This window comes from Ceratotherium simum, chromosome 24, assembly GCF_057802395.1.
Source record: "Ceratotherium simum simum isolate JZ-2026a chromosome 24, ASM5780239v1, whole genome shotgun sequence".
NCBI lineage: Eukaryota > Metazoa > Chordata > Mammalia > Perissodactyla > Rhinocerotidae > Ceratotherium > Ceratotherium simum.
In genome coordinates this window covers 49043301-49115389 of record NC_141923.1, presented here as the reverse complement: position 1 = coordinate 49115389, position 72089 = coordinate 49043301, and the positions used below count along the sequence as shown (strand labels likewise).

The following is a 72089-nucleotide window of genomic DNA, read 5'->3' as shown; positions in this document are numbered from 1 at the left end:
TAGGGTCAGGGGTAGCATGAGAGTTAGCATTAGGGCTAAAGTTACGGTTAGGGCTAGGGTTATGCCGAGGACTAGGGTTAGGCCTGGCATTAGGGGTAGGGTTAAGAGTAGGGTTACAGTTAGGGTTAGGGTTAGCATTATGGGTAGGGGCAGTTTTAGGGCTACAGCTAGGGTTAGTTATGGTTAATGTTAGGGGTAATGTTATAGTTAGCTTTGGGAATTGCGTTAGGGTTAGCATTAGGGCCAGGGCTAGAGTTAGGGTTAGGGTTAACGTTAGGGCTAGGGCTTGGTATAGGGCTTGTTTAGGGCTTGGGCTAGGGTTAGGTTCAGTTCTACTGCTAGGATTAATATTAGATCTAGGACTAGGCATAGGGCTACATTAGGGTTAGGGTTCAGGGTTGGGCTAAGTGTTAGGCCCATTTTTAGGGTTAGGGTTACAGTTAGGGTTAGGTCTAGGACTGGGGCTCATGTTAGGATTATGGCCAGGATTAAGGTTAGTATTAAGGTTAGGGGTCGGGTGAGGACAAGGATTAGGGTTAGGGTTTTGGCTGGGGTTAGGGCTAGGGTTAGTGCAAAGCTTGGGTTAAGGTTAGGGTTAGAGTTATGGTTAGAATTAGATTTAGGGTTAGGGTTAGGGCTATGGTTAGGGTTAGGGCTAGGGTTAGTTCTAGGGTTAGCTTTATGGCTATGGCTAGGGTTAGGGCTATGTTTAGGTCTAGGGTAAGGGTTAGCTTTAGGTTTATGGCTATGGTTATGGTTAGGCTTAGCAGTAGTGTTAGGGCTAGGTTTAGGGCTATGTATAGGGGTATGGTTAGAATTAGCGTAAGTGTTAAGGTTAGAGGTAAGTGTACTGATAGGGGTGGGGTTGGATTAGGGTTAGGGTTAGGGTTATGGTTAGGTTTTGGCTTAGGGTAAGGGTTAGTGTTATGGTTAAGGTTACGGCTAGGGATAGGGCTAGATTTAGAGTTATGGCTAGGATTATGGTTAGTGTTAGAACTAGGGCTAGGGTTAGGATTAGAGCTAGGGCTAGGATTAGTGTTAGGATTAGGATTAGGGTTGGATTATGCTTGGTGTTACGGGTAGGGTAGTCATTTGGTTAGGTTTAGGGAGGGGTAGGTGTAGGGATAAGGTTAGGGTTAGGGTTAAAGATAAGGTTAAGGCTATGGCTAGGGTTAGGGTCAGGGTTAGGGTGAGAATTAGGGTTCGTGTTATGATTAGTGTTAGCATTAGGGTTAGTGTTAGTAGGTTTGGTTTAGGGTTAGGGTTAGGTTAGGTGTAGGGTTAGGGTTAGAGTTGGGTTAGGTTTAGGGGTAGGTGTAGGTGGTGTAGGGGTACAGTTAGGGCTGTGGTTGGGGTTTGGGTTAGGGTTAGGGTTATGCCTAGGGTTAGGGTTAGGTTTAGGTCTTGTGTTGGGTTATGGTTAGGGTTATGGTGATAGTTAGGGGTAATTTTAGTGTTAGAGTTAGGGTTAGGGCTAGAGTTCAGGTTATGGTAAGGGTTAGGGTTATGGCTAATTTTAGGCCTAGATTTAGAGATAGGATTAGAACTACGGTTAGGGTGGGTTAGGGTTAGAGTCTGGGTTAGGGGTAGTTTTAGGGCTACAGTTAAGGTTAGTGCTATGTTAGGGTTGCAGTTAATGTTAGTGTTTGCTTTAGGGCTAGGGTTAGGGTTAGGGCTAGGCTTATGTCTAGGCTTATGGTTAGGGTTAGGACTAGGGCTAAGGTTGGGTTTAGGGCTATGGTTAGGGTTAGCATTAGTGTTAGTGCTACAGTTAGTGATAGTGTTAGTGTTAGAGTTAGCGTTAGGCCAGTGCTATCAAAAGGGTTAGGGATATCGTGAAGGCTGTGGCTAGGTCTATATTTAGGGTTAGGGTTAGGGTTAGGGCTAGAGCTAGGGTTAGGGTTAGGGATATGATTATGAGTAGGGCTAAGTTTAGGGTCAGGTCTAAGGCTAGGATTTGTATTAGGGTTAGGTCTTAGGTGGAGTGTTATGGTTAGGTTTAGAGTTAGGGCTAGGGCTAGGGTTAGGGTTAGTGTTAGTGCTAGAATAGGGGTTAGTGTTATGTGTAGGGCTAGCGTTTTGGTTAAGGCTAGTGTTAGGCTTAGCAATAGGGTTAGGGCTAGGGCTGGTGTTAGGCTTAGGTTTAGGTTTCGGGTTAGGGTTACCATTATGGTTAGGGTTTGGGTTTGGCTTAGGGTTAGGGTTAGTGTTGGAGCTAGGGCAAGGGTTTGTGTTAGGACTAGGTCTAGGATTAGGGTTAGGCTTAGGGTTAGTGTTATGGTTGGGTTAGAGTAAGTGTTAGTGTTAAGGTTAGGTTTAGGGTTATGATTAGGTTCTGGGGTACTGGTAGGGGTTGGCTTAGGGCTAGGTTTAGGGTTTGGATTAAAGTAGGGCTAGGGTTAGGGTTAGGTTTAGGTTTAAGGTTAGGGTTAGAGCTAGAGCTAGTGTTAGGCTTAGGGCTAGCCTTAGGTCTAAGGCTAGCATTAGGTTAAGGCTAGAGCTAGAATTAGGGTAGGGGTAGGGTTAGGCTAAGTGTTTGGGTTAAGGGTAAGTGTAGGGGTAAGGGCACAGTTCGGGTTTGGTTTAGGGTTAAATTTAAAGGTAATGTTAGGGGTGTGGGAGGTCTAGTTTTAGTGTTATGGTTGGTGTTAGGGATAACGTTAGATCTAGGGCTATGGTGAGGGTTAGGGTTAGGGCTAGGGCTAGGGTGAGAATTAGGCCTCGCTTTGTTAGGATTACTATTAGCACTAGTTTTAGGGCTAGGGTTAGGGTTAGTAACACTAACCCTAACCCAACTTTAGCCCTAACCCTAAGCCTATCCCATACCCTAAAACTAGACCTAGCCCTAACCCTAATAGTATGCCTACCCCAACCCTCACTGTAACTGTAAACCTAAACCAACTATAACCCTAACATTAACCTAGTCCTAGCCCTAGCCCTAACAGTAACCCTAACACTAGAATAACCCTAACTCAAAATCCATTCTTAACCCAAACACTAAACCTGCCCCTACTCCTACCCCTAAGACTGCCCATAACCCTAATGCACACCCAACCCTTATGCCAGACCTAACCCTAATACTAACCCTAGCCCTAACCCGAAACTTAGCCCCAGCCCTAATACTAGCAGTAAACCTAGCCCGAAACCTAACACTAAATCAAATCCTAAACCTAACCCTAAGCGCAGCACTAACGATATCTCTTGCCATAACGCTAACCCTAACACTACCCCCACCCTTCACCCTCACCCTAACCTTACACATAATTCAACCCTAACCCTAAAGATAGCCCTAACTCTAACCTTAACCCAGTCCTACCACAAACCCTAACCCTATACCTAATCCTACCCCTACCGCAAAACCTAACCCTAACACAAACTCAAACCGCCACTCCTAACCCTTAGCCTAACCATAACACTAATCCTAGCCATAGCCCTATTCATAACACAGCCCTAGCCCTAACCCTCACCCTAACCCTAACCCTAAACCCCAACCCTAACCCTACTTCTACCTCTAACCCAAAGCTTAACCTAAACCTAAATCTAAGCATAACCCTACCCATAACCCTACCTAACCCTAACCCAAACCCTAACCCTAACCCAAGCTCTAACCCTTACCCTATACCTAACATGAACGCTAAACTTAATCCTAACTTTAACCCAAACCCTTACCCTAACCCTAACATGAGCCCTAACCTAGCCTGAACCCAAACTCTAACCCTAACCCTAAACCTAATCCTAAACTTAATCCTAACCCAAACCCTAGCCCTAACCACAAAACGAAACCAACCTTAACCTAAACCTTACCCTAACCCTAACTGGAACCCTAACCTAACTCTGAACCCTAACACCAAGAATAATCTGACACTAACCCTAACCCTAACCTGATCGCAAACCCTAACCCTAACCCTAACCCGAAACAGAACCTGAACCCGAACCCAAAACCTAAACCTAACCCTAACCTTAACACTAAGCCGAAGCCTAAGCCTAAGCTGAACCCATACCTGAAACCTAACCCTAACCCTAACCAGAACCCTAACCCTTCCTATAAAACTAACTCTAAACCCAAAACTAACACTTACCCTAGCCCTAAATCTAACCTATTCTCTAACCCTAAACCTAACCCTAACACTAACACTAACCCAAAGAATAATCTGACACTAACCCTAACCTTAAACCAATCCCGAACTCTAAGCCTAACCCGAACCTGAACCCGAACCCAAACCAGAACCGAAACTCAACCTAAACCTAACCCTAACCCTAACACTAACACTAACCTAAGCCTAAGCCTAACCTGAACCCATGCAGAACCCTAACCCTAACCCTAACAGGATCCCTAACTATTCCTCTAACACTAACCCTAAACCCAACCCTAACACTAACCCTAACCCTAAACCTAACCTGTTCCTTTACCCTAACCCAAAACCTAACCCTAACCCTAACCCGAAACCTAACACTAACCATAACCCTAACCATAACCTGAAACCTAACCCGAACTCGAAGCCTAACCCTCATTCTAACCTAAACCCTAACCCTCTAACTCTAACTCTAACCCGTCACCAAAACCCTAACCCTAAAGCTAACCTGAACCCTAATCCTAACCGAAACCTGAACTGTAACCCTAACCCTGAACTTAACCCTAATGCTAACCCTGACCCACACACTAACCCTAACACTAACCAAACCCTAACCCTCACCTTAGCCCGAATCTGAAGCCTAACCCTAACCAGAGACGGAACCCTAACCTGAACTCTAACCAGAACCTAACCCTAACCAGAACCCAAACCCTAACTCTAACTCGAACCAGTAACCTAACCCAAATCCAAACCAGAACCCTAACCCTTACCCTAACCCTAATCCTAACCCAAATCCTAACCATAACCCGAACCTTAACGTTAAGTCAAACACTCACCCTAACCCTAACCTTATCCTGACCCTAACCCTAACCTAACCTTAACCTGAACCCTAAACCTAACCCGAACTTGAACCCTAACCAAAACCCTAACCAGAACCCACACCCTAACACAAACCCTAATCCGAAGCTGAACCATAACCATAGCACTAAACTTTACCCTATCCCTAACCCTAACCTAACCATAACACTAACCCTAACCAAAACCTAACACATACTCGAACCCTAACCTGAATCGGAACCGTAATCCTATCCTAACCATAACCCAAACTCTAACAAGAGTAACCCTAACTCTAACCCTAACCCTGTCCTGAACTCTAACTCCAACCCTGAAACGAACCCTAACCCTACCCTTACCCTAATGCTAACTTGAACACTAACCTAACCTGAAACCTAAACAATAACCCTGATCGGAACCTACCCTACCACTAATACTAACCGAAACCTAACTCTAACCCTAATCCTAAAGCTAACATGAATGCTAACCCTAAACTAACCCAACCCCGAACCCTAACCCTAACACAAACACTAACCCTAACTGCAACCCAAACCCTAAACCTAACCCTACCCCAAACCTTAAACCTAACCTGAACCCTAAACCAAACCATAACAATAAACCAAAGCCGAATGATAACTCTAACCCCAACCCAAAAACTAACCCGAACACTAACCCAAACCCGAACCCGAACCCTAACCCTAAACCTAACCCTCACCGAAACCATAACCCAAACTCTAGCACTAACCCTAAACTAAAGCCTAAACCGACACTAACCCTAACCCTAATCTGATCCCAAGCCCGAACGGAGCCCTAACTTGAAAGCAAACACTAACCCTAACACTAAACCTCACCCTAAAACTTACCATAAACTGAATTCTAACCTTAACCCTAACTCTAACCCTAACGCGAACCATAACCCTAACCGAAACCCAACCATAACCCTATCACTAAAACCTAACCCTAAAGCAACCCCTAAGCCAAAATTGTACCTGTAACCTAACCCTAACCCTACCCATTACTCCAACCCTAAGCCGAACCCTAACACTCACCCTAACACGAACACTCACCTGAACACTAACCCTAAACCTATCCTGACCCCAACCCTTACCGAACCCGAACCAGAACCCTAACCCAAACCCTAACCAGAACCCAAACATAACCCTAAACTTAACCGTAACGGTAAACCTAACTCTAACCCTAAACTTAACCTGAAACCTAACACTAACCCTAACCCTAATGCAAACCGTAACCCTAACCCTAACACGAACTAAAACCTAACCCTAACCCTAAACCTCACCTGAACCCTAACACTAAGCCTAAAGTGAACGTCAACCCTAACTCTAACCCTGACCCTAAAGCTAACACTAACCAGACTCTAACACTAACCCTAAACCTATCCTGAACCAGAAAGCTAATCCTAACCCTAATCTGAACACTAACCCTAACCCTAACCCTAAACCTAACCCTTATGCTAACACGAACCCTAAACCTAACCCTAAACCGAATCTGGACCAAAATCTTAACCTGAACCCGAACACTGAAACTAACCCTAAACCTAATCGGAACCAGAACCATAACCCGAAACCAAAATCCTACCCAAACCAATCCTAACCCTAACCTGAACCAGAACCCTAATGCTATCCCAAACCCGAATCAGAACCAGAACCCTAACCCTAACCCTAACCCGACACTAACAATAACCCTACCCTTAACCTGACCCAAACTCGGACCCTAACCTGAACCATAACCCTAACCCGACCCCTAACACTAAACCTAAACCTAACCCTATCCCTAACACGAACCCAAAGCCTAAACTTAACATGACCCCTAACTATAACCCTAACCTGAATCCTAACCCTAACTCTAACCCTAACGCTAATCCTAACACTAAACCTAACCCCAACTGTAAAACTAACCTGAACCCTAACCCTAACCCCATCCCAAACCCTAACTCTAACACTAACCCAAACTCCTAACCCTAACCCTATCCCTAACCCGAAACCAAACACTAACCCTAACTTGAACCATAAACCTAACCAGAAACCTAAGGTTACCCCTAACCCTAACCTGAACCCTAACCCCATATCTAACCCTAAGCTTATTCCTAATAGTAACCCTAACCCGAAACCTAACCATAATCCTAACACTAAACCTAAACCTAACCCTAGTTGAAACCCGAACCTGAACACAAACTCTATCCCTAACCTAACTCTAACTCTAACATTAATGCTAACACGAACCATAACCCTAATCCTAACCCTAACTCTAACCCGCACCCAAACTCCAACCCAAACACTAACCCTAACCGAAACACTAACCCGAACCTGAACTGTAACCCAAACCAAACCCTAACCATAACCCTAAGCCTAACCTTAACCCAAACCCTAACACTAAACCTAATCCTAACCCAAACCCAAACCCAAACCAGAAGCCTAACCTAGCCATAACTTGAACCTAGCCCTGACCCTAAACCTAACCTAACTGTAACCCAAACCCTAAAACGAACACTAACCCTAAACCTAATGCGAAGCATAACCCTACCCTGACCCTAACCTAACTTGATCCCAAACCCGAACCATAATTGTAACCCTAACCTGAACACAAACTCCAAAACTAAACCTAACCCTAACCCTAACCCCAACCCTAACCCCAACACTAACTACCCTGAACCCTAACCCTAAATTGAACGCTAACCCAGAGCACAACCTAACCTAAACCTAACAATAACCCTAACCCTATCCTTAATCCTAAGCTGAACCCTAACACTATCCCTAACTCTAACACTAAACCGAACCATAACCATAACCCTAACCCTAACAATAACTCAACACCTACCCTGACGCCTAACCGTAACTCTAACCTGAACTCTAACCCTAATCCTAACCCTAACCCTAACTCTAACCTGAACACTAACCCTAATCCTAACCCTAACCCTAAATCTAACCTGAACACTAACCCTAATCCTAACCCTAACCCTAAACCTATTCCTAATCCTAACCGGAACCCTAACCCTAAACTTAACCAGAACCCAACCTTAATCCTAACCTTAAGCCTAACAATAACACTAACCCTAAACATAACAGCTAAGCCAACCATAACCTGACCCAAAACATAACCCTAACACTAATCATACTCCAAACCCAAATGGTAACCCTAACTTGAACCCTAACCCTAACAGCTAAACCGAACTCTAAACTGAACTTGAACTCTTACCTAACACGAACCCTAACCCTAACCCTAAAGCTAAACTTAACCCTAACCTCAACCAGAACCCAAACCCTAAGACTAACCCTATCCGTAATCCTGACAGGACTCTAACCTAACCCTAACCCAACACTAACCATAACACTGCCCTAACCTGAACTCAAACCTGAACCTAGCCAGAACCCTAATCCGAACCCTAACAATAAACCTAACCCTAACACTATACCTAATCAGAACCCAAAGCCTAACCTTAACATGAAACCTGACCTTAACCCGAACTCTAACCTAACTCTAACACTAACGTTAACACTAAACTTAGCCCTAACCATAAACCTAACCTGAACTCTAACAAAAACCCTATCCCGAACCCAAACCCAGACCCTAACATGAACCCTTAACCTAACCTAAACCTAACCTAACCCAAACCATAAACCTAACCCTAACCTGAGCCATAACCCTAACCAGAACCCTAAAGTTACCCCTAACCCTAACTCTAACCCTAATCCCAAACCTAACCTAAGCCTATCCCTAACCTAACACTAAACCTAAACCTAACTCTAACCTAACACAACACTAAACCTAACCCAAAACCTAAGCCTAACCCTAACCTAACCCTAACCCAAACACTAATGCAATGCAATCCTAACCTGAACCCTAACCCAAATCGAACCCTAACTCTAACTGGAAACCTATACCAATCCCTAATCCGAACCCTAACCCTAACACTAACCCATACCCTAACCTAATCTGAAACCTAACCATAACCCTAAATCAAACCCTAACCCTAACCGAAACCCGAACCTGAAACCGAACCCTATCCTGACACAATGACCCTAACACAAACAATAGCCCTAACGCTAACCCTAACTCTAACCAGCACCCTAACGCTAACCCAAACACTAACCCTAACCTGAAACATAACCGAACTCTAACACATAAACCGAACCTGTACCAGACCCCAAACCCTAACCTAACCCTAATCAGAACCCTAACCTAACCCCAACCCTAACCCTAACACTAACACTAACTCAACCCCTACACTGAACCTTGAACCTAATCAAAACCTGAACCTAACCCTAACCTTAATGCTATCAATAATCCTATCCGGAACCCTGACCCTAACCTTAACTGGAACACAACCCTAACCCTAAACCTGACCCTAACAGTAACGCTAACCCTAACCCTAGTCCTTGCCCGAAAAACCCTAACCCTAACCCGAAGCCTAACCCGACCCTAACCATAAGCCGAATCCAATCCCGAACACAAATCGTCACCCTAACAATTATCCCAACACGAAACCTAACCCTAAAGTTAAGCCAAACCCTAACCCTAACCGTAACCCGAAACCTAACACTACTACTAACCCCAACCCAAATTATAACCTCAACCCTAACCCTAAGCCTAACAGTAAGCATAACAATAACCTTAACCCTATCCCTAAACCTAAGCGTAACACTAACACTAACCCTTACTCTAACCCTAATCCGAACGCTAACCGTAACCATAACCCAACCGGGAATGCAAACACTAATCCTAACCCTGACCATAACACTAAACCGAAGCCTAACTTGAACCAAATCCTATCCCTAACCCTAACTTGAACCCGAAGCCAAAACCGAACCCTAACCCTAACCCTAACCCGAACCCTAACCCGAACCCTAACACTAACAGTAACCAGAACCCTAAGCCGAAACCTATCCCTACGGCCACCCTAACGTGGACCCTAAACCTAACCCTAACCCTAACCCTAACCCTAACCCTAAACCAAATCCTAACCCTAACTTGAACCCTAACCCTAACCCTAAATCTGACACTAACCTTAACCCTAAACCAAACTCTAGACTGAACTCGAACCCTAAACCTAACACGAACTCTAACCCTAATGCTAACCCTAAGCCTAACCCAAACTCTAACCCTAACCCAAACCCTAACCCTAAACCAAACCGTAACCTGAACCCTAACTCTAATGCGCTACCCAAACACGAACCCTAACCCTAACCCTAACCGTACCTAACACTAACCCTAACCCTAACCCTCACCGAACCCTAACCCGACCCTAAACCTAACCCTAACTCGAGCCCTAACCCAAACCCAACCATAATTGTATCCCTACATCGAACCCGAACAGAAACCCGAACCCTAACCTGAACCCTAATCCTAACCTGAACCCTAACACTAACCCAACACTAACTCTATCCCTAACCTTCACCCGAATCCTAACACTAAACCTATCCCTAACCCTAAACATAACCCTAACCCTAACACTAAAGGCTAACCTGAAACTGAACCCTAACCCTATCGGTAATCCTAACAATAACCCTAACCTGAACCCTAACACTAACCCTAAACTCTAAACCTAACCCTAACCAGAACCCTAACCCTAACCTTAACTTGAACACTAACTCTAACCTGAACCTAAACCTAACCCCAACCATAACTTGAACCTGAACCCAATCCCAAACCCTAACCCTAACCCTAAAAGTAACCTTAACGCAAACCCTAACCCTAACCCTAACGCTAACCTGAACTCGAACCCGAACACCAACTCTAGCAGTAACCATAACCATAACCATAACCTAAACCCTAAACCTCTAAACGTAACCATATCTGACAATGTATGTGAAGTCACATACCAACCTGGTGATGTCACTGACATTGAGAGTTGTGTCTCTAAGGAAAATGAGTGTAAATTCACACATAACAATGAGAGTTACACAAAACACACAAGTGGGATTTAAGTCAGAGTAAGATGTGATAGACCACAGAAACCTGGGAGTGACACCCAAACCCTAAACCTAACGCTATCCCTAACGCTAACTCTAACCCGAATGTGAACCCTAACCCTAACATGAACCCGAACCCTAACCCGAAACTGAACTCGAACACTAACCAGAACACTAACCCAAAACCTAAGCATAACCCTAACACTAACCCGAACCAGAACCATAACTCTAACCCTACATAACCCTAACTCTAAACATAGCTTGAACTCTAACCCTAACCCTAAGCCTAAACCTAAACTTAACCCTAATCCTAAACATAAACCGAACTCGAACCTGAGCCAGAACTCTAACCATTAAGTAACCCTAACTTGAACCTGAACCTGAACCCTAACCATAACCCGATCCCGAACACAAAACCTAACCCTAACCATAATCAGAACACTAAACCTGACCCTAACGTGAGCCCTAACCCTACCCTAACCTGAACTCGAACCCTAACCCAAACCATAACCCTAACCATAAACTGAACCCGAACCCGACACTTACCAGAATAATAATGCTAAACCTAACCGTAAACCTAAACCTAAACTTAACCCTAACCCTATACCTTACCAATCCTGAAACCTAAACCTAAGCCTAAACCAAATCAGAACACTAACGCGAGACCTAAACCTAACACTAACACTTACCCTAACCCTAACACCAACCCTAACCCTAACCGTAACATGAACCCTATGCTTAACCCTAACCCAGCCCGAACCCTAATTCTAAGCCTAACCATATCCCTAACCATAGCCGAACCCTAACCCAAAACCGAACCCATTACCCTACCCCTAACCCTAACACTGAACACTAACCCTAACAATAAAACTAACCTAGGCATAACCATAACATAAACCTAACCGAACCCTAACCAGAACCCGAACTCGAACCATAACCCTACCCCTGACCCTAACCCTAACAGTAACCCTAAAACAAACCCATAGCCTAACCCTAACCACAAACCTAACCAGAAACCTAACCTGAACTCTAACCAGAGCCAAACATAAAATTAACCCTAACCCTAACATTAACCCTAAGCCTAACTTTAACTAACCGGAACCCTAACCCTAACCCGAACCCAACCCTACCCTAACCCTAGCTCTAACGCTAACCCTGACCCTAACCTGAACAGTAACACTATCCCTAACTCTAACCCGAATCAGAACCCCAACCCAAAACCTAACTCTAAACCTAACCCTGACCCAAAACCTAACCGAACCATAACCCCATGCTAACCCTAAACCTAACTGGATCTTGAACCCAAACCCTAACCCTAACCATAATCTGAACACTAACCCAAAACCTAAACCTAAACCTAACCGTAACCCTAATGCTAAAACGAACCCTAACTCTTAATGTAACCTAAACTAACCTAAATCTAACCTAACACAAACTATAACACTAACACTAAACCCAACCTGAACCCTAACACTAAACCCAACCTGAACCCTAACCTGAAAACCAACACTAACCTTAACCACTAACCCTAAGCCTGACTCTAACACCGACCCTAACACCAACCCTAACACTAAACCTAACCTGAACCATAACCCTAAACCTAACATTAACCCGAACCTTATCCTGAAACCTAACTCTAACCCAAACCCTAACAGTGCCCTAAGAGGAACCCTAACCCTAAACCTAAACTGAACCCTAACCCTAACCCAATCCATAACCCAAACCCAAACCCTAACTCAAGCCCTAAACCTAACCCTAACCCTAACCCAAAATATAACCAGAACTCTAACCCTAACACTGACCCAAAGTCTAACACAACCCTCACCCTAACCCTAAACCGATCCCGAACCAAAAGCTTAAACCTAGCCCTAACCTGAACACAAATAATAACATTAAACCTAACCCTAACCCTAAGCCTAACCCTAAACCTAACCAGAAACCAAAATCAAACAGTAACCCTAACCCAAAACCTAACCCTAAACCGAACCCGTACCTGAACCCTAACCATAACCCTAACCAGAAACCTAACATTAAACCTAACTCTAAGCCTAAACCAAACCCTAACCCTAACCCGAACCCTAACCTGAGCCCTAATCCTAACCTTAACTGGAACACAATCATAACCCCAACCTTAACCCTAATGGTAACCCTAACCCTAACCCTAACCATAAACTGAAACATAACCCTAACCATAACAATAACCCTAACGTGAACCATAACCCTAACCCAAACCCGAACCGAAACCTACCCCTAACCACAGCCCTACCCCAAACCCTAAACCTAAACCGAACGATAATGTTAAGCCCAACCCTAAACCAAAACCTAACCCTAACCTTAACCCTACCCTAATCCTAACCCTAACCCCATACTGAACCCGAAAACTAAACCTAACCCTAATCTGTACACTAGCCCTAACCCTAAACCTAAACCTAACACTTACCCTAACACAAACCCAAACCCTAAAACTAACCCTAACCCTAACCCTAGACCTAACCAGAACCCTAACTCTAACTTGAACCAGAAACCTAACTCTAAGCTGAGCCGAACCCTAACGCTAACCCTAACCATAAGTTGAACCCTAAGCGTAACCCTAACAATAAGCCAAACCAACCCTAACACTAACCTGAACCCAAACCCTGAAACTAATCCTAACACTAACCCGAACCTGAAACTGAACCCTAACCCTAAACAGAACCATAACCTGAATCTGAGCCCGAATACTAACCCTAACCCTAACCTGAACCTTAACCCCAACCCTAACCCCAACCAGAACCAGAACCTTAACACTAACCCTAACCGTAATCCTGACCAGAACCATAACCTGAACCCCAAACCTAACCCTAAACTAAAGGCAAACCCGAACACGAACTCTAACACTAAACCGAACCATAAACCTATCCCCGACCTGAACCTGAAGCCTAACCATAACCCTATCCCTAACTCTAAACCTAAACCTAACCCTATCCCCAACCCAAACAAGAACCCGAATCCAAACTCTAACTCGAACCATAAACCTAACTTGAACCCTAGCCCTAACCCTAACCCTAACACTAAACCTAATTCTAACCCAAAGAAAACACAAAATCTAACTCTAACCCCAACCCGAACCACAAAACTAACACTATCCCTATCCCAAAAATCTAACCAGAACCCTAACCCTAACACTAAGCTGAAGTCTAACTCGACCCTAACCCTAACCCTAACATGATGCCAAACCTGATCCCTAACACTAATCCTAACCTAAACACTAATCCTAACACTAACCTCACCCTCATCCTAACCATAACCATTACCCTAACAAGAACTCTAACCTGAACCCAAATTCGAAACCTAACCCTACCTCTAACCCTAACCCTAAACCGAACCCATACCCGAACCCTACCATAACCCTAAACAGAAACCTAACCTGAACCATAACACTAACCCTAACTGGAACCCAACCATAATCCTAATCTTAACTTCAACAGTAACTCTAAATCTAACCCTAAACAAACCCGAAACCTAACCCTAACCCTAACCTTAACATAACTTGAACACTAACCCTAAACCTAAACCTAACTTGAACCCAAGCCTAAACCTAACCCTCACCCAACACCAAGCCTAACCTAAGCAGAACCCTAACGCTATCCCTAACTCTAACCCAATACCTAACCCTAAACCTAACGCTAACCCTAACTTGAACACTAACCCAACCACTAATCCAAACCCTAACCCTAACCATAATCCAGACGCTACCCTAAAAGTAAACCTAACCCTAAACATACTCAGAAGCATAATCCTTACCCTAACACAAACCCTAACCCTAACCCTAACCCTAACCCAAACCCTAACACTAACTCTAACCATAAGCCCTAAACCTAACCCGAGCCCTAAACTGAGCCTGTACATGAAACCTAACCCTAACCCTACCTAGAACACTAACCCTTACCCAGCCCTAACCCTAAACCTAACCTGACCATAACCAGAACCCTAACTCTAACCCTAACCTGAACCCTAACTCTAACCCTAACTCTAGCCCTAACCCTAACCTGAAACCTCACCCGAACCCTAACCCAAACCCTAACAGGAATCCAACCATAACCCTAACTTTATCCATTAGGTAACGCTAACACTAACCCTAAACTTAAACTGCAACCTAACCCTAATCCTAATCCTAACTTGAACCCTAACCCTGACCCTAAACCGAACCCAACACTAAGACTAACCCCAGCCCTAACCCTAACCCGAAAAATAATGCTAGGCCCAACCCTAAACCAAAACCTAATCCTAACTTTAACCCTAACTTAAACCCTAATCCTTTAACACTAACCATAACCCTCACTGTAACCTTAACCTGATCCTGAACACGAAACATAACCCTAACCCTATTCGAATACTAATCCTAACCCTAAGCCTAACCCTAACCCTTACCCTATCCTTAAGTCTAACCCAATCCATAACCCTAACCATAAACGGAATCCCAATTCAAACTGAAAGCCTAACACTAACCCTAACCCTAAATCTAACTTTAACCCTCACTCTTAACCTAATCCTAACCCGAACACTAACCCGAACCCAAATCAGAACCCTAACCCTAAACCGACCCCTAACCCTAAACCTAGCCATAAGCCAAATCCTAACCCGAACCATAACCATAAACGATCCCTAAACCTAACCCTGCCCTAACCCTAACAGTAAACATAACTTGAACCTGAAACCTAAACCAAACATGAACCCAAACCACAACCCTAACAATAAACTGGACCGGAACCCGAACACTAACCAGAACCCTAAAGCTAGACCTAACTGTAACCCTAACCCTAACTTTAAACCTAACACTAACCCTAAACCTAACCTTAAACCTTACCCAAACCCTAACCCTAACCCTAACCCTAACTGTAACCCTGACCTTAACACTAACAATAACCCTAACCCTAACCCTAACCTGAGCCCTAACCTAACCCTAAGCAGAATACACCCATAACCCTAACATTGACACTCAAGTAATGCTAAACTTAACCTTAAGCTTATCCTGCAAACTAACGCAAACCCTAACCCTAACCCAACTCGAACCCAACCCTAACACTAACCCCAGCACTAACCGTAACCCTAACCTGAAGGATAAGGCTAAGCCCAACCCTAAGGCGAAACCTAATCCTAACCTTGCCCTAACCCTAACTTAAACCCTAGTCCTCTAACCCTTACCCTAACCCTAACTGTAACCCAAACCCTAACCGGAACCTTAACCCTAACCCTAAACCCTAACCCAAACCCTAACCCTAACCCTAACCCTAACCTTAACATGAAACCTAACCCTAACCCTAACACGAACCCTCGCCTTTACCCTAATAAGAACCCAAACCCTAACCCTAATCCGAACCAGAACCCTCACCCTCAACCTAACACTAACCCTAACCTAAAAGTCTAACCCTAACCCTAAAGTGAACCTGAAACCTCAAACTTTATACCTAACCATAACCGTATCTATAATCTGAACCCTAATCCTAACCCTAACACTAACTATAACGCAAATCCACACCCTAACCCTAACTCTATCCGAAAACTAACCCTAACTCGAAGGCTAACACGAACCCTAACCCTAACGCAAACACGAACCCTAACTCTAACGTGAACCTGAACCCTAAGGGTAACCTATCACGTATCCTAACCCAAACCCTAACCCTAACCCAAACCCAACCATATCCCAGACACTAAACCTCACCATAACCCTAAATCTAACCTTAAACCAAACACAAACACTAACCAGAACCAGAACCCTAACCTAACTCTAAAACGAAACATAAACCAAACCAGAACCCTAACCCTAACCCTAACCCTATCACTAACCCTAACCTTAACCCGAACACCAATACAAACCCTAACCCTAACCCTAAACCTAACCCGAATCCTAACCCTAACCCGAACCCGAACCCTAACTTTAACATGAACTGTAACCCTAACCTGAACCCGAACCCGAAAACTAACAATAAACCTAAAGCTAACCCTAAGACTAACACTAACCCTAACCCAACCCAAACCCTTACGCTAAACCTAAAACTAACCCTAACACTAACACTAACCCTAACCCTAACACTAACTCTAACCCTAATGCTAACTCGATTCAGAACCTTAACCCTAATCCGAACCCTAACACTAACCCTAACCCTAAGACGAACCCTAAACCTAACCTGTAGTCTAACCCTAACTGTAACCCAAAACATCACCCAACCAAACGCCAAAACTATCCATAACTCTAAGGGAAACCATAACACCAATCCTAAACCTAAGGCTAACGCTAACCCTAACCCTAAACCTAAGCCTAACCATAACCCTAATGTTAACCCTAATCCTAATGTAAAGCCTAACCCTCTAATCCTAAGCCTATCCATAACCCTACCCATAACCTTAAACATAATTTTAACCCTAACCCGAACTCTAACCCTAACCCTAAACCATAACCTTCTCCCAAAACCTAACCTGAACCCAAAACTAAGCCGAACCCTATCCCTAACCTTAACCTGAAGCCTAACTCTAACCCGAACCCTAACCCTAACTCTAACCATGAACCTAAACCTAACCCTAACCTGAAACCAGACCTAATCCTAACCCTAACCCAAAACTAACCCTAACCCGAACCCTAACCCTAACCTTAACACGAAGCCTAACCCTAACCTGAACCCTAACCCTAACTATAACCCTGAACCTAAAACTAACTCTAACACTAACCCAAACCCAAACCCAAACACTAGCCCTAACCCTAACACTAACCCTAACCCAATCCCTAAACCTAACCCTAACCCTAGCCCAAAAGCGAACCTTAACCCAAACCCTAACGCTAAATCTAACACTAACCCTAACCCTAACCTAAACCTCAACCTTCTAACCGTAACCATATCCGACAATGCATGTGAAGTCACACACCAACCTGGTGAAGTCACTGACCTTGGGAGTTGTGTCTCTAAGGAAAATGAGTGTCAATTCACACAAACAATGAGAGTTACACAAAACACACAAGTGGGATTTAAGTCAGAGTAAAATGTGAGAGACTTAACAGTAACCTGAGAGTGACACCCGAACCTTAACCATGACTCTATCCCTAGTCCTAACCCTAACCCTAACTCCAAGGTGAACCCTGACCCTAACAGGAACCCAAACCCTAAAACTAACCATAACCCAAAACTGAACTCGAACACTAACCAGAACATTAACACTAACCTAACCAGAACCCTAACCCTAACCCAAACCGTAACCTTAACCCTAAACCGAATCCGAACCCGAACACTAACCTGAACCCGAACTCTAACCCTAACCCTAACCCAAACCCTAACCCTAACCCTACTTAACTCAAACTCTAACCATAACTCGAACCCTAACCCTGAAACCAACCCTAACCCTAAACCTAAGCCTAAACTGAACTCGAGCCTGAACCCGAACGCTAAACATAACCCTAAACCTAACCCTAACCCTAAGCCTAACCCTCACCCTAACCCTTACCAGATCCTGAACACGAAACCTAACACTAACCCTAATATGAACAATAACTCTAACTCTAATCTAACCCTAACACTTACCCTATCCCTAAACCTAACCCCAAGCATAACCCTAACCATAACTGAAGCCAAACCCGTACCCAAACCCTAACCATAACCCTAACCCTAAACCTAACTGTAACCCTCACCCTTAACCTCACCCTAACCCGGCCACTAACCTGCCTGAATAGGACCCTAACCCAAACACTAACCCTAAACCGACCCCCAACCCTATCCCTAGCCCTAACCCTAACTCTAACCAGAACCATAACCCTAACCTTAAACATAACTCGAACCTGAAACCAGAACCTAACATGAACCAGAAACCTAACCTTAACCCTAAAGCGAACCTGAACCCAAACAATAACCAGAACCCTAACGGTAAACCTAACTGTAACCCTAACCGTAACCGTAACCCTAACCCTAAACCTAAACCAAATCCTAACCCTAACCCTAACATGATCCCAAAACCAAAACCTAACCCTAACTCTAATCAGAACACTAACCCCAACCCTAAACCTAAACCTAACACTTACCCTAACACGAACCCTAACCCTACCCCTAAAACTTACCCTAACCCTAACCCTAATTCCAACTCTAACCCTAACACTAAACTGAACCCTACACCTAACCCTAACTTGAACCCGAACCCTAACTCTAAACCTAACCCGAACCCGAACCCAAACCCGAACTCTAAACCTAACACTAACCTGTACCATAAGCCAAAAGGTAACCCAAACACTAACTCTAACCCGGACCCTAACATATACCCGAACCCTAACTGTAACCCTAACATGATCTCGAAACCGAACACTACCCAGAACCCACACCCTAACTCTAACTGTAACCCTAAATCTAAGCATAACCAGAACCCTAACCCGAACCCTAACCCTAAACCTAACCCTAACCCAAACACTAGCACTAACCCTACCCATAGCCCTAACCCGAACACAATGCTAAACCTAACTGTGGCCCTAAATATAACTCGAACCCTAAGGATAACCCTAAACCTAATGCTAATGCTAAACGTAACCCTAACGCTAATCCTAACCCGAAACCCAACCCTAACACTAACTCTAACCAAAACTTAACGGAACCCTAACCCTAATGCTAGCCTGAAGTCTAACACGACCCTAACCGTAACCCTAACCTGATGCCAAACCCTAACCCTAACACTAACCCTAACCTGAACACTAATCCTAACACTAAACCTAACCCTAACCATAACCATAAGCATAACCCTAACCCGAACCCTAACCCGAACCTGAACTTGAAACCTAACCCTAACCTTAAACCTAAACCTAACCCTAAACTGAACATATACTAGAACCCTAAAGATAACCTAAACAGAAACCTAACCTGAACAAAAACCCTAACCCTAACCGGAACCCAACTTTAACCCTAGCCTTAACAGTAATGCTAACCCTAACCCTAAACCTAACCCAAAACCTAACACTAACAATAACCTTACCCTAATCCAAACCATAACCCTAAGCCTAACCTGAACCCAAAAATAAACCTAAACCTAGCCCTTATGCTAACCCTAACCCTAACCTGAACCCTAACGCTATTCCTACCTCTAACCCGAACCCTAACCCAAACCCTAATCCTAAACCTAAACCTAACCTGAACACAAACCCTAGCCCTAATCATAAACCAAAGCCTAATCCAACGATAACCCTAACCCTAACCATAACCGTAACCCATCCCGAAACTGAAACCTAACCCTAACCATAATCCAAACACTAACCCTAAACATAAACCTAACCCTAACCCTAACCGAAACCTAAACCATACCCTAACACAAATCCTAGTCTTAATCTAACCCAAACCCGAACACTAACCCTAACCTTAGCTCTAACACTAATCTCAACCCGAACCCTAACCCGAACCTGAACCCTAACCCTAACCCTAAACAGAACCTAAACAGAACCCTAACACTAACCCTAAACCTAAACCTAATCCGATTCCGAAGCAGAACCCTAAACCTAACCCTAACCCGAACGCTAACCCTAACACTAAAACTAACCCTCACCCTAATCTGAAACCTAAACGTAACCCTAACCCTAACCTGAACACAAACCCTAAAAATAACCCTTACTCTAACCATAAACCCTAACGCTAATGCTAACCCTAAAACAAGCCCATACCTGAAACCTAACCCCAACCCTAACCAGAACCCTAACCCTAACCTAACCAGAATCCAACCATAACCCTAACCTTAACCATTACAGTAATGCTAACCCTAACCTAAACTTAACCTGCAACCTAACACTAACCCTAACCCTAAACCTAACTTGAACCCGAACCAGAACCCAACCCTAGTACTAACACCAGCCCTAACCCTAACCCTAAACCTAACCCGAAATATAACGCTAAGCCCAACACTAAACCAAAATCTAATCCTAACATTAACCCTAACCCTAACCCGATGCTAAGACTAATGCTAACGTGATCCCAAACACGAAACCTAACCCTAACCCTAATCCGAAAACTAACCCTAACCCTACCTAAACCTAACACTTACCCTAACCTGAAACCTAACAAGGACCCCAACTCGAACACGAACCCTAACACTAAAACTAAACTGAACCCCAAGCCTACCTGGAACCCTAACTCGAAACCGAACACTAACCCAAACCAGTAACCGAACTCTAAGCCGAGCCCAAACCATAAACCTAACCCTAACCCTAAATCAATCCCGAAGCCTAATCCTAACCCCATCCCTAACCCTAACCCTAACCTGAAACCTATCCCCAACACTAACACGAACCAGAATCGAAACCTAACACCAACACTAAGCCCAACCCTAAACCTAACCCCAACCCTAACTCTAACCTGAACAGTAACCCTAACCCAAACACTAACCCTAACCCCAACCCTAACCCTTACCTAACTCTAACCTAAACCTAACCAGAACACTAACCCTATCCCTAACCTGAATGCTAACCCTAACCTTAACCATAACCCTAACCCTGACCTGAACCCTAACCCTAACCCTAATCCTAACCAAAACCTTAAGCAGAATGCTAACCCTAACCCTAACCTTAACATCAACCCTAAACCCAACCCTCACCCTAATCCTAACCTGAACCCTAACCCTAGGCCTAACCTGAACCCTAAACAGAACGCTAACCTTAACTGTAATGCTAACTTGAACCATAACCAGAACCCTAACCCTAACCTTAACAAAACCATAACCCTAACCCTATACCTAGCAGTAATTGTAACCCTAACCCTAACCTTAACCCAAAACCTAACACTAACTCTAACCCAAACATGAACCCGAATGCTAATCTGAACCACAACCCGAAACCGAACCCAAACCAGATCCTGAACCCTAACCCTAACCCTGACCCAAATCTGCACCCTAACCCTAACCGAACCCTAACCCTAACCAGAACCCGAACCCTAACTCTAATCCTAACCCGAACCCTAACCCTAAACCTAAACCTAGGGGTCCTCCCAGTGGCTTAGCGGTTAAGAGCACACACTCCGCTACCGGCAGCCTGGGGTTCAGATCCCAGGCGAACACTGACGCACTGCTTTTCTGGCCATGCTGAGGCGGCATCCCACATACAGCAACTAGAAGGATGTGCAACTATGACATACAACTATCTACTGGGGCTTTGGGGAGAAAAAGGGAAAAAAAAAAAAAAGGAGGAGGATTGGCAACAGATATTAGCTTAGGGCCGGTCTTCCTCAGCAAAAAGAGGATTAGCATGGATGTTAGCTCAGGGCTGATCTTCCTCACCAAAAAAAAAAAAAAAAAAAGAAAAGAAACCTAACCCTAACTCGAACCATAACCTTAACACGAACACTAACCCTAACCCTAAAGGGTAACCCTAACCCTAACCCAAACCCAAACCCGAACCATAACCCTCTAACCCTAACCCTAACCCTAAGAGTAATGCTAACCCTAACAAGAAACCTAACCCTAACCGTAACCCTAAACCGAACCCTAACCTTAACCCAAACTCTAACCTAAACCTTAACCTGAACTCCAGTAATGATTCACACTCAGATACAAAGACGTTTCTTTCTGTCAACTTACAAACCGAGTGAAGAAATTGTGTTCTCTAAGGAATTTGAGAGTGTTCCTGTCTCTTGGAACTCCATGGCCCTGTTTCCAAACATGCTTTGGGATGGTGATCCTTAACAGGTGGAAGGAAGAGAGACTGGGCATGAAGTTACTTCCAGGAATGGGTGTTATCCATCGTTTAACTAAGCTGCAGTAGTGATTTTCACTCAGATACAAAAATGTTTCCTACCAACTACTTACAAGCCAGGAAAAGAAAGGACCTTCTCTAAGGCATGTGAGTGAGATTCTCTATCAAGGCCCTTCACGTCCGTGTGCGATACCTGGTTTGGGAAGGTGATCTTTTGGAGTATGAAGGAAGGGAGATTGGACACGAAGTTGATATCAGGACTAGGTCATATACATAGTTTAATTCAGCTTTACTAATGATTGCTACTCAGGAAAAAAAAACATGTTTCTAATCGTCTACTTAAATTCCGGGATAAGAGAGTGTGTTCTCTAACTCATTCGAGAGTGGTCTTGTCTCAATGCCCTACATGGCCCTGTTTTGAAACCTGCCTTAGGAAGACTATCCTTAGGAGATAAAAGGAAGGCAGACTGGGAAAAAAGGTATTTCTAGGAACTGGTCTTATGCTTAGTTTAGCTCAGCTGTAGTAATGCTTGCCAATCAGATACAAACATGTTCCTAACCATCTACTTAGAATCTGGTATCCAAAAATGCATTCTCTAGGCTTTTGAGTAAGATTCTGTCTCAAAACACTACATGGTCCTATTTCCAAACATGCTTTGGGAAGTTGATCGTTAGGAGCTGGAAAGATAGGAGATTGGGCATGAAGATACTTCCAGGAATGGGTGTTATCCATAGTTTGCTCAGCTGTAGTAGTGATTGCCACTCAAATACAAAGATGTTTCTTACCGTCTACACACAAGCCAGGATAAGAGTGTGCCTTCTCTAAGCATGTGAGAGAGATTCTCTCTCAAGGCCCTACATGGAATGGTGCAAAACCTTCTTTGGGAAGGCAACCCATAGGAGCTGGAGGGAAGGCTTATTGGGCATGAAGTTACTTCCAGAAATGGGTGTTATCCATTGTTGAACTCAGCTGTAGTAGTGATTGCCACACAGATAGAGAGATGTTTCTTACCATCTACTTACAAGCCGTGATAAGAACCTGCCCTCTCTAAGGCAGGTGAGTGAGATTCTCTCAAGGCCCTAGATGGCCCTTAGTAAAACATGCTTTGAGAATGTGGTCCTTAAGAGCTGGAAGGAAGGGAGTTTGGGCACAAAGATATTGCCAGAAATGGGTGTAATACTTAGTTTAACTCAGCTGTGGTAATGATTGCCTCTGAGAAACAAAAATGTTTCTAACCATCTACTTACAACTCTGGATATGAAAGTGTGTTCTCTGAGGTATTTGAGAGTGGGCCTCTCTCAAGGCCCTACACAAACCTGTTTCCAAACCTGCTTTAGGAAGGTGATACTTAGGAGCTGGAAGGAAGAGAGATTGGACTCAAAGTTATTTCCAGGAATGGGTGTTATATTTAGGTTAGCTCAGCTGTAGTAATGCTTGCACACCACATACAAACACATTCCTAACAATCTACTTAGAATCCGGTATCAGAAAGTGCATTCTTTATGGCTTGTGAGTGAGATTCTATCTCAAGGCACTACTCAGTCCTGTTTCCAAACCTGCTTTGGGAAGGCGGTCCTTAGGAGTTGAAAGGAAGGGAGACTGGGCATGAAGTTACTTCCAGGAATGGGTCTTATACATATTTCACTCAGCTGTAGTAGTGATTGCCACTCAAAAAAAAAGGTGTTTCTAACCATCTACTTACCAGCCAGCAGAAGAAAGTGCATTCTCTAAGGCGTGTTAGTGAGATTCTTTCCCAAGGATCTACACGGTCCTGTTTCCAAACCTGCCTCAAGAAGATGATCCTTAGGAGCTGTACATAAGGGATATGGGGCATAAAGTTACTTCTAGGAATGGGTGTTATCTATATTTCAACTCAGCTCTAGTAGTGATTGCCTATCAGATAGGAAGATATTTCTTACCTTCGACTTACAAGACAGGATAAAAAAAATCCCTTCTCTAAGTCATGAAGCTGAGATTGTCTCTCAAGGCTCTTCATCACGCTTTGTAAAACCTGCTTTGGGAAGGCGATCCTTAGGAGCTGGATCGAAGGACGTTTGGGAGTGAAGTTGTTTCCAGGAATGGGTCTTATATGTAGTTTAACTCAGATGTAGTATTGATTGCCACTCAGATACATAGATGTTTCTTACCGTCTACTTACAACTCGGGATAAGAAAGTGCTTCTCTAAGGCATGTGAGTGAGATCTCTCTCAAGGCCATACATGACTTTGCAGAAAATATTCTTTGGGAAATTGATGCTTAGGAGCTGTAAGGTAGGAAGTTTGGGCACGAAGTTGTTTCCAGGAATGGGTCTTATACATAGTTTAACTAAATTGTAGTAATGATTGCCACTCAGAAACAAAGCTGTTTCTAACCATTTACTTCCAAATCGGGATAAAAAATTCTGTTCTCTAAGGCATTTGAGAGTGATCCTGTGTCAAGGCCCTACATGGCCCTGTTTCCATTCCTGCTTTAGGAAGGTGATCCTTAGGAGCTAGAAAGAAGGGAGATTGGGCACAAAGTAATTTCCAGGAATGGGAGTTAAACTTAGTTTAGCTCAGCTGTAGTAATGCCTGCCACTCAGGTACAAACATGTTTCTAACCAGCTACTTAGAATCCAGTATGAGAAAATGCGCTCTCAATGGCTTGTGAGTGAGATGCTGTCCCAAGGCACTACACGGTCCTGTTTCCAAACCTGCTTTGAGACGGCGATCCTTAGGACCTGGAAGGAAGTGGTTGGACGTGAAGTTACTTCCAGGAATGGGTGTTAACCATAATTTTACTCAGCTCTAGTAGTGATTGTCACAAAGACAGACTGATGTTTCTTACCATCTACTTACAAGCCAGGATAGGAATGTGCCTATTCAAAGGCATGTGACTGAGATTCTCTCTGAAGGCCCTACATGGACGTGTGCAAAACCTTCTTTGGGAAGGAGATTCTTAGGAGGTGGAATGATGGGAGATTGTGTAAGAAGTTACTTCCAGGTATGGGTGTTATACTTTGTTAAATTCAGCTATAGTAATGACTGCCACTCAGACACAAAGATGTTTCTTATCATCTACTTACAAGCTGGGAGTAGAAAGTGTGTTGTCTGAGGCATTTGGGAGTGGTCCTGTCTCAAGGCCCTACACAGCCCTGTTTCCAAACCTGCTTTATGAAGGCAATCTTTAGGAGCTGGAAGGAAGAGAGATTGGGCACAAAGTCATTTCCAGAAATGGGTGTTATACTTAGTTTAGCTCAGCTGTAGCAATTCTTGCCATTCAGATACAAACATGTTCCTAACCATCTACTTAGAATCAGTAAGTACACTCTCTATGGATTGTGAGCAAGATTGTCTCAAGGCACTACATGGTTCTGGTTCCATACCAGCTTTAGGATGGTAATCTTTAGGCACCAGAAGGATAGGATATTGTGCATGAACTTAGTTCCAGGAACTGGTGTTATCCATAGTTTAACTCAGCTGTAGTAGTGATGCCACTCAGATAGAAAGATGTTTCTTACCATCTACTTACAAGCCAGGATAAGAAAGTGCCTTCTCTAAGGCATGTATGTGAGATTCTCTCTCAAGGCCCTACATGGCCCTGTGCAAAACCTGCTTTGGGAAGGCAATCTTTAGGAGCTGTAAGGAAGACAGATTGGGCATGAAATTACTATCAGGAATGGTTGTTATACATAGTTAAACACAGCTGTAGTAATGAATGCCTCTCAGATACAAAGATGTTTCATACCATCTACCTTCAATCCAGGAGAAGAAATTGTGCTCTCCAAGGCATTTGAGAGTGATCCTGTCTAAAGCCCCTACATGGCCCTGTTTATAAACCTGCTTTTGGAAGGAGATCTGTAGCAGCTGGAAGGAAGGGAGATTGTGCACGAAGTCATGTCCAGGAATGGGTGTTATACGTAGCTTAGCTCAGCTGTGGTAATGATTACCACTCATATAGAAACTGGTTCCTAGACATTTATTTACAAGGGGGTTCAGAAAGTGCCTTATCAAAGGAGTACGAGATTCATTCTTAAGGCACAAAATGGTATTATGCTACAAACCTGGTTCAGGTTTTTCCCCCTGACAAGATGGAAGGAAGAGAGGTTAGGCACAAATTTATTTCCAGGAATGGGCGTTACACATACTTCTGCTAAGCTTTTGGAATGATTGCCACTCATATACAAACTCGTTCATGGAATTCTACTTAGAATCCTGCATCAGAAATTTCCTTCTCAAAGGAAAGTGAGATTAATTTTCAGGTCCAGAAATGGCATTATGTTCCAAACCTGGTTGAGGAAGGTGATCCTTACAACATGGAAGGAAGAGAGAATATGCACAATGTTATTTCCAGGAATAGGTCTTATACATAGTTTAACTCTGCTTTAATAATGATTTTCACTCATTTGCAATCGTGTTCCTGCATATGTACATATAGGCCTGGATCAGAAAGTGCCTTCTCATAGGAATGTGAGATTCCTTCTCAGTTTCTGAAATGCCAATATGTTCCAAAACTGGTTTAAGTAGGTGATGCTTATGAGCGGGAAGTAAAGAGAGATTAGGCACCAAGTTATTTTCAGGAATAGGTGATATATATTTCATCTCAGCTGTAGTAATGATTGCTACTCATATTCAAACTTGCTCCTAGACATTTACTTACAAGCCATGTTCAGAAATTGCCGTCTCAAAGAAATGTGAGATTCATTCTCAATGTCCGAATTGGCATTATTTACCAAACCTGGTTTAGTGTTGTGATCCTTACATGATTGAAGGGAGCAAGATAAGGCACAAAGTTTTTTCCAGGAGTGGGTGTTATACATAGTATAGCTCACCTCTACTAATGATTGAAACTAATATACCAAGTTTTTCCTAGACATCTACTTAGAAGTCAGGATTAGAATGTGCTTTCTCAAGGTAATGTGAGATTTGTTCTCAAGGTGCGAAATGGCAATATGTTTGAAATCTGGTTTAGGTTTGTGATCTTTACGAGATGGAAGAAAGAGAGATTAGGCACAAAGTAACTTCCAGGAATGGGTGTTATACGAAGTTTACCTCAGCTGTAGTAATGATTGCCAATCATATACAAACTTGTTCCCAGACATCTACATGAAAGCCAGGATCAGAAATTTCCTTCTCAAAGCAATGTGAGTCTCCTTCTTAAGGACTGAAATGGCATTATGGTCCAAATCTGGTTTAGGTTTGTGATCTTTAAGAGATGGAAGGAAGAGAGATTAGGTACAAAGTTATTTCCAGGAATGGATGTTATACCTAGTTTGTCAGCTGTAGTAATGACTGCCACACCTATACAAACTTGTTACTAGATATCTACTTAGAAGCCGGTATCAGAGAGTGCATTCTCAAAAGAATGTGAGATTCCTTCTAAAGGCCCGAAAGGGCAGTATGTTCCAAACTTGGTTGATGAAGGTGGTCCTTACGAGCCAGAATGAAGAGAGATTGGGCACGAAGTTATTTACAGGAATGGCTGTTAGTCACAGTTTAGCTCAGCTGTAGTAATGATTGCCAATCATATACAAACTTGTTCCTAGACTTCTACTTAGAAGCTGGGATAAGAAGGCTCCTTCTGAAAGGAATATGAGCTTCCTTCTCTTTTTTTTTTTTTTGAGGAAGATCAGCCCTGAGTTAACATCCATGCCAGTCCTCCTCTATTTGCTGAGGAAGACTGGCCCTGAGCAAATATCCATGCTGATCTTCCTCTACTTTATGTGGGATGTCACCACAGCATGGCCTGACAAGCAGTGTGTCGTTACATGGCCAGGATCCAAACCCGGGCCACCACCAGCAGAGGGCGTGCACTTAACCACTATGCCATGTGGCTGGACGCTATGAGGTTCCTTCTCAAGGCCCGAAATAGCATGATGTTCCAAAAATGGTTGAGCAAGCTGATCCTGATGAGATGAAGAAAGATAGATTAGGCACAAAATGATTTCCAGGAATGGCTGTTACACATACTTTAGCTCCTGTAGTCGTGATTGCCACTCATATGCAAACTTGTACATAGAGATCTACATACAGGCCGGGAACAGAAAGTGCCTTTGCAAAAGAATGTGAGATTCCTTCTCAGGGCCCAAAATCGCAATATGTTCCAAACCTGGCTTAGGTTTGTGATCCTTACTGGATGGAAGGAAGAGAGATGGGGCATGATGATATTTTCATGAATGTATTTATACATAGATTAACTCAGGTGTAGTAATGATTGCCACTCATATACAAACTTGATCCTAGACATCTACATAACCCCAGGATCAGAAAGTGACTTCTCACAGGAATTTTATATTCCTTCTCAAGGTCTGAAACAGCAATATGTTCCAAACTTCATTGAAGAAGGTGGTACTTACCAGCTAGAAGTAAAAGAGATTGAGCATGAGGTTTTTTCCCAGGAATTTATGTTATTCATAGAATAGCTCAGTTGTAGTAATGATTGGCACTTATATAGAATCTTGTTCCTGGATATCTACTTAGAAGCAGGGATCAGAAAGTGCCTTCAGGGCCAGCCCTATGGCTTAGTGGTTAAGTACGCACGCTCCGCTGCTGGCGGCCCGGGTTCGGATCCCGGGTGCGCACCGATGCACCGCTTCTCCGGCCATGCTGAGGCCGTGTCCCACATACAGCAACTAGAAGGATGTGCAGCTATGACATACAACAATCTACTGGGGCTTTGGGAGAAAAAAATAAATAAATCAAAAAAAATTATAAAAAAAAAAAAGTGGCTTCAAAGAAGTGTGAGATTCGTTCTCATGGCCTGAAATGGCATGATGTAGGAAACCCGGTTTATGTTTGTGATCTTTATGAGATGGAAGGAGGAGAGATGAGGCACAAAGTATTTCCAGGAATTGTTGTTATACACAGTTTAGCTCAGCTATAGTAATGATTAACACTCATATACAAACTTGTTCCTAGACTTCAATGTTCTGGACAGAATCAGAAAGTGCCTTCTCAAAGGAATGTGAGATTTCTTCTCAAGGCATGAAATGGCAATATGTTCCAAATCTGGTTTAGCTTTGTGATCCTTATGAGTTGGAAGGAAGAGAGACGAGGCACAAAGTTATTTCCAGGAATGGGTATTATACATAGCTTAGCTCAGCTGTAGTAATGCTTGCCACTCATATACAAACTTGTTCCTAGACATCTACTTACAATCTGGGATCAGAAAGTGCCTTCTCAAAGGATTATGAGATTCCTTCTCAAGGCCCAACATGGCAATATGGTCCAAAACTGGTTTAGTTTAGTATTGCTTAGTGCTAGAATTAAGAGAGTTTATACATGAAGTTATTCCAAGGAATGGAACTATAAATCATTTAACTCAGTTGTAGTAATGATTGATGCTCCAGTATAAACTTGTTCCTAGACATCTACTTACAAGAAGTTATCAGTAAGTGTCTTCTCAGAGAAATGTGAGATTTGTTCTCAACGACTGAAATAGCATATGTTCTAAACTTGGTTTAGGAAGGTGATTCTCATGAGCTGAAAGGAAGAGAGATTGAGCACAAAGATACTTCCAGGAATGGGTATTTTATACAGTTGAGCTCAGCTGTAGTGATGATTGCCACTCATTTACTAACCTGTTCCTAGACATCTCCTTACACGCTGGGATGAGAAAGTGCCTTCTCAAAGGAATGTGATATTCCTGCCTAAGGCTCAAAAGAGCAATATGTTCAAAACCTGGGTTTAGGAATGTAATCCTTCAGAGCTGTAAGGAAGAGAGATTGGGCATGAAGATATTTCCAGAAATGGGTGTTATCCATAGTTTAGCTCAGCTGTAGTAATGATTGCCACTCATATAAAAAGTCATTTCTAGACATTTACTTACAAGCCTGGGTCGGAAAGTGCCCTCTCAAAGGAATTTGAGATTCAATCTCAAGGCCAGAAATGACTTTCTGTTACATACCTGTTTTAGGTTTCTGATCCTTATGAGATGGAGGGAAGAGAGATTGGGCATGAAGTTATTGCCAGCAATGGGTGTTATACATAGTTTAGCTAAGTTCTAGTAATCATTGCCACTCATTTACAAACTTGTTCCTAGAACTCTCTTTAGAACTCAGGATCAGAAAGTGCCTTCTCAAAGGAATGTGATATTCCTTCTCAAGGCACGAAATGGCAATATGTTCCAAACCTGGTTAAGGAAGGTGGACCTCATTTGCTGAAAGGAAGAGAGACAGGGCAAGAAGTTCTTTCCTTCCTTGCTACTGGCAAAAGTGTTTGAGCAGTGGTATTTTGTCTTTCCATTGGGAAGCAGCCTCAGTGCAGGCAACGAACCAAAAAGAAGAAAAGGTACTTTCCATTATGATCCTCAAAAACTAAAAGGAAATATTTTTCTCCACAGAGTATGTTCATTAGATGGATATTATAGATATTCTCTCCCAGCTGCAGTGGAAAGTTTAAAAGCTCTCAGGGGTAGATCCTCCTCAAACCTACTTGAAAGCAGAGTTAAGCAAGAACTTTCCGGCATTACATGGGAGAGAATTCTATTTTTTTTTTTTTTGGTGAGAAAGATCAGCCCTGAGTTAACATCTGATGCTGATCCTCCTCTTTTTTGCTGAGGAAGATTGGCCCTGAGCTAAAATCTGTGCCCATTTTCCTCTACTTTATATGGGACGCCACCACAGCATGCCCTGGCAAGCAGTGCGTTGGGGCATGCCCGGGGTTTAGAAACTGCAAACCACAGGCCACTGAAATGGAGCATGCACACCCAACTGCTTGCACCACTGGGCAGGCCCTGGGGAGAGAATTCTCAAGTGAATGTCATTAACAGCAATGTTGGGAAAGGCAATTTTCAGGAGAGTCCTCTACAGATGCAAGCAAGATATTATCTCCACACTGGCCTTTCATTTCACAGATGTTATAGACACTCTCTCTCAGCTGTACTGAAATTTCAAAACCTCTCATATGAAGATGTTACTTACAGTTATTGGGTACCTGTGTTAAGCAAAAGTGTTCGTCATGATATGCTAGTGAGACCCTGAGTGCAGATTGAACTGCAGTGTATTCAAATTCTGTTCTCAAGATGATCCTAAACAGCTACAAGGAGGAGTTTCTCTGAAGAGTCAACTTTCATTGAATGGATGGTAACGATAATCTGCACCACCTGTAGTGATAGCTGTCATAGGTAGATGTTCCTGAAAGCTACTGGCAAACTTGGTTGAGCAGTGGTGTTTTGTTTCCACATTGAGAAGGAAGCCTCAGTGCAAGGAATGAACAGTGAAGAGAAAAAGGCACCTGAACATATGATCCTAAAAAGAAAAAAGGAAGAGTTTTTCTCCACAGAGTATTTTCACGGAATGGATGTTAGGGATATTCTCTCCCAGCGGCAGTGGAAGGCATAAACGGTCTCTGAGGCAGATCCTCCCTAAAGCAACTGCTAACAGAGTTCAGCAATATCGTTCCTGCATTACAAGGGAGAGAATTCCTAAGTGAACACCGTTGACTGACATGCTGGAACTGCAATTTTCAGGACAGTCCTATACAGATACAAGCAAGAGATTTTCTCCAACTAGACTTTTATCTTATGGATGCTATACATACTCTCATAGCACTACTGAAATTTTAAAACCTCTCATATGAATATGTTACTAACAGCTGTTGACAACCTGTATGAAGCAAGAGTGTGCATCATGATATGCTAGTGAGATCCTGAAACACAGATTGAACTGCGGAGGATGCCTGAGATCAGGCAAGGAACTGAAAAGATGAAAAAGCACTTTAAAATATCATCCTCAAAAGCTAAAATGATGTGTTATCCTTCACAGTGTACTTACACATAATGGATGTTGTAGATATTCTCTCCCAGCTGTGGTGCAATGTTTAAAAGCTCTCAGAGGAAGATCTTCCTTAAAGAATCTTGCAGCCTGAGTTCAGTAAATACCTTCTTGCATTACATTGGAGAGAGAGCCTGAGTGAAAGTCTTTAAAAACAGTGATGTAAAAGGCAGTTTGCTGGATGATCCTATATGGATACAAGCCACGGATTTTCTTCACACTGGAATTTCTTTTTATGGATGTTATAGACATGATTTCCCAGCTGTCCTGAAATTTGAAAACCTCTCATATGAAGATATTGCTAACAGATATTTGCAACCTGTGTTAAGCAATAGTGTTGATAGTGATACACTAGTGAGCCTTGAATGTAGACTGAACTACGATGTATTTAATGTCACTCAAGAACACGATTCTAAAAAACGTCAAGAAAAGGTATTCTTCACACGGTACTTTCCTTGAATGGATGTGATAGAGTTTCTTTCCCAGCTGTGGTGACAAGTTTAAAATCTCATAGGAAGGTGCTCCTAGCAGCAACTGGCAAAGTACATTTACAGAGGTGTTTTGTCTCTACATTGGGCAGGATGCCTGAATGCAGGCAATGAACTGCAGAGAACTGAAAAGGCACTTTGCAATATGATATTAAAAAGCTAAAAAGACATATTTTCCTCCACAGAGTAATTGCATGGAATGTATGTTATAGATATTCCATCTCAGCTGCAGTGAAAAGTTTAACAGCTCTCAGAGGAAGATCATACATAAAGGTCCCTGCAAGCTGAGTTCAACAAACACTTTCTTGCTTTACTTTGGAGAGAGAGCTGAGTGAAGGCCATTAAATGCTATGAGGGAAAAGGCAATTTGCATGATGAACCTACACAGATACAAGCAAGAGATTTTCACCAAACTTGACTTTCATAGTATGGATGTACTCTCTTACAGCAGTAATGAAATTTTAAAACCTCTAATTTGAAGATGTTTCTTTCTGATTTTGGCCACCTGTGTTAAGCAATATGGTTCATCATGATATGCTAGTGGGAACCTGAATGCAGTTAGAACTGCAGTGTATTAAAAGTCTCTTCTCAAGGTGATCCTTAACAGTCATGAGCTGAAGTTTCTCTGAAGAGTCAACTTTCATTGAATCGTCATAACAATAATCTGCACCACCTGTAGTGATCCTTTGAAAGCTCTCCTAGGAAGATGCTCCTGATGGCTACTGGCAAAAGTCATGAGCAGGGATGTTTTGTATTTCCATTGGGAAGGAAGGCTCAGTGCAGGCAATGAACGACAAAAAGGAAAAAGCACTTTACCATCTGATCCTAAAAAGCTAAAAGGAAGAATTTTTCTCCACAGAGTACAGTCATGAAATGGATGTTACAGATATTCGCTCCCTGCTGCAGTGAAAAGTTTAAAAGCTCTCAGAGGGAGACCCTCCTTAAAGATACTTCGAAGCTGAGTTCAGCAAACATTTTTTGCATGACTTGGGAGAGAGAGCCTGGGTGAAATTCATTAACTGCAATGTTGCAAAAGGCAATTTTCAGAATAGTCCTATACAGATACACGCAAAAGATTTTCTCCACACTTGACTTTCATTTTATGGATGTTATGGATACACTTTCCCAGCCGTACTGAAATTTTAAAACCTCTCATATGAAGATGTTACTTACAGATATTGGCCAACTGTGATAAGCAATAGTGTTCGTCATGATATTTTACTGAGAAGCTGAATGCCAATTGAACTACAGTGTATTCAAAGTCTCTTCCCAAGATGATCCTAAACAGCTACAAGCAGAGTTTCCCTAAGAGTCAACTTTCATTGAATGGAGTGTAATGATAATGTGCACAACATGTAGTGGTAATTTGAAAGCTCTCCTAGGAAAGTTTCAAACAGCTACTGGTAAACTTCGTTGAGCAGTGGTGTTTTGTCTTTCCTGTGAGAAGGAAGCCTCAGTGCAGGAAATGAACGGCAAAGAGGAAAAGGCACTTCACATTGTGATCCAAAAAAGCTAAAAGGAAGATGTTTCCACCACACAGAACGTTCATGGAATGGATGTTATAGATATTCTCTCCCAGCTGCAATGGAAAGTTTAAAAGCTCTCAGGGGAAGGTGCTCCTTAAAGATACTTGCAAGCTGGGTTCATCAAGAACTTTCTTGCATTACAAGGAGAGAATTCCTAAGTGAAGGTCGTTAACAGTAGTGATGTAAAAGGCAATTTTCAGGATAACCTGAAAATTTTATATCTGTTTATACAGATATAAACAAGAGATTTTTCTCCAAACTGGACTTTCATTTTATGCTGTTATATATACTCTCTCCCAGATACTGAAATTTTCAAACCTCTCCAATGACGATGTTCCTAACAGATATTCGCCACCTGTGTTAAGCAATAGTGTTCGTCATGATATGCTAGTGAGACCCTGAGTGCAGATTGAACTGCAGTGTATTTGAAGTCACTTAGGAAGATGATCCTAAACATTTACAAGCAGAAGTAATCTTCATGATGTACTTTCATTGAATGGATGTGATAGAGCTTCTTTCTGAGCTGTGGTGAAAAGTTTAAACTCTCATAGGAAGGTGTTCCTAACCGCTACTGGCAGAGTAGTTTTAGCAGTGGTGTTTTTTCTTTACATCAGGGAGGAAGCCTGAGTGCAGGCAATGAAATGCAAAGATGAGAATGCAATTGACAATATGATCCAAAGAAGCTAAAAGCAAGTGTTTTCCTCCACAGAGTACTTACATGGAATGGATGTAATAGATATGTTCTCCTAGCTGCAGTGAAAAGTTTACGACTCTCAGAGGAGGATCGTCCTTAAAGATTCCTGCGAGGTGAGTTCAGGAAACACTTTCTTGCATTACATGGGATAGAGAGCCTGAGTGAAGGTCTTTAACTGCAGTGATGTAAAAGCAATCTGCAGCAGGATCCTATAAAGAGACAAGCCACAGATTTTCTCCACACTTCACTTTCATTTTATGGATGTTATAGATACTCTCTCCCATCTGTACTGAAATTTTCAAACATCTCAGATGAAGATGTTACTTACAGATATAGGCCACCTGTGTTAAGCAATAGTGTTTGTCATGGTATGTTCGTGAGACCCTGAAAGTGGATTGAACTGCAGTGTATTAAATGTCTCTTCTCAGGATGATCCTAAACAGCTACTAGCAGGAGTTTCTCTGAAGAGTCAACTTTAATGGAATAGATGTTAAATATAATCTGCAAAACCTGTAGTAATTCTTTGAAAGCTCACATAGGAAGATGTTCCTAACAGCTACTGGCAAAATTGGTTGAGCAGTGGTATTTTGTCTCTACATACAGCAGGAAACATCATTGCAGGCAATGAACAGCAAAGAGGAAAAGGCAATTTACCATGTGATCCTAATACCTAAAAGGAGGAGTTTTTCTGCACAGAGTATGTTCACGGAATGGATATTAGAGATATTCTTTCCCAGATGCAGTGAAATGTTTAATAGCTCTCAGAGGAAAATCCCCCTCAGAGATACTAGCAAGCTGAGTTCAGTAAACATTTTCTTGCATGACTTGGGAGAGAGAGCCTGAGTGAAGATCATTAACTGCAAAGGGGGAAAAGGCAATTTGCAAGATGATCCTATATAGATACAAGGAAGAGATTTTCTCCACACTTGACTTTCATTTTATGGCTGTTATAGATACTCTCTGCCAGCTGTAGTGAAAAGTTTAAAAGCCCTCCAAAGAAGAGGTGACTTACAGCTACAGGGCTCTTGAGTTCAGAACGGGTCTTCTTTCATTATATTTGAGGGAAAGCCTGAGTGCAGGCCATGAAGATCAATGATTAAATAATTCACTCATCAAGATGATCCTCAATAACTAAAATGAGTTTTTTTCCACTGTGTATATTATTTCAATGGGTATTATAGATATTTTCTCCCAGCAGTAGTGAAAAGGTTAAAAGCTGTCATGGGAAGATCTTACTTACAGCTAATAGCAACCTTTGCTCAGTAAGAACATTGTTTCATTTAATGTGAGAGAGAGTCTGAGTAAAGGTTGTGAGCTGCAATGTTTGAAAAAGTACTTTTCATTGCAGATGCTAAACAGGTACAAGCAAGGGTTTTTCTCCACACTGTGCTTTTCATAAATGGATCTTATAGATATTTTCTTCCTTGTATAGTGAAAAGTTTAAACCCTCTCATAGGAAGATGCTCCCTAACAGCTACTGGCAAACCAAGTTCAATGAGTACATTCTTTCGTTCCATATAAGAGAAAGCCTGAATGAAAGACGTGAACTGCAACCTTTGAAAAGGCACTTTTCAAGATGATCATAAATAGATAAAAAAAGGAGTTTTTCTTCACACTGTACTTTCATTGAATGCATGCTACAGAAAATCTGTACCATTTGTAGTGAAAAGTATAAAAGCTCTCAGAGTATTTTCCCTATAGCTACTGGCAAGCTGAGTTCAGCAGAAGTGCTCTTTCAACATATTGGACAGAAAGCTTGAGTGTAGACTATCAACAGCTTATGTGTGATATCAGTCATGTGTCCTTTGTGATATTACTCATATGTTTATGTGTGCCATCACTCCCATTGTTATGTGTGACATCACATAAGTAGTGTGACATCAATCCCACTGCTATCTGTGACAACAGTGACATGTAACTTGTGACATCACTCCCATTGTGTGCATGTGATATCACACACTTTTTTATGTGTGATGTGACACACATGGTTATGGGTGACATCACACCCCTTGTGTGTGTGTGACAACCTCCTCCTTGTGTGTCTCATCAATTGTGAGTGACATCAACCTTAACTGTCATATGATATCAAACCATTATGTGTGGTGTCACTCCCAGTATTATGTATGACATCAAACCAATTGAGTGTGAAATCACTCTGATAGTGTGTTTGACATCACTCCAATGGTGTGAGTGACATCGCTCACATTTTGTGACATCACTCCCACTGTTATGGGTGACATCACACCCAATTTGGGACATCACACACCTTGAGTGTGATAACACTAGGATCGCCAGTCACATCTCTCAAATTGTGTGATATCACTCCCATTGTGTGTGACAGCAGTCATATTCTTAACTGTGATGTGACATCCACTGTTATGTATGAAATAACTCCCAGGTTTCTGTGAAATGTCTCATATTTTACTCTGACATATTGCACTTGTGTTTTTCTGTAGCTCTCATTGTTATGTGTGAATTCACACTCATTTCCGTGAGAGACACCCCTTCCATTGTCTGTGACATCACCAGTTTAGTGTGTGCCATCACTCACATTTTGTGTTTGACATCACTCAATGTGACTGTGACATCACACCAATGGTGTATGTGTGACAAGGCTCTCAGTTGTGTGTGAAAACACACCCATTGATATGTGTGACAGCATTCACATATTTTTGCGACATAACTCATATTTTTATGTATGAAAGCACTCCTATTGTGCGTGTCACATCATTCACATATGCTGAAATCACACCAATTATGTGTGACATCAATCCAATTTAGCATAAGAAATCGCTATTTTTACTTTTGATGTTGCTTCAATATTCTGTGTGACTTCACAGTATTTGTCGAGGACATTACTCTGCCTGTGTGACATCATTCACATGGTTTATCTGTGACTTCACTCACATTTTGTGTGACATCTCTCAGTTATGAGAGATATGACACGTGTTGTGTTGTGTGACATGAGAACAACAGTGCGACTTCACTCCACTTATGTATGACATCATATGAATTGTGTGACAACACTCCCACTGCTATGTGTGACATCATTGATGTGTCCCTTGTGATATATCTCACATTTTAAAGTGTGACTTTACTCCCATTGTGTGCATGTGATATCACTCCCTTCATTATACGTGACGTGACACACATGGTTATGGGTGACATCACACCACGTGTGTGTGAGAACTTCCTCATTTTTTTCACTTCATATCTATTGTTTGTGACATCAACCTTAATTAGCATATGATATTCCAACCATTATTATGTGTGATGTCACTCACAGGTATTATGTATGACATCACACCAATTGAGTGTGACAACACTCTGATAGTGTGTTTGACATCACTAAAATGGTGTGTGTGTGACATCGCTCACATTTTGTGTGTGACACCACTCCAATCATTATGTGTGACATCACACTCATTTTGGGACATCACACACTTTGAATGTGATAACACTAGGTTAGCCTGTCACATCTCTCAAATTGTGTGATATCACTCCCATTGTGTGATGGCAATCATATTCTTAACTGTGATGTGACATCCACTGTTACGTATGAAATCACTCCCAGGTTTCTGTGAAGTCTCTCACATTTTACTCTGACAAATCCCACTTGTTTGTTTTGTGTAACACTCATTGTTATGTGTGAATGCATACTGTTTTTCCTTAGAGACACCACTCCCAATGTCTGTAGCTTCACCGGGATGGTGTGTGCCTTCACACACATTGTGTGTCTGACATCACTCAATGTCTGTGTGACATCACACCAATTGTGTATGTGTGATAGTGTTCATATTTGTGTGTGAAAACACACCCATTGACACGTGTGACACCATTCACATTTTTTGTGACATAACTCACATTTTTATGTATGACATCATGCCTATTGTGTGTGACATCCCTCCGATATAGCATATGAAATGGCTATTGTTACGTGTCATGTCACTCCCAATATTCCATGTGATGTCACACTAATTCTTGAAGACATAATTCTACTAGTGTTGTGACATCACTCCCATGGTGTTTCTGTGACTTCACTCATATATTTTGGGGGACATCTTTCCATTATATGTGATATCACACCTGTTGTGTTGTATGACATCACACCAATAGTGTGACATCACTCCCACATATGTGTGACATCATTCACGTGCCCTTTGTGATATTACTCTCATGTTTATGTGTGACATCACTCCCATTAAGTGTGACATCAAATGAATTGTGTGACAACACTCCCACTATGTGTGACATCCTTGATGTGTCTGTAGTGACATAACTCAAATTTTAAACTGTGACATCACTCCCATTGTGTACATGTGATATCACTCCCATTGTTATGGGTGACGTGACACACAGGGTTATGGGTGACATCACACCACTTGTGTGTGTGTGACAACCTCACTGTGTGTCACATCAATTATGTGTGACATAAACATTAATTAGCATATGATATCCCAACCATTATTATGTTGGTGTCACTCCCAGTATTATGTATGACATCACACCAAGGGAGTATGACAACGCTCTGATAGTTTGACATCACTCCAATGCTGTGTGTGACATCACTCACAATTTATGTGTAACATCACTCCATTCATTATATGTGACATCATACCCATTTGGAAACATCACACATCTTGAGTGTGATAACACTAGTATAGCCTGTCATATCTCTCAAATTGTGTGATATCACTCCCTTGTGTGTGACGGTAGGCATACTCTTAACTGTGATGTGACAGCCACTGTTATGTATGAAATCATACCCACATTTCTGTGAAATCTCTCACATTTTACTCTGACTTAAATCCCACGTGTGTTTTGTTTAACTTTCATTGTTATGTGTGAATGCACACTCGTTTTCATGAGAAATACTACTCTCATTGTCTGTGACATCACAAGGTTGATGTGTGCCTTCACTGACATTGTGTGTTTGACATCACTCAATGTGTGACATCACACTAGTGGTGTATGTGTGACAGGGCTCACATTTGTGTGTGAAAACACACTCATTGATATCTGTGACACCATTCACATTTTTTTATGACATAACTCAAATTTTTGTGTATGACATCACTCCTATGGTGTGTGTCACATCATTTCCATATGTTGACATCACACCAATTGTGTGTGACATCAGTCCAATTTAGCATATGAAATCGCTATTGTTATGTGTGATGTCACTCCCAATATTCCATGTGACATCACACTAATTCTCGAGGACATCACTCTACTAGTGTTGTGACATCACTCCCATAGTGTTTCTGTGACTTCACTCATATATTTGGACTGACATCTCTCTGTTACATAAGATATCATGCCTGTTGTGTTGTATGACTTTACACCAATAGTGTGACATGTCTCACACATATGTGTGACATCAATCACATGTCCTTTGTTATATTATTCACATGTTTATATGTGACATCACTCCCATTATGTGTGACATCATATGAATTGTTTGACAACTCTCCCACTGCTATATGTGACATCGTTGACATGTCCCTTGTGACATAACTCACATTTTAAATAGTGACATCACTCCCATTGTGTGCATGTAATATCACTCCCATCCTTATGCATGACATGACACACATGGTTATGGGTGACATCACACCACATGTGTGTGTGTGACAACATCCTCATTGTGTGTCACATCACATCAATTGTGTGTGACATCAACCTTAATTAGCATATGATACCCCAACCGTCATTATGTGTGGTATCACTGCCAGTATTGCATATGACATCACACCAATCGAGTGTGACATCACTCTGATAGTGTGTTTGACACCACTCCAACAGTGTGTATGTGACATCACTCCAATCCTTATGTGTGTCATCACAACCATTTTGTGACATCCTACACCCTGAGTGTGATAACACTAGGATAGCCTGTCGCATCTCTCAGATTGTGTGATATCACTCCCACTGTGTGTGATGGCAGTCATATTCTTCACTGTGATGTGACATCCACTGTTATGTATGAAATCACTCCCAGGTTTGTGTGAAATCTCTCATGCACTCAGCATGAAGTGGCAGTTTGGGGAGAAGACTGCAGAGCCCTTAGAGTCTTATCCGTAGAGCCAAGCCAAACTATCCCTTTCTTCCATACCTGGAGCTAACACTGCAGAAACTCCCTCTGCTCCAGGTCTTAAGGATCTCTTACACATAACTTCCAAGACACACTGCAGCTACAGCCTTCTCTGAGAGGCATTCCCTCAGATTCACTGAAGAACGCCTGTTCTCCACTCAGCCTGCAAGCGGCAGTTTGGGAAGAAGACTGCAGTGCCCTTAGAGGCTTCCCGAAATTCTGGTACCCACTCCTCTCTCACATTTTGAAATGTAGCTGGATTTACCAAAGAAGCATATAAAGCAGACATGAGTCTTGGATAAGATAAAGGCCTCAGATGATCCCAATCTTCCTGTCAGGCTATGTCATAGAATCCCAGGAGGCTGACTGTGTAGTGATGAAAGAAGGTGGGCACTCCCTCCTCCAGGAAGGAGTTGTTGGCATGGCTCAGGAGTATGCATGTCTCACCCATGCCAGGTCGCCATCCACCACCCACCTGGTCACCAGCGCACCTGGACTCTGATGGCCTCTGGGCAGGTTCCCTTACCCAGCCCCCGCCCTGGCCTGGGGTACAGCCCCAGCCCGCCTGACGGCTCCGCTGTACACAGCAGCCCCGCCCCCCTCCCCACCCCATCCCCCAGCTCCCCAGCCTGAGAGGAGGGGGCGGCTACCGGGGACGCTGCTGTAACTGCCTTGGCTGCTGGCCGAATGCCCTCCTGGGCCTGGATCGCCAGCTGCCCACTGCGCTTGCTGCTGGGTGCCCGCGCTCTCTGCCTGGCCCGGCCTCCCTCCCCCAGGAGGATCATCGGCTGGATCGTCTGCTTGTAAGTTTATGTTTTCACTGCTAACTCCTCTTCTGGGCTGTTTATTCCTGTAAGGAAAAGACCGCATCTTGTTCAGCTTCATAGTTCCAGAACTACTGGGAAAGGGATTATCACATAATAAGTTTGCAATTTACTCACTTGTTTGATAACTTGGTGAGTTAATTATTTCATAAGATTTTCTTACCTATCATTTACTAGCGTATTTGATACTGAAGAGTAAATAAATAATAAAAACAGTCAAAAGATTAGGAGTTTTTCCATCTATTACAGTAAAAAAAAAGCCACTTATTGGAATCAGGTTTATTTAAAGTGATGAGCATAAAAGTTGTAAACAAAGATATGAGGTAGTTTCCCATGCAGAGTAATGAAACAAATATCTAATAAGATAACCTTTGATTTGTCAGAGTTCTAGTGAATATGGAGTTGACAAGAGGTAAATGGTCCATGTAGGCAAGGTTACCGTGAAACTGAGGGCAGGGACAGCGCTCACGGAAATTAACACCTGCTTGACCACTGCAGAATGCCTCATGCTAATATGTAGCATGAAGTTATAGTTTGGGCCCGCAAATACTACTTCTGGTTATTTATCTAAAGGAAACAAATCAATGTGTATTCTGCATTACTTTTTAAAAAAATAAACAAATATCATGATTAATACAAATGCCCAACAGTGAAAGAAAGTTTAATAAATGTGTATTTACAGGTATAAAGTCATTTATATTAAGGACATAGAACAAATATTGATTGAATACATACTACATTCTCAATATCATGCAAGATGTTTTATATGTATTATTGAATTTCATCTTCACAAACACATGGGGCGGGTACTGTTACCGCCCAATGTGGGGCCTTCTGCTCACTGCAAGACATGCCAATAGTCAAGAGGCAAGGTGGTAGGAGAAAAAGGACTTTTTTATTACAGCTTGCTAGAAAGAGGGAAGATGGCTGACTCATGTCCAAAAGAACCATCTTAAGAGGGAAAAAGTCTTACAGCAGTTATATAGACTGGTGGGTTATTGGGGAGGAGGTTAGGAATGTTGACCTTCTGGTCTCACAGACTGGGAGTCACCACACCAGATCTTTCAGTTTTCATTGATGATGGCTATTAGCATAGATTCTCTGTTGGGGGGTCATCACCTTCCTAAGGAACTCAAAAGAACAAAGTTATCATCTTATTGCAGCTGGGAGGTACATGCACAAGCAGGGGTCATAAAATCAACATAGCAGTTAGATCTCCTGGAGGGTGCATATCCAGCTGGGCTAGTTAGTCAGAGGTCATTCAAAGTTACAGTAGAGTTTCTTTTCTACACTATGGATTCCCTCATGTCAACCTTGTCTTGAGCCTGTATCAATGTACTACTATTGTCAGTTTGCAGACACAGACACTGAGGATCAAAGAGATAAAAAAGTTTTCACATGGTCAAAAAGCTAGTAAATGATATTTCTGGACACAATCTCAGAATTATGGTTCCCAAATCTAAACATTTTCAACTATAACATAGAGTCTTGATTTAAAAAGTTATAATCACAAAGACATGGAAATTTAAGAGCATTGAAAATATGTGTGACAGGGCCGGCCCCGTGGCTTAGTGGTTGAGTGCACGTGCTCCGCTACTGGTGGCCCGGGTCCAGATCCCGGGTGCACACCAATGCACCGCTTCTCCAGCCATCCTGAGGCCGAGTCCCACATACAGCAACTAGAAGGATGTGCAACTACGACATACAACTATCTACTGGGGCTTTGGGGAAAAAAACTACATATATATATGAGTGATATATTCTCGAGGGAAAAATATAAGTGCACACATAAAAATAGAACATGTTGTCCAGATCCTAGTTTCCAGGTGCCATCCTCCCATAGAAGATAGCAGGGATCCTTGGCGAAGTGGTTGTTTCTAGAGCTGAGTCCAGGAAAAGATAAGATGAGCCAGAAGCATATTGTGCTGCCAGAATGTAAGAAGTGGAAAAAAACACAGTAGCTTGTCCAAAGAGCAAAACACACAGGAGCTAATCTGATGATGGTTCCATTAGCAAAGCTAGAACAACTTGAGCAACAAAATAAATGATGGTAGTATTGGATAATAACCCAAAGAACAAAATAATTATCAATAAGTGCATATTGGTATATAACTAACTAAATACATAGAGAAGAAAGAACAACTCTTTCTTAGAGAATAATTCCAATTAAAATATGTCAAAAGAATAAGGGAAATGAGAATTTGCTAACAAAATACCACAGTAATAATGGGTAGAGGCAACATATTGATAGGATGCCAAAAAGTATAAATGAAATATTTAAATAGTCTTAATTATCTTCCCCAAATTTATTTATTTATTTATATAAATTACAAAGAAAAGAACCGTGACTTTGCAGTGAAGAAGCCTGGCAGACACTACTTTAAGTGATCAAGTTTAACATCACTCGTAATGTCACTAATGGACATCATGCATCCTCTGATAAGACGAACAGGGCACACATGTCACCTCTCTGGTGCTTTTCCCCATAATGAATAACCTCAATTTAATCATGAGAAAACAGCAGGCAAGCTTAAATTGAGGGACTTTCTACAACATACTTGACCAAGAATCTTGACAAGTATCACGGTCATGAAAGAAAAGGAAAGAAAATTGGGCAGTCACCGATTTCAGGAGACTAAGGCAACGTGACGCTAATTGCAGGATGATGATCTGGATTAGATCCTAGAACAGAAAAAGGACTTTTTGGAAAAACTGGTGAAATTGAATAAAATTTGTAGTTTAGTTAATACTATTGTATCAATGTAAATTTCTTAGTGTTAGTAATTGTACTATGATTATGTAAGACGTTAATATTCATTGAAGCTGGGTGAAGCACATATAGAAAGTCTGTAAGTCTAAAAATATCTACATAAAAAGTTTTTTAAAAATCTGATTAACTAGAATTCACAATGACTTTATAAGCAAACATTAATTCAATTGAGCAAGCATTGAGCCTAGAGCATGGTCAACGACAGTCTCTATACCAATTACATATTGGTAGCCACTGTACCTATTTTCTCACCAAATACCAGAATATTAAAGAATTGAGACAAATTTTGAATCTTGAAAGAGGCAATTAACTCTAAATACTGTGAAAGTAGAGACAACATCATTCTCATCTTTGTAGTCCCACACATAGTATCTGTTATTTAATAGCTGCTTAATAAATGTATTGAAAGAATGAGTGAGAGAATGGATGGAAATTTAAGATTTCGGGTATACAACCCAATTATTTTAAAATTTTATTTTCTCAAGACACATACTAGAATGGGAAAAAAAATGTAGTACTGTTTGTTTTGTCCTGATATCTGAATATGCTGATCATCGGTAGGTAATATGGCACCTCTATAATAGATTTTATTCCTTTTTTAAAATTGCTAATGTGACAAGTAGACCTAGAGATGTGTTTTTTATTCCCCAATGAAGAATGTCTTGTTTCATCCTTGTAATACTAAATTCCTTTTAAAGATAAGTAAAATAAGAGAATGTAACAATCACAGTAGAGAAATAATTTAATTAGACAAATCTGTGAGATCCTTCCAAGCTAGTGTTTGTCAGAGTGCTTGTCAATAGTCCATGGACCTGGGGCACTTTGAAAAATTCACTTTTGTGTGTCAATCTCAGATCTACTTAGAATCTTTATAGGGTGTGGCCTAGGAAGCTGCTTTAAAGAAATAAACAGGGGCAGCCCAGTGGCTTGATGCTTAAGTTCAGTATGATCCACTTTGTTGGCCCAGGTTCACAGGTTTGAATGCCTGGTGCAGACCTACGCCACTCATCAAGCCATGCTGTAGCGGTGACCCACAAACAAATTAGAGGAAGACTGACAACAGCTGTTAGCTCAGGGCCAATCTTCCTCATCAAAAAATAAATAAATAAATAAACAAACAACAAATGGAATAATAATGTGAGTTGAGTTTTTAGAAGTACTGACCTATCAGCTGAGCATGAAACCGAGAGCATGAGTCTGATTTTTCCTTAAGGTTTCTAGTTCATTTTCCTAAATGGCATACTTCTTCTCAGCCAATGATTTTGTGTATGTACCACTGAGCACAGTCGATTAAAAATCACTGAATGCCTGCATTAAAAATAAATACACACATGATTTGTTGACATGGATGGTAACATGATTTCATGGTATATTAACACTATTAAATCAGTAGATAGGAAATCGCACTTTTTTTTGCTGAGAGGCTTCTCTAACATCATGTATGCCATGTGTTTTCATAATGTTTTAGAAAAGGTTTTCTATATATATAAAGGTTTTATATATATACACGTGTATATACATGTGTGTATATATATATACACACCCACTAATAATATCAAAATAAACATGATTTTTAAACTACGTCAATTACATTTTCAGTATGTCCATGGCTATTTAAACTGAAATATACAAAAGTAAGGAATATGTATTTCTGCAGTGTTCTATTGGAGATGTGTTCCAGGTGAATTAAGAATAGACCTTGGGGTACAAGTAAGATACAAATCTCAAGAGATCTAGGATACTAATTAACCAATTCCTTCATGCTATAAGTTTGAGAGTTTGAGGATGAGATGCTGGTATAAGAAGACTGTTTAACACACTAGATTTCAGAAGACAATCCTTTGTCATGGGACTACTTTAGAAATACACTAAGAAAAAAACTAATCCTAAATATGAATCTAGGGTTGAGCTAAAAAATTAGATTTTAATTCTCAAGAAGGCACGTAAACAATTACTTTGTTAATTTGGTTCTTACTTTTATATTATCAATGGAATGTAATATACACAATATCCAATATTGTCATCAAAACCACCAATATCTCTTTCATCAACTTCATAAGATTAATAGGGGTCCATTATACAGGAAATAGAGCTCTATGCTAATAATAGCAGCAGCAGCAACAACAACAACAGATTCAAGCCATTATATTGCCATTTCATAGGATTCAGAATTGTAGATGAGGCAAATGTAATTGTATGCCAAAAATTAATGGTGATTTTAGTGAATATTGCACAATATTTTCTCTTCTTGTTGTCTGATAATAAACCTGAAAATAGGTAGAAGATAGCTGAAAACACAGAGCATTTCCTTCGGATGACTAAATCCCAGCTAAGTCTAGTTTTATCATCGTCTTCTTCCCGTAACTCGGTTATGTGTGTTTGTGTGCTTCTCACACTGAGAAACTTTTTCTTTTCACATGCCTGCATCTTCTGGTAAGCCTTAAGGAAAATGCCTTTAATGACAGGCAAGATAAAATGCCTTCATCGACTAAATGTTTGTTAAACAAGTGAATGGGTAAATAAATAGGAACACTTGTGATCACAGGAGACACTAAATGATGAAGTATACTCAATATAACTTCAAGGTTCTTTGGGTTACTCAAGTAGGGAGTTAAATATATGAATCAAACTTACATTAATATCATATTAGTTTCAGTTTTAGTTATTTATCACATACTTATGTCAATTGAATTAAGCAATAAGTTCTCTAATTTCTAGTGAGATCACCTTATTTTTTAATTCTTTAATTTAATTATAACAAATCACTTATTTTACTGTTTGTAACCTTTTTATCATTGACTTGAAAACTACTGCTTGCCAATGAATTGGCTATATCACCTGATGTTGTAGATAACCGTGCACTTTTTATGGGAAACAAACATGTTCACTAACTACACACAGGAAACAATTAGACTGTGTGATAGATTAAGTAAGTTCCTCATTTGGTCTTGGCTCACCAATAGAAAGGAAGGGTAGGTGATAGAAAAAAAAAGTGTAAAGAATTTTAGCATTAACATGTAAAGTAAGCAGGATGTTTCTCTCTCTCTCTCTGCCTCTCTCTGTCTCTCTCTCTCTATATATATGCACATATATTTTTTTTCCCTACAAAATTTAGCAAAGCTTTATTGAGTCCAAGGAGCTATTAGCTGTGTCCATCTAAGATCTTATTAAGTTCCTAAAACAACCCTGCAAAGTAGCTGTCAGGTGTTGAAAAACTAAGACTGCCACACAAACGTATCATTAAATTCACAAATTATAGAACCTCTTTTCCTAAATTATCTTTATATTTTCTAAGTGTATTGTATAATTAATTCCAGTAGATAAATTTCTAAGTATATGATTTTGGGCCCAATGATAGACTGGTGTAGAGGATGGTATATCTCAGGAGGAATCTATTCAAAAATCATTCCAGATAGATATCTTTTAGAGTGCTATCAACTCCACACAATTGTGAACTATGAATTTTTTTATTAGTGTCTGTCAGTTCTATAAAAAAAGATGAAAATTGTATATAAGTTTGAAATTGCATATTTGCTTTCTATCTGTTGCTATCTCATTATTGGAGTCTAAGTCAACTTTGAGTATTAGCTCTTTAGATGTGAATCCTTCTCTAACTTTTGTTATTGTTATCCAAGTAAGTCAAAGGCCTGAGTTGATAAAAATGGCTGAGAACAATTTCACTGAGGTGACTCTCTTCATCCTCTCTGGATTTACCAATCACCCTGAGCTACAAGTCAGCCTTTTCTTAATGTCTCTCTTTATTTATCTGTTCACTGTTTTGGTGAACCCCGGACTAATTGTGTTAATCAAAATTGACTCTCAGGGCCAGATACTATGTACTTATTTTCTTAGTGATTTAGCATTGTTGACATATTTTATTCCTCTACTGTAACACCCAAGGCATTGATAAATTTCCAATCCAAACAGAAAATCATCTCCTTTGTCAGCTGCTTTGTTCAAATGTACTTTTTTGTGGGTTTGTTGTATAGCCAGTGTTTTCTTCTGGGGTCAACAGCCTGTGACCACTACATAGCAATCTGCAATCCCCTATTGTATTCTATGGTTATGTCCCAGAAAGTATGTAACTGGCTGGGAGTAATGTCATATACCATATGCTTCACAAATTCTCTGATATCCATCTGTGTGATAAGCAGTTTGTCATTCTGTGATTCCAGCATCAATCATTTTTCCTGTGACACCACAGATCTTTTGGCCCTGTCCTGTGTAGACACATCCAGCACAGAAATGGTGCTCTTTCTTCTGGCTGAGTTCACTCTTCTTAATTCTCTCCACATCATCACTGTCACTTACACTGCCATCATCTCAGCCACCCTGAGGATCCAGTCTGCAGGAGACAGAAGGCCTTTCCACCTACGTGTCCCACCTCATGGGTGTAACTCTCTTCTATGGGTCCCTGATTTTCACATATTTGCAGCCTGATAACACCTGACCCAGGCACAGGTGGCACCTGTATTCTATACCATTGTCATTCCAATGCTGAATCCACTAGTCTTTAGTCTGAGGAACAAAGACATAAAAAATGCTCTCCTGAGAGTCAGACACAGAAAACCTTTTCCGTGACGAATCTATGCATGTTACAGTGAAAACAAACCTGGATGGTTTCAGGCATTCAATTGCTCGAACAATTAGTAAAATAGTAGAGTAACCTCAAAAGGCATAACACAAACTAAATGATAACATAGAGTCTTGAAATTTGGGAGGTGAATTATTTCTTTATTTGATTATATGGACTACTGAATCATCGTATTAGGAGTTCAAATCAATACATAAATTATTCAGATGTAGACACGCACAAGTAAGTAAAGAAGTGTCTGATGAGTGACTGAATCCACCCTGAACATCCATGTGTGAGTGTGCCATCACACTGAAGCATCTTAAACAATTATTAAATTGACTTTTCATATGGTTTGACATCCTGTTTTCTCAGCCATCAAAAAATTGAGAATAGAAAATTAGTAGATTAAGAGATGGTAACTCTTAAGTGTTATTAACAACAAGAAATGATAGCTGATAGCCTGAGAGCAAAGGAAAGAGTACAGAATTAACATAAGAAATATAAGCCACAGGAGGGAGGGTGGACTAGGTCAGTTCAGTGAGGTGCAAACACTAATATGGCAACAGACATGAAATCATATAGAGAAATCTCAATAATGTGGATTCCTTTTGCCATAACAGATAAAATTTTGATCATTTATTTGTCAAATGTGATCTTTGATTACATACAAAAGTGATGTATTTATGAAGTGGAATATGTTCTCCATCAAAATCAGCAGTTCAATTTCTAAATAACCATAATGTGCCTCCCTAATTTCAAAGACCTCAAAAACTTTTAAAGGTGTGTGTGCGTGTGTGTTTGGGGGTGTGTGTGTGTAGGGAAATGAAGCACTACCTGTAGTTTAATTCCTGAGACTTTTTTTTTTTGATGTTTTAATGGTTTTTAACATTGTGAAATTTTAGGTTATACATTTTTGTTTGTCCATCACCATATAAATGATTCCCTTCACCCCTTGTGCCCACCCTCCACCCCCTACACCCACTGCCCCTGGTAACCACAGTACAGTTTTCTCTGTCCATGTGTTGGTTTGTATTCCACATATGAGTGAGATCATACAGTGTTTGTCTTTCTCTTTCTGGCTTATTTCACTTAACATAATACGCTCCAGGCCCATCCATGTTGTTGCAAATGGGACGATTTTGTCTTTTTTTATGGCTGAGTAGTATTCCATTGTATATATATATATATACCACATCTTCTTGATCCAATCATCAGTCGAGGGACACTTAGGTTGCTTCCACTTCTTGGCTATGATGAATAATGCTGCAATGAACATAGGGGTACATAAGCCTCTTTGGATTGTTGATTTCAGGTGCATTGGATAGATTCCCAGTAGTGGGATGGCTGGGTCATAGGGCATCTCTATTTTTAATTCTTTGAGGAATCTCCATACCGTTTTCTATAGAGGCTGCACCAGTTTGCATTCCCACCAGCTGTGTATGAGGGTTCCTGTTTCCCCACATCCTCTCCAACATTTGTTGTTTTTTGTCTTGGTGATTATAGCCATTCTAACAGGCGTGAGGTGGTATCTTAGTGTTGTTTTGATTTGCATTTCCCTGATGATTAGTGATGTTGAACATCTTTTCGTGTGCCTATTGGCCATCTGTATATCTTCCTTGGAGAAGTGTCTGTTCATTTCCTCTGCCCATTTTTTGATCGGGTTGTTTGTTTTTTTGTTGTTCAATTGTGTGAGTTCTTTATATATTATGGAGATCAACCCCTTGTCAGATGTATGTTTTGCAAATATTCTCTCCCAGCTGGTGGGTTGTCTGTTCATCTTGATTCTGGTTTCATTTGTCTTATAAAAGCTCTTTAATCTGATAAAGTCCCACTTGTTTATTTTTTCTTTAGTTTCCCTAGTCTGGGTAGGCATGTCATCCAAAAAGATTCCTTTATGACCAACGTCAAATAGTGTGTTGCCTATATTTTCTTCTATGAGTTTTATAGTTTCAGGTCTCACCTTCAGGTTTTTGATCCATTTTGAGTTAATTTTTGTGAATGGCGATAGCAGATGGTCCACTTTCATTCTTTTGCACGTGGCTGTCCAGTTTTCCCAACACCATTTATTGAAGAGACTTTCCTTTCTCCATTCTATGTTCTTAGCTCCTTTGTTGAAAATTAGCTGTCCGTATGTGTGTGGTTTTATTTCTGGGCTTTCAATTCTGTTCCATTGATCTGTGTGTCTGTTTTTGTACCAGTACCATGCTGTTTTGATTACTATTGCTTTGTAGTATGTTTTGAAGTCAGGGATTGTGATGCCTCCTGCTTTGTTCTTTTTTCTTCGGATTTCTTTAGCTATTCGGGGTCTTTTGTTGCCCCATATAAATTTTAGTATTCTTTTTTCTATTTCTGTGAAGAATGTCATTGGGTTTCTGATTGGGATTGCATTGAATCTGTAGATTTCTTTAGGTAATATAGACATTTTAATTATGTTTATTCTTCCAATCCACGTGCGTGAGATATCTTTCCATTTCTTTATGTCATCATGGATTTCTTTCAATAATGTCTTGTAGTTCTCATTGTATGGGTACTTCACCTCCTTGGTAAGATTTATTCCTAGGTATTTTATTCTCTTTGATGCAATTGTAAATGGTATTATCTTTTTGAGCTCTCTTCCTGTTATTTCATTATTAGCATACAGAAATGCAACTGATTTTTGTAGATTGATTTTGTACCCTGCGACTTTGCTGTAGTTGTTGATTATTTCTAATAGTTTTCCAACAGATTCTTTAGGATTTTCTATATATAAAATCATGTCACCTGCAAATAGTGAGAGTTTCACTTCTTTGTTACCTATTTGGATTCTTTTTATTCCTTTTTCTTGACTAATTGCTCTGGCCAAAACCTCCAGTACTATGTTGAACAGGAGTGATGAGAGTGAGCAGACCTGCCTCGTTCCTGTTCTCAGAGGAATGGCTTTCAGTCTTTCCCCGTTGAGTATGATGTTAGCTGTGGGTTTGTCATATATGGCCTTTATTATGTTGAGGTACTTTCCTTCTATTCCCATTTTGTTGAGAGTTTTTATCATAAATGGATGTTGTATCTTGTCAAATGCCTTCTCTGCATTTATTGAGATGACCATGTGGTTTTTATTCTTTGTTTTGTTGATGTGATGTATCACGCTGATTGATTTGTGGATGATGAACCATCCCTGCATCCCTGGTATAAATCCCACTTGATCATGGTGTATGATCTTTTTAATGTATTGCTGTATTCGGTTTGCCAATATTTTGTTGAGGATTTTTGCATCTATGTTCATCAGCGATATTGGCCTGTAATTTTCTTTCTTTGTATTGTCTTTGTCTGGCTTTGGTATCAGGGTGATGTTGGCCTCATAGAATGATTTAGGAAGTTTTCCACCTTTCTCTATTTTTTGGAATAGTTTGAGAAGGATGGGTATTAAATCGTCTTTGAATGTTTGATAAAATTCACCGGAGAAGCCATCTGGTCCTGGACTTTTATTTTTTGGGAGGTTTTTGATTATTATTTCAATCTCTTTACTTGTGATTTGTCTATTCAGATTCTCCATTTCTTCTTGGTTCAATTTTGGGAGGTTGTATGAGTCTAAGAATTTATCTATTTCTTCTAGACTGTCCAATTTGTTGGCATATAATTTCTCATAGTATTCGCTTATAATCCTCTGTATTTCCGTGGTATCCATTGTAATTTCTCCTCTTTCATTTCTAATTTTATTTACTTGAGCCTTTTCTCTTTTTTTCTTAGTAAGCCTGGCTAAGGTTTTGTCGATTTTGTTTATCTTCTCAAAGAACAAACTCTTTGTTTCATTAATCCTTTCTACTGTTTTTTGGTCTTAATTTCATTGATTTCTGCTCTGATTTTTATTATTTCTCTCCTTCTGCTGACTTTGGGATTGTTTGTTCTTTTTCTAGTTCTGTTAGGTATAATTTAAGGTTGCCTATTTGGGCTTTTTCTCGTTTGTTAAGGTGGGCTTGTATCGTTATGAGTTTCCCTCTCAGGACCACTTTTGCTGCATCCCATATGGTTTGGTATGGCATATTTTCATTTTCGTTTGTTTCCAGATAGTTTTTGATTTCTCCTTTAATTTCGTCAATGATCCATTGGTTGTTCAGTGGCATGTTGTTTAATCTCCACATTTTTGTCACTTTCACAGTTTTTTTTTTCATGGTTCATTTCCAGTTTCATAGCATTATTGTCTGAAAAGATACTTGTTATGATTTCAATCTTCTTAAATTTATTGAGGCTTGCTTTGTTTCCCAACATATGGTCTATCCTTGAGAATGTTCCATGCGCGCTTGAGAAGAATGTGTAGTCAGCTGTTTTTGGATGGAGTGCTCTGTGTATGTTTACTAGGTCCATCTCTTCCAGTTTTTCATTTAAGTCTACTATTTCTTTATTGACTTTTTGTCTGGATGATCTATCCATTGATGTAAGTGGGGTATTAAGATCCCCTACTATTATTGTGTTGTTGTTAATGTCTCCTTTTAGGTTTGTTAATAGTTGCCTTATGTACATTGGTGCTCCTATGTTGGGTGCATATATATTTACAAGTGATATGTCTTCTTGATGTAGTGTCCCTTTTATCATTATATATTTCCCTTCTTTGTCTTTCTTAACCTGTTTTATCTTGAAGTCTACTTTGTCTGATATGAGTATGGCAACACCTGCTTTCTTTTGTTTGCCATTAGCTTGGAGTATTGTCTTCCATTCTTTCACTCTGAGCCTGTGCTTGTCTTTAGTGCTGAGATGTGTTTCCTGGAGGCAGCATATTGTTGGGTCTTGCTTTTTAATCCATCCTGCCACTCTGTATCTTTTGGATACAGAATCTTTTGGATTGGAGAGTTCAATCCATTTACATTTAGGGTAATTATTGATATATGAGGGCTTAATATTGCTGTTTTCTCACTTATTTTCTGGTTCTTTTGCGTTTCCTTTGTTTCTTGCCCCATTTGTTTTGGACTGCCAATTCGGTTTGGTTGTTCTGTCTTATGATTCTTCTAGTTTTCTCTTTGTTTATCATATGTGGTTTTGCCTTGATTATTTGTTTAGTGGTTACCTTGAGGTTTGTGTAAAAAATCTTGTGTATGAGATATTCCATTATCTGATGGCCTCCTATTTCCTTATACTAAGTCAGTTCAATCACTTTCCTCTTTCCCTTCTAAGTCGTTCTTGTTATACCTTATTCTATCTTGTGTTGTGGCTGTGTGTTTACAGTGATGAGGTTAAATTTATTTTTGGTGAATTCCTTCCTTTGATCTTTGATTTTAGTATTTAAGTGGTTGCTAACCTATTCTGGTAAAGATCTACTATTTTTCTGAGTTTATCTACCTATTTTTCTCCTTGCTCCAAGCTTTGTATTCCCATTCTCTTCTTTTTTCAGGCCTGAGGGCCTTCTTGTAGTGGGGGGTCTCGTGGCCATCAACTCCCTTAGCTTTTGTTTATCTGGGAGAGTTACTATTTCTCCATCATATTTGAAGGATATTTTCACTGGATAGAGTATTCTTGGCTGAAAGTTTTTGTCTTTCAATATTTTGAATATATCATTCCAGTCTCTCCTAGCCTGTAAAGTTTCTGTTGAGAAATCCGCTGAGAGCCTGATGGGAGTTCCTTTGTACGTTATTTTTTGTTTTTGTCTAGCTGTCCTCAATATTGTTTCTTTGTCATTGAGGCCAGCCTAACCACTAGGTGTCATGGAGAGGGCCTTTGTCTGTTAATATATTTAGGTGACCTGTTGGCTTCGCTTACTAGTATTTCCTGCTCCTTCCCCAGATTTGGGAAATTCTCAGCTATTATTTCCTTGAATAGGCTCTCTGTTCCTCTTTCCCTTTCTTCTCCCTCTGGAATACCTATAATTCTCATGTTACATTTCCTAATAGAGTCAGATATTTCTCGGAGACTTTCTTCATTTCTTTTTAGTCTTAGTTCTCTCTCCTCTTCCATCTGGAGCATATCTGTATTCCTATCCTCTAAAATGCTAATTCTTTCCTCCATATTGTCAGCTCTGTTCTTTAAAGATTCCAGATTCTCCTTTATCTCCTCCATTGTGTTCTTCATCTCCATCAACACTGATTGATTTTTTTTGATGATTTCAATCGCTTTTGTGAAGAAACTCCTAATCTCATTGAATTGTTTGTCTGTGTTGTCTCATATTTCGTTGAGTGTTTTTATGATAGCTACTTTGAAATCTCTGTCATTTAGATTATGGATTTCTGTGTCTTCAGGGTTGGTTTCTGGGTTCTTGTCATTTTCCTTCTGGTCTGGTGATTTCATATATCTTTGCATTGTGGTTCCTGTGTTGGATTTGTTTTCCCTCATCCTGGAAATTTCTGGTTGCAATTTCCACCCACCACCACTGTGTGGTGGTAAAGGTCTGTGTAATCTAAGCCCCCTGCACTCTGCTGCGGTTTTTCCGCTGTGATCCGCGGGTCGGATCGCTTGATCTGGTCTGCCACAGATTGCTTGGTCTGGTCTGGTCGGCTGAGCTGCAGGGTCCGGTTTGCGGGGGGGGAGGCTCTCTCTTTTGCCCTCTGGGTCCCTGGCGGGGGGCTTCTCATTTGCCCCTCGTTATCCGCTAATTCCTGAGACATTTTGAAGGCATATATAGAGACTCTCATTTCTCCAAATCAAGCAGAAAGACTTTGTTAATTCTACAGTATTAAAAGGAGAAACTGGGTTTTTGTTTTATTTTTCTTTGAAAAGAGACTTTAAGGTAAACTCCGTTTAATAAACTCTCCTAGGCATTGTTACAAAATGACCACTGGAAAAGGTGTATCTGTCCCTCAGTACAGGCTTTACTGTGCATCAATCACTGAGCAGAAGTCAAAGGAGTTAGGCAACCACATTTAAAATATGTGTTGAAAGGAACTGAAGACTAATTTGATGAGGTGCTCTTAAAAGTAAATGTGTGTTTATATTTCTCTTTCTCCAACAAGATTGTAAGCTTTTCGCGAGGAGTTTACTTATTCATATTTGTGCTCTCCACAACATCTAGCAAATATATTGCATACAAAATATGTAAGAAAATATTTTCCTTGCTTGTGGAAGCACAGTAATGAATTCATTAAGATCAAGGATTCTACCTTACTCATGTTTGTAATCTTTCTTTGGTATTGGACAATTTTGTGCATGCTGACATTAAAAAATATTACTTTATGATGATTGGATAAAGAAGATGTGATATATATATACAATGGAATACTACTCAGCCATAAAAAAAGACAAAATCATCCCATTTGCAACAACATGGATGGACCTGGAGGGTATTATGTTAAGCGAAATAAGCCAGACAGAGAAAGACAAACGCCACATGATTTCACTCATTTGTGGAAGATAAACTAACACACAGACAGAGAGAAGAGTTTGGTGGTTACCAGGGGGAAGGGGGTTGGGGGGTGGGCACGAGGAGTGAAAGGAGGCATTTATATGGTGACTGACAAACAGTAATGTACAACTGAAAGTTCACAATGTTATAAACTATTATGACATCATTAAAAAGGGTATAATAGTTTAGCTGAAAATTCTAGAATTCTTTCAAAAATATTTCTTACTTATATATTAGAAATGGCAGAGTAATTAACAGATATATTCTTTTACAAATGATTTTTTCCTGAATGATTAGGATATGGAAATAAGTATACACAGAATTATACTTTGTATATATGATTTTAAATAATTGGACTCAACTGGTTAGGCATTCTCATATCTCATACATCACAAACAAATCTCCCATAAAGAGAATCAGTCTTCAGTCTTGGGAGTGGCTGAAGGTAACTTATGTGAAGAGATCTGTGTGTACAAATGTATATACTTGGTCTTTGGATTTTTAATTTTCTTCTCTGATCTATATTACTGAGGTCTGGCTCCTGCAAACTTCATTTTAGAGTGTAATATTTTACATTATAAACTATTATAAGTGATAACTTATGAAACATACTATGCTTTATTTCAGGGACACATTGAGGCTACTATCTATCTATCTCATCACTCATTCCCTTTTATTAAGCTTTCATGAGATATTTTTCCTTCTAAGCACAGTGTCTGATTCAGACTGGTTGCTCTGAATATTTCTGATCATCATCATTGAGAACTATTAAACTGATTTTATTTCACTTCTTTTTCTTTTTTTCCCAAGGATTTTCATTTATGCATTCTAAATACAATGCTCAATTTTCTATAATTGTGTGAAACATCATGGCTTCTGCACCTTATTTATATTTACACTTGCTCTAATTGTATTATTTTTATTTTCACTTGCATTGAATATGTATTCTTCTATAGATAATTTCAAAAATTAATATTTATTTAGTATTAATAAAATTATGTATCTAATTGTTCTTTGTGTGTGTGTGTGTGTGTGTGTGTGTGTGAGGAAGATCAGCCCTGAGCTAACTTCCATGCCAATCCTCCTCTTTTTGCTGAGGAAGACTGGCCCTGAGCTAACATCCGTGCCAGTCTTCCTCCACTTTATGTGAGACACCACCACAGCATGGACAAGCGGTGTGTCGGTGCATGCCCTGATCCGAACCCGGGCCGCCGGCAGTGGAGTGCACGCACTTAACCACTACACCACAGGGTCAGCCCCTAATTGTTCTTTTTAAGTTATTAATGTTTTCTTGCTGGTCTCTCTCCAGGAACAAAGATGTGCCACACTTTTCTTGCTCATCATAAGAAGTAGTAATATGTTTTATTTGTCCAAAGTTATGATTAAATGTCCATATATAATTTTCTATATGCTCTTCATATTTGTCCCTGGCATACCATACCTCCCATCATTCTCTCTTCTAGCTGCTCTTTCTGTACTTTCCCTCTAGACTCTGTGATACACATCTTTCCAGAATGGGCCACGCATACCTTTGTCTTCTCTTCTTTCTTTCTAATGCACTCTCCCAGGACTCTTGCTCTTAGCAGATTCAGATGATCAACTTCATAATATTTAGGTCTATGTCCTAGAAGTGATCATAGCATGTGAAATTTGCCAGACATCTTCTTTTTTTTATTACAATGTAACAAGACATTCACTTTAAAATATATTCGGTGTATTGGGCTCCAAAATAAAGACACTGAGTTATTTTATGGTCTGTTAATCTGTGATGCCTTTGTAATGTTCCTGTGAACCATTTGTAGTCCTTGAATTTATGTTCTATTTCACCACCTTTAAGATACCTTTTCTATCAAAATTTTAAAAAGGTTATTTTTCTTAATTTGTTTTATTTCAAGAAGTATTGCAGGAATTCCTTCAGAAAAAATATTCAATGAAAATAAAATAAACTGAATGAAATTGACTTTTTGATATCATGTAGAGTCAGACTCACTCTTATGCCTATACACAAAGATTAGAGGCCCATTCAGAAATTAATTCCAGATCATTATCTGATAATTGGAGAAATTAGTACAGAGTAAGTTAGGGTTTTGCAAAGGATATTTGCTGTTCAAAATATGGAGATGGGAGGATGAGTAGAGAAAGTAGCTAAAAGTAACTAAAAGTAACAAATAAGAAAGAAAAATGCCTTTAAAAAAAAACTGTAGTACCTTGACCATACTATTACCTTGACCATACTATTTCTGATTACTTCCTCATGCTCCTATTCCAGAACCCCCTGAAACTGTTGGCCAGATAGCCATTTATGATTATTCTTAAAAGTCATATAGATAAGCAATGTATTTTCAGACTCCCACCAGGTTCCTTATTGATAACGTGTCTGACATGCTTGGGTTACCATGGTAACAGGTGCTTCAGTTGTTTTTCAGGAACTGAGAGTCAACTCCTTGTCCAGTTCAGGCCAGTTGAGACCACTAACTCATCAACTTTGTGTCCAATAGGTGATCCTTTGATGTCAGGGGACCAAAAACTCCACCCTCAGATCATGTTCATGCCACCATTTTGTGGACATGCATCCTATGAAGAGCAATGAAGCTTGACTGGGCTTGTGCAGATAACCAATTACCTTACTGCTCCTCACCTCCAATCATTATCTCCACACTTCAGACCACCCTGCCCCTTTATCCCATAAATATCCTTAACCCTCATTTTAGGGGAGGTGGATTTGAGCCTTGTTCTACCATGTTCTCACTTGGCTGCCACTCAAATAAACACTTTCTCTGCTGCAAAACCGGTCATCTTAGTGATTGGCATACTGTTCAGCAGGCAAAGTGAGCCTGCTTCCATAACACCCCCATCCCCTATACTCGTTTACATTTTATTTCTTTTCTTATAGTACTTTTCATCTTCTAACATGTTGTAGCAGTAATTTTTGTATTTTTTTCTCTTTCCTCCTGCTGCGAATTTATAATCTATAAATACTATAATTGATAAGGCCAAACTTGATTATCGACATTTGAATCTTTCTTTCCCAGCATCTATGAATTGTTTATATTAGTTGATTACAATTAATCCATAAATTTATAAAATTTAACTTAAAGGAGTCACATTTTCTGACTACAATGCAATGCAATTTAAAATTAAAATTTAAAAGATAAAAAGTAATGTTATTTTAAAAATAATCTTAAATTATTTTTAATCAAATAGGAAATTAAAAAAATAACTTTAGATTATCTATATAATGTGCCACAATAAGAATAATTAATATAACTACACATAAGTTAAAAGTAAAGCAACACTCAGATAAATAATGCAAATATTAAATTCCTGTATTATTAAACAGGTAACAGAAAGTAAATAAACATTTATTACTAGGTGCTAGAGAAGAAAACAATGACTTCAACCTGAAAGGGAGCAGAATTTGCTCTCCCAAAATATACCTCTTTGGATTATCTTGTGCTGGTTATTTTTAAGAAACAATAGACACAGGAGAAGCTCTGAGAATCTAGTAGAAGTTACCCTTTTGTAAGAGACATTTATAAGGGAAATCTCCATTGTAAGGCCATCTCCCCCTCAGTACCAGGAAAAAGAGGATGACTAAATCTCTAGCAACTCCTATCAGTGGAGAAGACAGGGACTTAAATCTGCATAAAGACTATGCCCTTGTTTCCTGTGCTTTACCTGGTGGCCTCCCATAACTGGCCCCCACTCCCCCATCATCTTCTTTTGTCTTTAGGTGGAGATGATATTTAAGATGGTGGGTTGGGTCATTTTGGGGAGTTACTCAGTTTTCCTGGGTGTCTTCCATGTATACAGGAGGGCATACATGCTATTAAACTTCTGCTTGTTTTTCTCCAGTTAATCTGCCTTTTATCACAAGGGGGTCTCAGCCAAGAACGTGGAAGAGTAGAGGAACATTTTTTATTTTTCCTCCCCCACAAACCTAATAAAGAAGGGGAAATAAAATGATGAAATTTAGATAAGAATTAATAAATCAGAGAGCAAGAAAAATATTGAACTGCATTTATTCCAAAAAGAAAAAGGAGCCATTCTTTCATGAGTCAAAGAAGGGAGAGGGAGGGAGGAAGGGAGGAAGGGAAGGAAGGGAGGGAGGGAGGAAGGAAGGAAGGAAGGAACGAAGGAACGAAGGAAGGAAGGAAGGAAGGAAGACAATAGCTAGAATAATCCAGGCGAGAGAGAGAAAAAAATATATATAAGAAGCATAGCTTAAGCTGTAATGAGCCAGGGAATGAAACTACATCATCATTAAATCAAGAGATTTAAAATCTCTCATCAGACATTGGTTTCTGCCATGACACAATAAATGGTACAAGAATAGGCCTGAAATCATAAGCAACACTAAACGTGAACAAAATGGTTTCAATGTTGGGAAAATATTGAGCAAGAAAACCTTGCTCCTGGTCATTTTGCAATCACCATACCTACTGAGGCGGCATTTACACTGAGAATTACCATTAGTCTCTCATTTGGCTTAACTCCCAAGGTTACCTATTGTCAAATAGGTTTATGCTGGATTTTTAATCTCCAAATAACCCTGCTTTAGCAGCACTAAACTTTTGATGACTGGAAGAATTCTCCTCAGAAGTTCATCGAAGATATAATACATACAAAAGTAGCTCCTTTATTCACACCAACAAATTATCTCCTGAAATTCTGGAGTACGAGCAGGCTTTCCTGTAAGAGGCACTTTTAAATCTACATGAAAACTGATTTCATTACTATTACTGAACCAAGTGGGCTCACCTCCTGCTGAATTAAATAAGACTCTACACAAGGAAGTTGTCTCACAAAGTAAAGTGTATTTGCAGCAAATAGGAGGCCATGAGGAATCACTTCCAAAGTCAAGGCACCTCTGAACAAAGGGAAGCAGGAACTTTTATTTGGTTGGGAAAGGAATATTCAAAAGGGAAAGCTGAGTATTCACTGGCACAGGCTCAGTTGGAGAACATGTTTCCACATAACGAGGCCTAAGCTCCTCCTGGAGGAGCATTAAAAATAAGGCAAAGGTCATGGGAGTAGCTCTGGTGGTGAGGCTTGGGCAGTTTCAGGATGGCTGGTGGTTACATCTATTTAACATACAAAAGGAAAAGAAGCAACTTGAAAAAACAGTTAATTGCTTCCAAACCCACCTTGGAGTTTCTCGAGGCACCTAGTTGATGACATTACCATGAATTAATACAAGATTCACAAGAATATTTTAATCTGATTCTCAGTCTATCCCTTTTCAGATTCTTCCTTTGCTTCCTCATCTTGGACAAATAATCCTCAATAAAATATTGCAGGTTTCTTTTCATATTTTAATTTCTTTTCATTCTTATTTAAGAAAGTCTTTGACCTGAACATGGACAGAGGAAGTGAGCTTTGGGCCACTAATTAACTATGAAATGTTTACTAGTCTCAGTGCTGATTTTGCCTCCTGCCCTCCTTTTTCTTTTATAAAATAAAAAACAAGTACACTAAAAGAGTAAAACAAATTGTACAAATTTTGCCATGTGGACAAATTAGGTGACTGCAAACCAGAATGGAGAGCCTGCACCACATTTTCCTTGTGATGACTCAAAATATCTATTTATCACCTAACGAACACTTCTAGAGGGAAGTTAATTATGGAGTGCCATTCAATGCATAAAAGATAAATTGTGGGTTTTAGCAAAGGATAATACAACATTGGTCATGATATACTATGAAATTTTAATCATAAGATGAGGATTGGATACTGAATATACAGTATAATGTAGGGGGAAGAGGGAGAATCTCCCTCTGCCCTTTTCCTTAAGGTTCTTATGGCTGGCCAAATAATCAACAAGACAGGTTAGCAGGAGAAAATAATACCAAGTTTAATAACATGTATACATGGGAGAAAGCAGGGACACAGCGTTTCTCAACACAATAGCAGAAATTCTCATCTTAAATACCATGTTCAGCCAATGACAAAGGAGGATTTTGGGGGTGAGGGGAGTCAGTTACAGGAGATTACCACTAAAGCACACTAAACAAGAGTAAGGTATATTATGTAGCCCCAAGGCCTCACCTTCCACATTGATAAGTCTCTAGAAATGAGCTCATCCCCCCTCTTCCCAATACAGAGAGGGAGATACCTTTACAAATGGAGACTTCCCTTGTAAATGTAAATGATTGTCTGGCAACTCCTCACAGGGTCATCTAGAGAATGTGGCCAGAGAGACAGAACTTCTGATAAGATGGGCTTGTTGGTGCCTTTCCTATTGTAATCTCTATCCTACATTATCTTTATAGCCATCATGATAGATCTGTTCCGGGAAGGAGCCACCATGTCAAATTCTTTAGGCAGTTAGTGGGGGAGGTCAAATGTCCCTAGAGAAAACAACCAAAGTAAAGAGATAGATTTCAGGGTGGCCAAATCTTGATCTCTCACAATAACAACAATTACGCAAATCTATAGGTACAGAAATAAGCATTATATGAACAAAAGAAAATAATTGGGAGAAATTCATCAAAATATTCCAACAGTTTTGACTTGTTTTCAATTTGTTCTTTAAATTTTGTCATATTTTATTTTTTTCCTAATGAACATGTATACTCCTATGATAGTGTTGCGGGAAGAGGGAGAATCTCCCTCTGCCCTTTCCCTTAAGGTTCTTATGGCTGGCCAAATAATTAACAAGACAGGTTAGCAGGAGAAAATAATACCAAGTTTAATAACATGTGTACATGGGAGAAAGCAGGGACACAGCGTTTCTCAACACAATAGCAGAAATTCTCGTCTTAAATACCATGATCAGCCAGTGACAAAGGAGGATGTTGGGGGTGGGGGGAGTCAGTTACAGGAGATTACCACTAAAGCACAGGAAACAAGAGTAAGGTTATTATGCAGATTTAAAGCCTCACCTTCCACATTGATAAGCCTCTAGAAATGAGGCCATCCCCCCTCTTCCCAAAACAGAGAGGGAGATACATTTACAAATGGAGATTTCCCTTATAAATGTAAATGATTGTCTGGCAACTCCTCGCAGAGGCATCCAGAGAATGTAGCCAGAGAGACAGAACTTCTGATAAGAGGGGCTTGTTGGTGCCTTTCTTATTGTAACCTCTATCCTACATTATCTTTACAGCCATCATGATAGATCTGTTCCAGGAAGGAGCCACCATGTCAAATTCTTTAGGCAGTTAGTGGGGGAGGTCAAATGTCCCTAGAGAAAACAACCAAGGTAAACAGATAGATTTCAGGGTGGCCAAACTTGATCTCCCACAATAGTATTGCTTATTTAAATATAAAAATGTCTCACTGTGAAAAATGTATCCTTCCATTCCTGATAGTTTCAGTCATAGAGTAATTAAGTATTTTTCTAGAAATAGCATCTCCAGCACCTCAGGCAAAAATTTAGAGCATCCAAAGGAAGACCAATTCATCAGGCCCTTCATTGTGTGGTTTGTAAGGGAAAAGACAACTATTTTCTCAAAACCTAACATATCTGCAGTTAGTCCTTGAACTTGTGTTCTCAGAAACATGCCAAGCAATCTTCCTTTGAAATTGGTCCCCAGGGATGACAAAATGTTGCAGTATCATCAATCCCCCGTATATGAGGGGCCCTGGAATTATGACTGTGAGAGGCAAGGCACACTCTGCTCTGCTTATGTTCACAGTAGCTCCTGATATTCTTTTCAGACATAACTTCCTGGCAAAACTTCCACTTGACTGGGACCTGAAAAAAGTTTCTAGGTTGATCTATTTTTGCCTCAGAATAAAACAGAAATGAATGCACTAAAATTTGAAAAGAACTTATCTCAAAAAAACAAAATATTATATTACAGAATTTTTTGACTCAAATGGTTTTTATATTTTATTTGTGAGGTTGACAAATATCTAGACAGATAACACTGGAAGACAGGTATTTTCCATGAACTTTGGCTCACAGCAAGTATTATTCTCAAAGTTAGAGGGTTTTAGTCAGGATCAAATAAAATGGGGGCATTATCAGAAGAGTATGCATACACATATCATTTAGACCGTACCCTAAGTCATGTCAGGATTTGTGGAAACAGAAATAGAGAGTTGATAGAATCGGAGTCTACAGCAATGTACATATTTTAGAAATACGATTTTTGGTAGAAGTTTGGTTTTGAATGGTCAAGTTAGGAAAACCATTATATTTTTTGAAAATTAATACTAATATGTGGCTTATAATTTTATCACATCCTACTAAAGTCCTCTAAGGTTGAAACTTATTTGTCATTAGTATTAAATAATGTTGGAAACAAAAGGACAGTAAATAAAGAGTTAAAACTGTTTTCCATCATTGTTTAGTATATGTCTAGCATTTTTCTCAGGTTTGCTGAAGTTAGTTATAAACGGGCATATAGTGTTATGACTATGCTTGCTGGAGTCAATCTATCTTGGTAGAATCACAGAACTAACATTAAATAGCTCTGACTCCGGTTAAGTTACTTAAACTGTCTGCGTGCTTTTTCTCTTCTAAAAATTGTGGCTAATGGTAGCAACTATGGTATAAAATTCTCATGTGGATTAAATGCGTTAATAAAGAGAAGAATTTAGAGCAGTATCAGGCTTATTCTAATTATGCAGTATGTTAGCTTTTATTACATCATGTCCAAATGTCAATTTATACTTATTTCTATATTTGGTTGAAAATAGAATTTTTCCATCATATTCTGTAAACCACTCATTATTATCAATTTCTAAAAATGCTAAACTTATATAACTATGCCAGGTCATTCATACAAATATAAATCTTTTGAAGTCATTCCTGCTAAGTATCAACTTTGATTTCTCAACAGTTTAAAGCAGTTGAACACAATGGATAGAAAGAACAATACAGACATGCCTGACTTCATCCTTATGGGATTGACAGATTCTGAAGAGATCCAGCTGGTCCTCTTTATGCTATTTCTCCTGATACACCTGATTACTGTGCTGAGGAATGTGGGGATGATACTGATAATCCGCCTGGATCTCCAGCTACACACTCCCATGTATTTTTTCCTCAGTCACCTGTCATTTCTCAATCTCAGTTACTCAACCGTCATCACACCTAAAACCTTAGAGAACATAGTGACTTCCAACAGATATATTTCATCCATGAGCTGCTTCACCCAGACGTACTGTTTTGCCTTCTCAGGTGCCACTGGATGTTTCCTGTCTCCTTATTGGCCTATGATCACTATGTGTCTATCTGCAACCCTCTACACTACCCAGTTGTTACGTCTACAAGACTCTGCAGCTCCCTCATCTTTGGGTCCTATTTGATTGGCTTTACAGACTACTTTGTCAATATACTTTGCATGAGCAGATGGAATTTCTGCAACTCCAATGTAATCAATGGCTTTTTCTGTGACACATCCTCAATTTTAGCCCAGTCCTGCACTGACACATATGACAGTGAATTCATGACATTCATTGTCACTGGCTCCACCTTAATGGTGTCTCTTATAATATCTGTGTCTTATTTGTCCATTGTGTCTACTGTCCTGAAAATTACTTCAACTTCAGGAAAGCAAAAAGCCTTCTCCCCTTGTGCCTCCCATCTCCTGGGAGTCACCATCTTCTATGGCACTATGATTTTTACTTATTTAAAACTGAGTAAATCCTACCCATTGGGAAAGGAACAAGTGGCTCCTGTTTTTTATACTATTGTGATCTCCATGCTGAATCCATTCATTTATAGAATTAGGAATAAAGAAGTGAAAAGCATTCTCGTTAGAGTCATGCAGAAAAGAGAGGGCTCCAGGCAATTAATATAATAGCGATGCTAAACTTTTAAGCTCATCTTCTCTTCCTTCCCTATAGGGTATTTCCTTGGTGTCTTTCCAAAAACAATTGAATTCTTTAATTTGTTTGTATTTCTGTTGAACCATCCTTTACTTAACCAGATATGATCTTGGACATTTCCAGGAATATGTCTTTAGAAATTCATATTGTAATTGGAAATCCTGAAATATATATTAAATCTATGGTCTAAATATATGTGTTTTTAAGGGCAATTGACATACAAAGAGTTGTCATCTTTTAAGCTATATCAAATAAATTCCCATGCATACTTCAACTTCAGAGAATTTTATTATGAAAAAGAGCTCCATTTTGGGCACAATGAGATCATTTTTTTATTGTATAGAGAAGAAATATAGCAGAGTGATTACAAGTACTTTCTTTGGCACCAAACATTCCAGGATTTAGATTCTACCCTTTTAGCTGTAGAACCCTTAGTAAGTCACTGAAACTTTAAGCCTCAGTTTCCTCAACTGCGCAAGATAAATAATAACTCCAGGCCCATAGAGTTATTGTAAAGATTAAACAAGATGGTGGTTGTAAAGCATCTAAGGCAGCACTAATGAATGCTGGCCATTATCATTAGAAGACTTCCATTCCTGCAATATTTTTAGTGCACAGTGGCTTTTTTTCTTTTTTTTTTTTTGTGAGGAAGATCAGCCCTGAGCTAACATCTGCCAATCTTCCTCTTTTTGCTGAGGAAGACTCGCCCTGGGCTAACACCCATGCCCATCTTCCTCCACTTTATATGGGACGCCGCCACAGCATGGCTTGACAAGCGGTGCGTCGGTGCACGCCTGGGATCTGAACCAGCGAACCCTGGGCTGCCGCAGCGGAGCACACGCACTTAACTGCTTGTGCCACCGGGCTGGCCCAACAGTGGCGTTTTCTTAAAGAATATTCACTTGTGTTTTATTAATTCCTTTTGGTTAATTTAATTGACAAATACACAAACAGCTAAGGAAAAACAGCACTTCACATTTTGGATTTAGAATGGTGTACATTAACATTGGAGAAAATTTGGGTAATATTGAAAAAATTAAGAAAAATCTCTGGAACAATTATTAATTTTGTGTTCTAGATCGATAGTTATGAATGTATGTGCATATATTACACATACAAGTGTCGGGGGAAGAGGGAGAATCTCCCTCTGCCCTTTCCCTTAAGGTTCTTCTGGCTGGCCAAATAATCAACAAGACAGGTTAGCAGGAGAAAATAATACCAAGTTTAATAACATGTATACATGGGAGAAAGCAGGGACACTGCGTTTCTCAACACAATAGCAGAAATTCTCGTCTTAAATATCATTTTCAGCCAATGACAAAGGAGGATTTTGGGGGTGGGGGGAGTCAGTTACAGGAGATTACCACTAAAGCACAGTAAACAAGAGTAAGGTTATTATACAGCCCCAAGGCCTCACCTTCCACATTGATAAGTTACTAGAAATGAGCTCACCCCCCCCTTTTCCCAATACAGAGAGGGAGATACCTTTACAAATGGAGACTTCCCTTGTAAATGATTGTCTGACAACTCCTCGCAGGGCCATCCAAAGAATGTGGCCAGAGAGACAGAACTCCTGATAAGATGGGCTTGTTGGTGCCTTTTCTATTGTAACCTCTATCCTAAATTATCTTTTATAGCAGTCATGATAATAACCCCTTCCTAAAACAGATTTTTTGGTTTTAAATTCTTTAGGCAGTTTGGGAGGGGAAACTCAAATATTTTTCCTGAGCTCTCTGAGTCCTTATTGTCTTCAGCTCGAAATAATCTGCATACCAGAGTGGTGCTTCCTGGGGCAGCTTGCCCTGAGCACCATCACAAGCAAAATTCCTGTTGTTTTCCATGTATATTTTTGCAGCTTTCTGTATACACTTACAAGTTTAACCTTTGATAATATCTGTCATTGAAACCTGTGAGATGGACGTGTTATTCGTACATCGGAAAAATCAAGACTCTCATCTTGCAATGCTTTGGACCTGAAATGTTGTAAATTCCTCAAGTTAAAAATCTCATGCAGTGATACCTCTTCAGTGGTTATTTGCTAAACATTTTAAAACTCTGCTTTTCTATGATGTGTCAACAAGCATCAGTAAATTGTTTCTGTGTGGTAATTCTGTGTATTTTAAAAAATCATTGCCTTTCTCTCGATTTCTATAGGTTTGCTACGGTCATTAAAAATAAATTCTTGAATTAGATGCTTGACTCATTTGTTTTAAAATTTTTAACAGAGACAAGTTGTAAAGCTAAGAATTAACAATGAATTCAGATTTTGTGGCAACCTATAAGCTGTAGTCAGGTAAAGTGCTAAAATTTCCTTTATTTTTAAATATTTTCTCTACTTAATCTAGAATTGCAGTTTTAGTTTTCTCTACTATTTATGGGTTATTTAAGAATGTATTTCTCCATTTTCCAAGTATTTGATTTTATTCTGTAAACTTTTGTAACTAAATAGATTGTTTTCATTCAAGCAATAATGACTATAAAATTTTTATTTTTTTGAAATTTGTATTGCTTTCTTTGCAAATTATATTTTATTATTTTCCTAAATATTTTTTAAATGTTTAAAATGAATTGCAAGCTCTCTTTTAGGAGTTAAAAGTTTTAAAAATTTTTACTAATTCAAAACTGTCAACTAACATTCAATTTTTAAAATATGCTTTATTTTCCTCTACTTAATTTATTTTAAAATTTTCCTTATGTATCAATGCCATTTTAAGCTATGATTTGTTTTTGCTTTGATATCCGTTGTTGTCCAGACTCTATATTTACAGCTATTGCTATTTGTTTTGGATAAGTATTTGATAAACATTTATTGTTTAATAATATGCTTTTTTGGCTCACATTTTATCTTGTATAAGCATTATGTCATCATATATTTTTGGGCTCTTTTCATTTTCCTGGTCTTTTTTATAAACTAAGTTTTCACCTTGCTTTTATTCATATCTATTTCTATAACTAGGGAATTTTTATTCTGTTGGTTAGTGTTAGCAAAAATGGTCAACAGATTCTATGATTTTGGAGACAATACTCAAGTTGAGGAAATGTTGAAATGGTAATTAAATTAAATTCTAATTAAATTAAGACTAACTTATACTCTTTATAACATAGTTTAGAAAGCCTATATATAATGTTATTACATACAAGTAACATAGTCTACGGCAATATGAAAGATTTAGACTATTTGCATTTGCCCTGTAATTTCCTTGTTATATTAGTGCACATCATATTTTATGCAAGACGTAGTCTGAAGTAACATAAGACATAATCTTCCTATTTATGGTGCCATATAAAAATGCTATTTAATATAAATACAATAAAGAAAATAAGACAACAATAGAGCATGCCAAAAATATGAACAGCTGTGTTTGCTCCAAATAATTGACAGACATAATGGTAATAACTTATTTTGCTGAGCACTTACCATGTGCCAGACAATATTCAAAGGGCTTTAGATTTATAATTAACATAGTTTATCTACACAAGGTAACTTTCAAGTAGGTACTAGCAATATCCACATGTTAATCTCATGTAATGGAAAGCCATCTTTCTACTTGTTCAGGCAAAGACATAAGAATGATTCTGGAATTTTCTCTTTATCTCATACACCTCACATCCAATCCACCAGCATATTATGTTGACTCTACATACAGAATATATTTGGAATCTAACTACTTCTCAACACTTTCTCTGCTACCACCCTAGCCCAAGAAACCATTATCTCAGTCTCAAAATTATTGCTGCAGCCTCCTAGCTTGTCTTTCTGTTTTGGCCTTATCCTTCTTGAATTTAATCTCAATGTAAGAGCCAGAGTGATTCTGTTAAACAGTGAGTTGGATCAGATCACTTTCTTCAAAAATCCTAAAAGGCTTCTCATCAGAGTAAAAACCAAAGTGTTTACAAGAGCCCACTGGTCCAAAGGGACCATGTCCCCACTCCTCACCTGTATGCCTTCATTCCTTATTATGTTCATCACACTCACTTTGTTTTGACACATGACCTCCTAAATCTTTCTGTACGGGTTAATCCTGATACTGCCTGGAATGTTTGCATTTTCTCTTCTTCATTCTGAAACTTCCTTTTTGTACATAACTGCATGCTTTTTTCTTATCCTCTTCTTAATAAGAACATCCTTACCACCTTATTTAAAATCGTGCCTATTCCTTGTCCCTCTTTCATGCTTGATTTTCCATAACTATTATCTTCATCTAACATTTTATATATTTAGTTCATGCCTTTTTTTTCTTGTCTACCACCTCCATGTATGCTCAATGAGTCCAGCATTTTTGCTTACTTCTTTCAAAATTGTATCCCCAGCACCTAGAACATTGTCTCAATAAATGTGTCTGAAGGCTGAATTTCACGGATGATGAAACTGGGGTAGAGAGATTAAACAACTGGTTCATGGTCACTCCACTAGTTAAAGAACAAGCTCACATTTGAACCCAGACAGTCTAACTCTACAGTTCACACTCTTCATCACCACTCTATGATCGGGTTTTTTCCTAAAAAATGACACTACTATTATCAGAGTTTAAAAAAATGGAATTCATTATTATATTAAAGAAAGCATTAAATAAAATACCTGGGGCTGATGAAAGCTGCATGTTGCTTTCAACAGTGTGATTTTGGCAATACTAGCTAAATATTTCAAACATATAAGTACAGTTCTATTTACAGAAAGAATAATTCTGTAAAAGAAAGAACAATTTATCAGAAGATGGAATGGTGTTGGGAAAAGAATCTGTATTACTCAGAGTACAGGCTACCCTGGTGTAACAAAGGGATTCAGAAACAGAATAGTTCAAACAAAGAAAAAAGTATTCTTGGTCATAATCTTGCAGAGTTTAACTGACTAGGGTTTGTGGATGGCTCGTTCTCACAAGGTAATTCTGGGACCTAGGTTTCTTCTATGTTGTTGATCTGTTATCTCCCAGATGTCCTCTTCAGCATCATTGAAGAGGGTTCATCTAACACTCTGTGCACATTCCAGTCTCAGAGAAAGGTGAGATTTTCACACTGGAAAAACAATTCCCAAATTTTTGTTCATACAGATGGCTTTTAAGGAATAATTCAATTTATTTAATAGATTCAGGACTATTCAGGTCACTCATTTCTTCTGATGTGAACATCTTTAAGCAGCTGTACATTTAGTTTATCAACATTATTAGAAAAGAGTTGTTTATAATATTGTATTATTATCCTTTTAACATTTGTGGGGACCAAGTGATATCCCTCTTTCATTTCTGATATTGGTAATGTATCTTCTCTCTTCTCAATGGTGACCATAGGAATTATAATATGCATGTTTAGTATATCACAGTAGACCTAAAATAGCATACAGCATAACTTTTAATTTAAGAACCTTAGAGTCATAAAGGCCCAATTCTTCTATCCCATTCTTTGTGCTATTTTTGTAATAAAGTTTACTTTTATGTATGGTTTAAACCCATAATGCATCAGCAAAGTTTTACTTAGTCATTTATTTTTTAAAGCAATTAAAATGAAAAATCCAGCATTTGTTATTTTTATCTTCATTTTTACATTGTTGGTGTTATTCACTTCTTTGTATATACCCGTGTATAATACTCCTTTTGTCTGGAAAATTGTTGAAGAACAATTCTGCTGGCTAAAATTTACTTCAGTGGTGTGTGTGCACACACAGGTGGGTGATTAAAGTGTGCCCTTAAAAACATACAAAGAACAACAACAACGGCAACATCAACAACAAAAATTAAGTGAACAGCAGAGATTGAAGTCCTTTAGGTGTAAAGCT

At 39.9% G+C, this 72089-nt stretch overlaps 1 protein-coding gene and 1 pseudogene across 1 annotated transcript; both read left to right on the top strand.

The window, feature by feature from the left end:
- The first annotated feature begins 41754 nt into the window (after positions 1-41754).
- On the top strand, positions 41755-66436 carry LOC101404086 (olfactory receptor 8H1-like). Its single transcript, XM_014784230.2, is given in 3 exon segments — positions 41755-41868; positions 65329-65695; positions 65698-66436. Coding segments are annotated over 2 exon segments (942 nt in total). The 5' UTR covers positions 41755-41868; positions 65329-65347; the 3' UTR covers positions 66292-66436.
- On the top strand, positions 48321-49240 carry LOC101402266 (olfactory receptor 8I2-like; annotated as a pseudogene).
- Positions 66437-72089: the final 5653 nt, after the last annotated feature.